The sequence below is a fragment of the Lithobates pipiens genome, unplaced genomic scaffold (assembly GCF_037356315.1).
Source record: "Lithobates pipiens isolate NorthernLeopardFrog02 unplaced genomic scaffold, aLitPip1_a1.2 Scaffold_23, whole genome shotgun sequence".
In the NCBI taxonomy this organism is placed as follows: domain Eukaryota; kingdom Metazoa; phylum Chordata; class Amphibia; order Anura; family Ranidae; genus Lithobates; species Lithobates pipiens.
In genome coordinates this window covers 308,512,954-308,585,042 of record NW_027507785.1, presented here as the reverse complement: position 1 = coordinate 308,585,042, position 72,089 = coordinate 308,512,954, and the positions used below count along the sequence as shown (strand labels likewise).

The 72,089-nt window shown below is 45.1% G+C and overlaps 3 non-coding genes and 8 pseudogenes across 3 annotated transcripts; all 11 read left to right on the top strand.

Moving 5' to 3' along the window:
- Positions 1–13,944: 13,944 nt before the first annotated feature.
- LOC143928756 (5S ribosomal RNA) lies at positions 13,945–14,063 on the top strand (annotated as a pseudogene).
- A 2,028-nt stretch (positions 14,064–16,091) lies between these two features.
- LOC143928517 (5S ribosomal RNA) lies at positions 16,092–16,210 on the top strand. Its single transcript, XR_013262414.1, has one exon. It is a non-coding gene; the product is annotated as a 5S ribosomal RNA (ribosomal RNA).
- Positions 16,211–26,281: 10,071 nt separating this feature from the next.
- On the top strand, positions 26,282–26,400 carry LOC143928895 (5S ribosomal RNA; annotated as a pseudogene).
- Positions 26,401–28,421: 2,021 nt separating this feature from the next.
- On the top strand, positions 28,422–28,540 carry LOC143928968 (5S ribosomal RNA; annotated as a pseudogene).
- Positions 28,541–30,565: 2,025 nt separating this feature from the next.
- Positions 30,566–30,684, top strand: LOC143928505 (5S ribosomal RNA). Its single transcript, XR_013262413.1, has one exon. It is a non-coding gene; the product is annotated as a 5S ribosomal RNA (ribosomal RNA).
- A 2,015-nt stretch (positions 30,685–32,699) lies between these two features.
- Positions 32,700–32,818, top strand: LOC143928769 (5S ribosomal RNA; annotated as a pseudogene).
- Positions 32,819–38,545: 5,727 nt separating this feature from the next.
- LOC143928494 (5S ribosomal RNA) lies at positions 38,546–38,664 on the top strand. Its single transcript, XR_013262412.1, has one exon. It is a non-coding gene; the product is annotated as a 5S ribosomal RNA (ribosomal RNA).
- Positions 38,665–40,692: 2,028 nt separating this feature from the next.
- Positions 40,693–40,811, top strand: LOC143928450 (5S ribosomal RNA; annotated as a pseudogene).
- A 2,028-nt stretch (positions 40,812–42,839) lies between these two features.
- Positions 42,840–42,958, top strand: LOC143928461 (5S ribosomal RNA; annotated as a pseudogene).
- A 2,028-nt stretch (positions 42,959–44,986) lies between these two features.
- LOC143928814 (5S ribosomal RNA) lies at positions 44,987–45,105 on the top strand (annotated as a pseudogene).
- Positions 45,106–50,546: 5,441 nt separating this feature from the next.
- Positions 50,547–50,665, top strand: LOC143928427 (5S ribosomal RNA; annotated as a pseudogene).
- Positions 50,666–72,089: the final 21,424 nt, after the last annotated feature.

The following is a 72,089-nucleotide window of genomic DNA, read 5'->3' as shown; positions in this document are numbered from 1 at the left end:
TCATAGTAGTCTGGGATTTCCAGGCTGGTATTGTGAAACCATGTACAACATTCATAATCTTGGGTCATTTCGCATAAACCTGTCAGAGCTGCACTCATGCTTTCAATAGCTAATTCGTGTAACTCTAGTTGTCTTCTAATTGCTTTGAGCTCGACATTGAGTAGTCCTATATCTTGGGAGTTTTTTTCCATAACATCATTTATTAAACTAGTGTAGTTATTTAATTTGTCCATCATGGTTATGCCCCATCCTGTCCAGGATGGAAACCATGTCCATGACTTATCTGAAGTAGAAAACATAGGTGGGGCTTCTCGTATTTATAAGTTAACCTATGTACTGGACTTGAAGTAACTTGTATGTGATGTTCCTGATTCTGGCCTAGGGCTGACATGACTGGTACCAACTGTGCTAAATAACACCATCCTTTCACTCCTGCGGGGATCCATGGGTAACAAATTTTAGCACAGCATACGTATGTATTGTTTCCCAATGAAAAACTTCTTAGAGAACTACGTTGGGGCTCAGTTCCAGCCTCAAATGCAGCACTAACAAGTTTACTCACAAGTATCCCAGAGGTTGTGTTCCTGTATGTAGTAAGTTCACTAATGGTGTTGTTAAGGGATTGATTTTTGTAACTACACATATGACCTATGATAATGTTACTGGTGTGGAAGGGAATACCCTTTGAAATGTTAAATACAGACTTGGAACACATACCTATTCCGTTGGATGTATTGCCTAACTGAACACACCACTCAGGTTCATGTGTCTTTCCTAAAGTGTAAAATATAATACTCTGCTTGCGGTACCCTTCCGAGACATTCTTAATACTTAAGACTAGAGTATTTTCCAATAATGACTTGAGGTTCAGAGGGACAGCTAAGAGTGGGATTTTAGCAGTTTCTGGGTGCAACTTACTACAAATCCAGCATTTTTCATATCCTGACTTTCTAGCGTAAGCATATTTAAATTTTAACAGTAACATTTTTCCAGAAAAACTTGTTTCTTTGATCAATTCATTAGAGACATCTCTTTTACTGCGATTTCTGAGGTGAAAGTCAGTATGGTTGGTGTGTATTTCGCTTTTACCACATATGAGTTTCAAGGCACCTAAGTCTTCAGGATGAAAAATACAGTTAGTTATTATCCACACTGGGACAAAGATCAGAAGTAGAAACATCACCAGAAGGCAAAAGGCCTTCCCAGAAGTCTGTGGTGAAATGAGTGACATCACTGTCCTTTATGTCTGTGCTTGTCTTTTGAGGACTTAAAACACCTGCTTCACCTCTTTTCAGCCTTTCTTGAATTCCTGGGCTTAGATCAACCTTCTTTACTCTGCTGGCATGGATCCAAGTAGGACTTTCCTCTGTAAGGATGGCGGTCCTGGTGACGGCTACCACTTTGGTCACTGGTCCGAATGGAACCTCTTGCGGCTTTCGACCTTTCTGAAGCCTCTGGACCACAACTTGATCACCGACCTGGAACGGGTGGGTTGGTATCTGTGAAGAAGAAGGAGAGGTGCGAGCAACTCTTCTTTCGACAATATCAAGAGTTTCAATCAGTTTTTTTACATATTCCTCCTGTATTTGTTCCAAATCACCTTTCTCTACCATCAAGGGATGATTAGCCCACGGTGTGGGGAATGGCCTACCCATGAGTACCTCAAAGGGGGAATAACCCGTCACACTGTGAGGGGTCATTCTGATTTCAGCTAATACAGCTGGGAGAACTTTTTTCCACTTGCCAAAATTCCCACCCGTAGCTTTCCTTATCCTGTCTTTAATTGTTCTATTCATTCTTTCTACAATTCCTGAACTCTGTGGATGGTAGGGGAGGTGAAATTTCCAGTCTATTTTTAGTACTTTTACAAGATCTTGGCATATTTTAGCTGTGAAAGCTGGGCCATTGTCTGAATTTATTTGCAATGGACACCCCCATCTAGGAATAATTTCCTGTGTGAGGATCTTCACTACAGTTTGTGCGTTTTCATTGTTGGTGACAAAAATTTCGGGCCAGCGTGACATTATGTCCACGATAACCAAAAGATATTGTTGTTTCTTTCCTTCTTTGGGCATATGTGTAAAGTCTATCTGTAAATGGGTAAACGGTGTTGTTGGGTACTCAAGATGTTCATGCTTTGATTTCTTTGGGTTTGTTGGATTGTTCCTAATGCAAGTGACACATCTCCTTACAAAAGCTTTGACTAGATTAGGTAATCCTGCAATGAAAAAATCTGCATCTAGAAGTTCACATGTGGCATGCCATCCCTTGTGACCCAGTCCATGGTATTGTGCAATGAACAGGGGGGCGCTAGCAACAGGAATACACGGCTTCCCCTCTTTGAAGATTAATCCTGTTTTAGGATCCTTTTGTATCATCCCATCACAGTTCCATTGCGCAATATCATCAGGGGTGGCAAAAGCCTGTAGTTCCGTGAGCCAATGTGTCTCTTTCAGGGAACATGGCTGAGGTGTCAGCATGGGCATTTGAATGTTTGCCTTTTGTGTAGATGCAGCTTCTTTAGCTATTCTGTCAGCTAGTGCATTACCTTTGGCTATATCAGTCATTTGGCCTGTATGTGCCTTACAGTGCATGATAGCTAGTTTTGAAGGCAACTGAATTGCATCTAGTAATGCTGTGACTAGGTCAGAGTGTGAGATGCTCTTTCCATCTGCTGCCACATATCCTCTGCGAAGCCATATCACACCATGGTCCCAAACCACACCATGAGCATACCTGGAATCAGTGTAAATGTTTACCTCTTTTCCTGCAAACAGCTGGCATGCACGGGTTAATGCTATCAATTCAGCAGCTTGTGCAGACTGATAGGGTATTGGATTGGCCTCGAGGACAGTATCCGGCAGTTGGACAACAGCATATCCTGCATGATAGACATTATCACTCGGTCTGCTGCAAGAGCCATCAACAAAAACTGTTTGTGCAGTAGGAATTGGTACTGAAAGCATATCTGCTCTAGGTGAAGTGTCCTGATGTATTGATTGTGTACAGTCATGAGGTGGTGGTAAGTCATCCTGTTCTCCTTTAAGACCTAATAAGGCATTCAAAATTGGAGCTGGACCAGAGTTTATATTTGAACTTTTTATTTTCAGGTTTGGATTGGACAGGAGGATGACTTCATACCCACTCAATCTTTGTGCTGACATATGCTGAGTATGTAAAGTTTTGAGGAGTGTGGTAACGCTGTGTGAGGTGTATAAAGTAGTGTTATGGCCCAAAGTAAATGGTGCTGCCAACTCTGCGACCATAGAACAAGAAGCCAACGCTCTGAGGCAAGCAGGCATGCCTTGCACCTGTACTGGAACCACCTTTGAAAAAAAAGCTACAGGGCGCAGTCTCCCACCATGTTCCTGGGCCAGTACTCCTGCCATGGTTCTGCAATTTTCCCTAGCAAACAAGTGAAACATTTTGCTAAAATCAGGGAGGCCGAGGCTCGGGCTGGTAACCATTGCACTTTTCAACATGGTAAAAGCATTTAACATTTCATCAGACCATTTTACAATATCAGACATTTCAGAGAGGGTTGCTTGTCTCAATATATTGTCATAGAAAGAGCAGTCAGGTATCCATTGGCGGCAGTAACCAATCATTCCAAGAAAGGTTAGCAGGTCTTTCTTGGTAAGTGGGCGGGGCAGACCCACTATAGCAACAATTCTTTTGTGACTGACTTTCCTAACTCCCGGAGACAGCACAAACCCTAGGTACTCAACCTCCTGTTTACACCATTGTAATTTTTTCTTAGACACTTTGTGACCACACGTATGTAACCATTTCAATAAGGATAGGCTATCAGCTCGGCAGTCCTCCTCTGAAGAACTACAAATCAAAAGATCATCAACATATTGCAACAGTACAGAACCATGAGGGGCAGTCCAAGGCCTGAGGGTGGCTTGGAGTACTATAGAATAGACCACAGGTGAGTCTATATATCCCTGGGGCATTCTACACCAGGTAAACTGGCGATTGTGTTGGTCAATCGACACAGTAAAAGCAAAGAGTGGCCTTGTCTCCTTGTCTACAAGGACAGAGAAAAAAGCATTCTTTAAATCAATCACAGTAAAACATTTGGCTGTTGCTGGAATGGAGGACAGCAGAGATGGAACATCAGGTACAATGGGTGCTATTGGGACTATGAGGTCATTTATGGCCCTCAAGTCCTGTACAAATCTGAAGGAGCCATCCGGCTTCTTTACAGGGTTAACAGGTGTGTTGTATGGAGAAATAATTTCCTCCAGGATTCCATCCTGCAGAAACTTTTTCACCATTGGCACTATGCCATCCATCTTTTCTTTAGAGAGTGGATACTGTTTGTGATAGATAGGAAATGCACCTTCTTTGAGAGTGGCCTTGTATGGTGTGCATGAAATAAGTCCTACATCCAGATCTGATGTAGACCAGACCTGGGGGTCTATATCCTCAAAATCTTCTTCACTATTTTGTTGTGACAGCATCAATGAACCTGGTTTGCATGCTACTATAGTGATTTTATCTGAGGAAATGTCTAGACCTCCTTCTGAGTTGGTTCTAATTGTGATTCCTAGTGGCCCAAACAAGTCTCTTCCCAACAAATTTACAGGACACCTTGGTATTATCCTGAAAGAATGTGTGCATATGGTGTACCCTTCATCATCTTCTATTGGTAGGGGTGGAGTCCTATATGTTTTTGTCAGTATCCCATTAATTCCCAAAGAGGGTTCCGCTGGTTCCCATTTGCCTCTGAAATGATCTTCACAAATAGTACTCCTAGTGGCCCCGCTATCAACAAGATAGGGGAGGAGTCTCCCATTTATTGAAATAGCAACCATTGGACTGTCAGTGAAATCATCTGAGACAAAAGGAAAAGCTGGGACACTACCCTCCGGGCCCCATCATTGTTGTTGATTTCCCCATTTGATTGGAAATGTTGGACCTTGTTGGATGGATGCCTGTGGTTGTTGTGTCTGGTTAGGGACAGAGCTGGAATCGGGAGTCTGAGAAGGGGTGGGGTGAGGACACTGACTCACCCAGTGGTCTTCAGCACCGCAATTGAAACATCCATTGTTTCTAGAGCGACTCATCCCTCTTCCATTTCTGCCTCTAAATCTGCCTCTAAAATTTCCTCTGCCTCTAAAGTTCCCCTTCGTATTCCCTTGGAAATGTTGTGTGGAGACATCTTTCTGTGAAAGAGCTTTGCCAAAGTCAGTTCTAGAAAGTGTTGACCATTCAGTAATCATTTGTTTGACTGGGACCACTAAATGGGGTTTGAGATTACCCAGGAAAGTCTGGATCAATAATGGATCCAAAGTTGTCAGAATGCCCAAACCGGCTTTCTGTCCATCCTGCCATATGGTCCACCTAAGGGTTAACTAGGCATTGCTCCGTTTCATTTTCCTATGAAAGCAAAACAATTTATTTGCTTGACTGCCACCTAGCGGTGCAGACAATCAGACAATTAGGCAATACCTCAACCTAGATTCCTTTAACAAAAACTATCAGTACTGTCCGTGATACTTTTTTTTTATACTAATACAGCTACAATCACTTCAAGACTGTAACAGAATACATTTGGAACAAGTTCAAGAGTATTTCAGATACAATAAACACACAATCTTGCTCATGGACCTGCTGTTTTGCTTCAGACAAATTTAAACCACAGATGAATTTCACTTTGCAATGTACATGGATCTGTTTACCTTTCACAAAATAGCTTTACCCAAATTGTAACTTTTTAACCTCCAGGAATACTACTCACCAAGTATGCCTTTTGGTTCTGGAAACAAAATAGCAGTCCACATATACACACTCAGCGCAATTCATTCAGCGTGATACTTTTAAAGCAAAGCAGTTATACAATCATACACAAAGTTTACACAATACATTGATCGTCAGTCACCAGTTCTGTGCCGAACAGAACGAAAACTCTAGAGTACTCTGTAAATTTTTCTAGGTCCCCAAAACCTATTCTTCTAAGATTACCAAAACCTTTTCTTTTAAGGTCACCAAAACCTTTACAAGTGTCCCCAAAACACTATATGACCTCCAAGGTCATGACCGGTCAACTTATGTATACTTATGAGAGGTTCTATAACCCAACAGCAATCTCTGTGGGATGGAAGCCAAGTCACACACCTGACACCTGGACTGCGGCAAGTCAATTTCACTCAATAAGAATAGAATTCACTTACCGAGCCGTTAGTAGCTTTCCAAGTCTATTAAGGGTTAATAAACATCCATCCCGAGACGAGCCCCCAGTTCTGTTAGGGTTAATTCTGTGTCTAGGGGGGTCCCTTCAACCTCTCAGACCTTAGATCCAATGTATTGTATAAATTCAGAGTACTCTGGAATCAATTCTCAAAGGACAAATAAATTCACACACACACCATGGCGTCCTTCGAGAACTAATTGTATTGAGATTTTACAAAGCAAATGATATAGGGTATTTTACGTCATACAGAATAAGACATGCGCAGTAGACATCAAGACGATTACAGCTGGTCAAGACAAATCGCTATTGTTCTTTGTTCTAAGCTAGCTGAATTAATATAAGAAAAAGATACATAATTCCTTCTGTAGCTAAAGCAATGCTGAGAAACAGTGTGAAGGTTATAGATAAGTGTGTGAGAACACACGGGTTAGAAGAATCTCATGTTGAGACAGTTATCTGAGAAGTTAAAGGGGTGTTCAAACTGTACATATTGTGAAATGGAAGTTTGTGAATATTAAGATGGCTGACAGAAACAAGATGGATGCTTAGCATAACCTTTCAACCACTACTTTTTCTCTCCCTCCTGGCTTCCTCCTCTATTCCTCCATATTGAATTGCCTACTCAGTTTTTATTTATTTTAGTAGATGCACTTATTTTCACTAAATGTGTGCAATATTACTCTGTTATATCTGATCCACCTGACCCTATTTAACGCCTTCCAATGCCATAGCCCCTGTGTGGGCGTAACAGTTGTTATTCTTTTTTTTTTTGTCTGAATACTTCAATAAAAGCTTTGAATAAGAAAGCTGACAGACATCACAGTAGACTACAAGGGCACTCATCAGCACCCCTACAGTCCTTTGAGAACTACAAACCATCTGCCAGGGAATCTAAGATTTCTGCAGAGCCCTGTACAGATGCACTGATTTCAAATGTGGCAGTGGATGCATGGAGAGGAACCTCCAACCGCTGTCACAGTGAGGAGGATCAGGAGGGGTGTGGGGACTGGTGCTTTTCAGGCATTGTTGTATTTTTTCTATTGTCTAGTTTTAAACCCTGAGGAAGGGGGAGTGCTGAGCCCCCCAAACACATTGGCTGTTACAAAATAAAAAATGTAAAAGGTCTATACAAGTTGGTGTTTCTCTCCAATCCTTTAAAAACTTAAATAAACAGTGGCTGGTGGGAAGAGCTGGAGTGTTGCATCATGGCTATGTGGTAAACTACCTAAACATCCTAAATATGGGTGTAACTTGAAAAAATTCTCCGAAAGGTGAATTTAGCCTTTAATTTGTTGCTTTCTTGTAGTCCATCTAAAACTACATATCAAACTAATGGTGGCTGTACACTTGTGAAATTTTATAAGAACGTTCAGATGAGAAAGTATAACAAATTGCTTGCCCCAACATTGGATGGGGCTTCAAGAACTCAACTAATTTTGAGTCAGTTTTTTGTTCAAATACCATGTGAATGTTTTGATCTTTATAGAACAACCATTCTACTCTTGGATTACAAAGTATAAAAGAGTATAAAATCCCCTTTGGGAACATGTTAGCCCTTGTACATACGGTCGGAGATTCCGACGGAATGTGTCCTATCGGAACGTTTTGTCGGATATTCCGACTGTGTGTGGTCTCCATCGGACTGTTTCCGTCGGAATATCCGACGGATCAACTTTTCCAACTTGCCGGTAAAATTTTCCGACAAAATGCTCTGATCGGACATACTCCGTTCATGTGTAGCCTACTCCGACGGACAAAGTGCCACGCATGCTCAGATCAAATTCCTAGACCAAAGCTATTGGCTACTAGCCTGAACGTAGTCCCGTCGTAACAAAATAACGTCATCACGTTATGTACAATCGGATTTTCCGACAACTTTGTCCGACCGTGTGTATGCAACATCACTTCCGGACCTCTTCCAGAATTAATCCGTCGGAATTACTCCGATGGATTTGGTTGCCGGAATCCCCGACCGTGTGTACAGGGGCTTACACCTGATTTTAGGGTGGAACATGAAACATGTTCCCAGTGCTGCAGCCGCCGTCCTCTGTCTCTCTGTGGCAGTAATATGGGGAGTTCCCCATACTAGCTGTCACTGTTTGAAAAGAATGAAGCCTTCCAGGGCTCCGCCCACATGGCCGCATCATACATTCACAGGGCTCTGTATCTAAAATGAACTACAAGCCCCGACATCCTTAGTGGCTTCCAGCTTGTAGTTATCAATATACTACCACGGCACTGTGGATATACCGGTATGGTAGTTCATTGAGTCTTCCTGTCAGGGAGTATCGGCTTGCCCGTACAGGATGTTACAATTTTTCGTGTCCAGGGGTTAATTTAGAAATGTGTTTGTTCCAATTGGATTCAGCAAAGTATTTCCATCCCTGTCCTTTGAGTTTTTCTCTGGTTGAAATTGATTGTTTAATTGTCCCCTTCAAAGGATAAGTTAACCTTTAGAACCTGTTACATGTTCAAACATGTTCCAGGAACCCCCCCCCCCATAGGGTTGCCACCTGTCCAGGATTCACCCGGACAGTTCGGGTTTGGAAGCATGCGTCCAGGTTTCAGACTGCCTGAAACCCGGACACATTATTCACACTAGACCATGGCTTCCCAGCAGGGTTACTGGCTGCAGTTATCTAAGCTGAGAGTGTCTGTTACACCCTCTTTCACACTGCCTAAAGCCAGCACTCCCCCCCCCCCACCCCCACCCCCCAAACACACACACACAGGAAAGGAGAGAGGGCTTGATCTGTATCTCTTACTCTCTTAATTAGAAGTCCAGCAGCCTCAGCTACATCTGGATGAGAGGTGCTGACTGCCAAGGGGTGAGTGAGCTCACCATCCATCCCTGTCTGTGACTGAAGTCTCCCCCCTTCTCTCTCCTGCCTCTGAGAGAGTACAATTAGGTAAATCAGGGTTCTCGGAGCACCCTTTACATCAGAGTTCCCCTTTACACCAAAGAGCACAGTGTTCCCTCTTACATCAAAGTCCTCTCCTTACATCAGAGTTCTTAGTCTTCCCCCTTAAATCAGGGTTCCCAGAGCATCCCTTATGTTAGAGTCCCCAGAATTCTCCCATACAGTGAAAGGGAACTCTGCAAGTTCAGATGTAAAAGGGGAACTCTGTGGACTCTGATGTAAAGGGGAACTCTTGTTATTAATGTCATATGATTAGAAATGTTATTTAATAGCAAAATATATGTATAGTTTATAAAAAATAAAAATAATTCCGTGCGCTGATAAAGTGTTCGGGTTTGACTTGAAGAAAAGGTGGCAACCCTACTCCCCCACCACCCCCTGGGGCACCCTTCCTTGTCACAAAAGGCGTGGGTTCCCCTCCTCCACAACCACTGTCACATTTAAAATCAGCAGAGCCCTGCACAGCCACATCATTCATTCACAGAGATCTGTGAATAAATGAGCTGAAAGTCCTGTCTGCCACCAGATTCAGATCCTGGATCCTGACAGCTGGGTGCACCGTGGAGATGCCAAAACCAGTTTAAGGTTGAGTTAGGTCCCAAACCTGGTTAAATGAAGAACACTTGGGTGTAAGCAGAAGCAGAGTCAGGAACAGGCAGAAGTCGGCAACAAGTTGGCAGCAAAGTACAGATTCTCTAGGCAAAAGTGTGGTCCGAAGTCCAGGCCGAGGTCAGTAGTAGAGGCAGACAGAGAACATGAGCAGGCAAGGAGACTCAGAGAGCAAGGTCAGAGAGAAAGCCGGGTTAGTAACGGGATCAGGATGCATATCAGAAGCTGGGTAACAGGAACAAGACTATTCTGCAAAGAGCTTAAGCAGAGTTCAGGTTTAAATAGGCTAGTTGTTGGCTGTGAATTCACACACAGAAATGGTCATGCTTATGCCCATGTGCAATAGCAAAGCAGGATACATGTTTATGTGCTGACACATTAGCCTGACAGGTGGCACCACATTCTCATTGTTTTTATCATGCAGCTGTTTTTTTTTTTCATCTGTGAACTCTAATTGGAGGCAATCAATGTTATTTGCTATGGTTCAGGAGAGGAAGAATGCCAGGGGAGCTAAAGCACTGTGGGTAATGGGGTGACATATGGGCAGGGAAAAAAGCGGAGGAGCAGTGTGGTGCATGAGCGTAGTCACAAAAGGCAAGGAAATATGTTATTTTTAGGATTACCAGGTGGAAATAAAAGGGAGCAATGCCTTGAAAAAAAAATACAGCGACCGCATCTAAGGACTGGTAAGTTGCAATATATTACATGTTTGTTTTAAGGCTTAGATATGCTTTAAGTAGGCTTGTCCCCTGTATGAGTTTCAAGAGCTGAATAATAGTTTTGGAGCGCACACATTTTTATATGTCACGTTTGCCTGCTGGATTTGAAAGAAAACTGCAATTTTGTTCCAAAAAACTGTGACATCTGTACTTTTCCAGTAATAGTTTGGTTTAATGCATAATAATTACAGGCTTCATTTAACTGTTAACGATCTCAAGGTTAAATATCACAGCTATCGCGAAATGTGTCTGGAATCAGAGGAGTGGTTAATAACAGAGGCAAAAAGAAAGGTCATCAGTGATACAAATACAGCTTATAGCAGCTGAGACACAATGGGGCTGTTACAGCACCCATCACCAGGGGCGTAACTATAGGGGGTGCAGCAGTCGCGACCGCAACCGGACACTGTGATGCAGGGGGCCCATGCAGCCCCCTCTACATATGGCCGGCAGCAGCATAGGCAGCTAGGGGTACCAGTGCACCATGCACACGGGTGGCTGGAGGTGGAGGGTGACTAGCAGAGCTCCATGCTTGACTATCGCACTGGCTGCTCTTTAGTTGTGCATTCCCCGCATGACCTGTGTCCTCGGCCGGCTCCCCAGCCATAGTCCCCCCCCCCCCCCCGAGTCCACCCCACTCTGCACTGCATACTTCTCCCGGGTAAACAAACTTTAAGCACACAGATGCAGTGCAGCCCTATGAGAGCTGGCTCGCCGGGGGGAAACTGCAGGCTTGTCTGCCAGCCCTCCTCCTCCCCCGTCATACACAGATTTTGAAAGGTCTTTCTGGGAGATATGCTGATCGCCCGTCCAGCACACTGGATGGAGCCCAGGCCAACAACATGGATGAGTGTGTGGCCTACAGCTTTGTCATGGTGAGTGAGAGGACCCCATCCCCCACACACCATTACATACCCCCTCCATCTCCCCCTGGGGACAGGGACCCCTTCTCACGTGGGGACAGGGACCCCACCTCCCCTGGGGACAGGGACTCCTTCTTACCTGGGGGCAGTAACTTCATCTGCCCTGGAGAAAAGGACCTTACCTCTTCTGGGGACGGGGACCCCATCCTGCTTAGGGACAGTCCCCCAATGGGGCACCTAAAAATAAAAAAATAAAATAATAAAAAAAAACTACTGATACCAGTGGTGGAACTACAGGGCTCACAAAGGTCATACCTGTGACCACACCCTGGAGTTCCACCGCTGGACTCGGAAGGAAGGGCCCTGGCTGGGGTTCAGGGGGGCCCTTCATGGTTTCTTGCATCGGGGCCCTGAAGGTTCTAGTTACGCCACTGCGTGTAACTATGGACAATACTGCACACAAAACTCCTCAAGGAATTATATCTCCTGCTCATGCTCTTCTCTATTCTTCTCAACAGTTTGTTACTACTAAAGTTGGACTAATCACAAGACTTTATCAGGTAGACCTTCCTGTGCAGGTCATTGTGTAAGCAGGGGACGTGATCATGGGACCGTTTCCCTAGGTTTGGGCAAACTGGATTCGGATTGATTTCAGATCTGAACCCAACTCATTCATCCCTAGCCACAAGGAAGCCATATTTAAGTATTTGGACAGTTTAAACCCTTGACCTCTGGAAAATTGACCAGCCCATTTTTTTGCGATACGGCACTGTGTTGCTTTAACTGGCAATTGCGCGGTCATGCAACACTGTGTTGTGCTTCCTTAGATACCAAGAAAGAAATAAAACTCATAAGGTAAATAGAGACTAACAATTCTCCTCAAAGTGTGAATAAGAAATAAGTGCGATAGTGCTTAATACTTAAAACGTATAAAGTTGCATTGAAATAAACATCTGAAATATAATGTGCTTGTGCATCATTCCAGTGTCTAGAAATAAGCGAAGATGTGTCTAAGGCTATAAAGTGCATATAATTGGTTAATATTGCAATGTGTATATAGAAAAAAGGTGAAGCATCTGTGATTAAACTACAAACAAATATGTACCAATAAATCAATGTGATAAAATGATCTAAAAAAGATTCTATGGATACTTTAAAAACGATGATCTAAAACGTGCAAAAAACAGAGAGAAGTAATATTATATTCCTTGATACAAAAGGAAACAGAGTAGCAGCAAAATAGCAGCAAAAATGTGGATCTCGATAAAGTATCCCATACACAGTCCAATCGTGCAACTTTAGAGTGTGATTTCACAACCAAACATAAAGTGCAATGTGCAAAAATAGCTCTCCTCCAAACGGTGTCCCGTGTCAGTGCTGGTATTCCTAAATAATTACCTCACAGCTGCAAGGTATACAGCAAGACAACAAATTTGCAGGGGGAATTCCGGGGGGTCAGATAGGCTGTGGCTGGGACTTCTGACAGTGCCGCTCTTCCTTGCGGTTTTGGCCGACAAACAATGCTCAAAATAACAAGTGAAAGATATCCTCCATGGTGTAATAATTTAAAACAAGCGATTTATTGTAAAGATAAAACTACTCACAAACAGGAGCGAATAGGCAGGCACATACAGCTAAACAGATCGGTGGACGGTACGAACGTCACTTCCGGTTTCCTACGCGTTACATCACGAGTGGACTTCAACTGGGATCAGGTAGGCACTGGTGAGCTGGCGCCAGCTCGCCATGAGAGGGACTAATGTCCCTCTCACGGCCGCCAGTGATCAGCCTTTTTTTTTCAGCATGAGGAGGAAAAATAGCCCATTACCGTCTCTGTTGTCATCACATGATCAGCTGTCATTGGCTGACAGCTGGTCACGTAGTAAGGGGTCAAGATCGACCCCTTACTCCGATCTGTGATCCAGCGAGTCTCATAGACTCGCTGATCACAGAGAGCATCATGTGCGCCCCTCAGGGGAGCGCAGGCCGCTCGTGCACGGGACGACGTCAATAGCAAAGCAGGTCCGCGCTGTAGCTTTCATTCGGCTATAGCGCGGATCTCTAGTGGTTAATTTAATGAAATTATCTGAAATGATCACTAAACTTAAACAGCTATTTCACAAAAACTGTAAAAGATATCAAACTGAAAAGATATAGCAAGATAGCTGAATATTTTGTGAACGTTTTAAAGTTTGTTTGGCGTCTGTAGGTAAAAGTATGAAGGAGCTGAAACTTTTGGCAGCGGAAGAAGATTTTACGTATTTTAAGCATGCTCTCATTGACTTCAATGTTAAAAAAAATGTTACAAAGCTTAATATTTTAAAAAGTATAAATAGTAGAAAAAAAGTTGAAGACATCCCATCATCAACTGAAAGAGCTGAACATTTTAAAAGTTGAATGGCTTTAATAGCTGAAAGTATGCAAAAGTTACGCAGAGCCAAAAAACGTACGGAATAATAATAAAAAGATGACGATTAATAAATAAAAAAATGAATAACAATAGTGGGACTGCTAAAGTATTCCCACTAATAACAGTAAGTGGTCTTGCTATGCAAGAACACTTAATAATAAAAGGCAGAGCCAGGCTGCCGGTGACAAGTACAAGAGGCTTGAAAGAGAGCATTATCATTGCCTACGGCCACACCACCCTGAATGAGCCCGCTCTCGTCTAATCTCGGAAGCTAAGCAGGGTCGGGCCCGGTTAGTACTGGAATGGGAGACCGCCTGGGAAAACCAGGTGCTGTAGGTTTTTGCTTTTGCTTTTCTTCCAGCAAGGGTCACTCTCCTCTATGCCTCTTTTTACATTCATTTTTACGTAAAGCGCTCTGCAAACCCTCCAGCACACCTAGCTCCTCCAAAATCACCCCTGCCCAGCCCCCACTTTTTATAAGCCCACTTCCCTTTTCTCACCCCTTCTTTCAAAAATGCACTTTCTTTCTTCTCTCTCTCTTTCTCTAAATGAAATTATTATTTTTTTGTTTTTCAAAAAAAGATTTTTTTTTTCATGGGGTGGTCATAATATTTTGGCTGATCATGGGGTTGTCAGCTTTTGTCACCTCCCACTGTAGTTAGAAGCTTTGGTAACCATGGAAACAAAACAGATAAGAAAATCCTGGCTGCCTTAACCACTTGCCTACAGGGCACTTTCAGCCCCTTCCTGCCCAAGCTATTTTTCAGCTTTCAGCGCTGCCATACTTTGAATGACAATTGCGCGGTCATGCTACACTGTACCCAAATGAAATGTTTATCATTTTTCCCCAAAAATAGAGCTTTCTTTTGGTGGTATTTAATTACAGCTGGGAGTTTTTTTTGCTAAACAAACAAAAAAAGATGCAAAAAAAATTAAAAATCATGTTTAATAGTTTGTTATAAAATTTAGCAAACAGGTAATTTTTGTCCTTCATTGATATGCACTGATGAGGCGGCACTGGTGGGTACTGATAGGCGGCACTGGTGGCCACTGATAGGCTGCACTGGTGGGCACTGATAGGCACAGTTAAGGCAGCACAGACAAGGTGGCACTGATGGGGACAGATAATCCAGTACTGATGGGCACAGATAAGGCGGCACTGATGGGCACAGATAAGGCGGCACTGATGGGTGGCACTGATGGGTACCACTGATGGGTACCAATGATGGATGGGACTGATGGGTACCGATAGGTGGCACTGATACGTGGCTCTGATAGGTGGCGCTGATGGACACTGATAGGCGGCACTGATGGGCACTAGTAAATGACACTGATGGGCACTGATATGTGGCACTGAGGTGCAGCAGTGTTGTTTAGGCAGATTGTGGGTACTGGTGGGTGGCACTGTGGGCACTGATGGGCGGCACTGGCACGGGGCAGGTGGGCACTGGTGAGCTGGCGCCAGCTCGCCGTGAGAGGGACTAATGTCCCTCTCACGGCCGCCAGTGATCAGCCTTTTTTTTCAGCATGAGGAGGAAAAATAGCCCATTACCGTCTCTGTTGTCATCACATGATCAGCTGTCATTGGCTGACAGCTGGTCACGTAGTAAGGGGTCAAGATCGACCCCTTACTCCGATCTGTGATCCAGCGAGTCTCATAGAATCGCTGATCACAGAGAGCACCATGTGCGCCCCTCAGGGGGAGCGCAGGCCGCTCGTGCACGGGACGATGTCAATAGACGTCGTCCTGGCAAAGCAGGTCCGCGCTGTAGCTTTCATTCGGCTATAGCGCGGATCTCTAGTGGTTAATTTAATGAAATTTTCTGAAATGATCACTAAACTTAAACAGCTTTTTCACAAAAACTGTAAAAGATATCAAACTGAAAAGATATAGCAAGATAGCTGAATATTTTGTGAACGTTTTAAAGTTTGTTTGGCGTCTGTAGGTAAAAGTATGAAGGAGCTGAAACTTTTGGCAGCGGAAGAAGATTTTACGTATTTTAAGCATGCTCTCATTGACTTCAATGTTAAAAAAAATGTTACAAAGCTTAATATTTTAAAAAGTATAAATAGTAGAAAAAAAGTTGAAGACATCCCATCATCAACTGAAAGAGCTGAACATTTTAAAAGTTGAATGGCTTTAATAGCTGAAAGTATGCAAAAGTTACGCAGAGCCAAAAAACGTACGGAATAATAATAAAAAGATGACGATTAATAAATAAAAAAATGAATAACAATAGTGGGACTGCTAAAGCATTCCCACTAATAACAGTAAGTGGTCTTGCTATGCAAGAACACTTAATAATAAAAGGCAGAGCCAGGCTGCCGGTGACAAGTACAAGAGGCTTGAAAGAGAGCATTATCATTGCCTACGGCCACACCACCCTGAATGAGCCCGCTCTCGTCTAATCTCGGAAGCTAAGCAGGGTCGGGCCCGGTTAGTACTGGAATGGGAGACCGCCTGGGAAAACCAGGTGCTGTAGGCTTTTGCTTTTGCTTTTCTTCCAGCAAGGCTCACTCTCCTCTATGCCTCTTTTTACATTCATTTTTACGTAAAGCGCTCTGCAAACCCTCCAGCACACCTAGCTCCTCCAAAATCACCCCTGCCCAGCCCCCACTTTTTATAAGCCCACTTCCCTTTTCTCACCCCTTCTTTCAAAAATGCACTTTCTTTCTTCTCTCTCTCTTTCTCTAAATGAAATGATTATTTTTTTGTTTTTCAAAAAAAGATTTTTTTTTTCATGGGGTGGTCATAATATTTTGGCTGATCATGGGGTTGTCAGCTTTTGTCACCTCCCACTGTAGTTAGAAGCTTTGGTAACCATGGAAACAAAACAGATAAGAAAAGCCTGGCTGCCTTAACCACTTGCCTACAGGGCACTTTCAGCCCCTTCCTGCCCAAGCTATTTTTCAGCTTTCAGCGCTGCCATACTTTGAATGACAATTGCGCGGTCATGCTACACTGTACCCAAATGAAATGTTTATCATTTTTCCCCAAAAATAGAGCTTTCTTTTGGTGGTATTTAATTACAGCTGGGAGTTTTTTTTGCTAAACAAACAAAAAAAGATGCAAAAAAAATTAAAAATCATGTTTAATAGTTTGTTATAAAATTTAGCAAACAGGTAATTTTTGTCCTTCATTGATATGCACTGATGAGGCGGCACTGGTGGGTACTGATAGGCGGCACTGGTGGCCACTGATAGGCTGCACTGGTGGGCACTGATAGGCACAGTTAAGGCAGCACAGACAAGGTGGCACTGATGGGGACAGATAATCCAGTACTGATGGGCACAGATAAGGCGGCACTGATGGGCACAGATAAGGCGGCACTGATGGGTGGCACTGATGGGTACCGCTGATGGGTACCAATGATGGATGGGACTGATGGGTACCGATAGGTGGCACTGATACGTGGCTCTGATAGGTGGCGCTGATGGACACTGATAGGCGGCACTGATGGGCACTAGTAAATGACACTGATGGGCACTGATATGTGGCACTGAGGTGCAGCAGTGTTGTTTAGGCAGATTGTGGGTACTGGTGGGTGGCACTGTGGGCACTGATGGGCGGCACTGGCACGGGGCAGGTGGGCACTGGTGAGCTGGCGCCAGCTCGCCGTGAGAGGGACTAATGTCCCTCTCACGGCCGCCAGTGATCAGCCTTTTTTTTCAGCATGAGGAGGAAAAATAGCCCATTACCGTCTCTGTTGTCATCACATGATCAGCTGTCATTGGCTGACAGCTGGTCACGTAGTAAGGGGTCAAGATCGACCCCTTACTCCGATCTGTGATCCAGCGAGTCTCATAGAATCGCTGATCACAGAGAGCACCATGTGCGCCCCTCAGGGGGAGCGCAGGCCGCTCGTGCACGGGACGATGTCAATAGACGTCGTCCCGGCAAAGCAGGTCCGCGCTGTAGCTTTCATTCGGCTATAGCGCGGATCTCTAGTGGTTAATTTAATGAAATTTTCTGAAATGATCACTAAAGTTAAACAGCTTTTTCACAAAAACTGTAAAAGATATCAAACTGAAAAGATATAGCAAGATAGCTGAATATTTTGTGAACGTTTTAAAGTTTGTTTGGCGTCTGTAGGTAAAAGTATGAAGGAGCTGAAACTTTTGGCAGCGGAAGAAGATTTTACGTATTTTAAGCATGCTCTCATTGACTTCAATGTTAAAAAAAATGTTACAAAGCTTAATATTTTAAAAAGTATAAATAGTAGAAAAAAAGTTGAAGACATCCCATCATCAACTGAAAGAGCTGAACATTTTAAAAGTTGAATGGCTTTTTTTTTTTTTTTTTTAATTTTTTCTTTTCCACTCAGTGTAAATCAATTTAAATGCTATGGGACCACCTCAGCTTTCCGCTCAGCGTCCCTGCCAACAGTCACATCATAGTGGTGAAAATTTTTTTTTTTTTTTATTTATTTATTTATTTATTATTTTTTTTTTTTTTTTATTGTTGGGAGTGTTAGTACCAAACTTACTATTTCACATATTAAACTACTCAACCCTCTCTGTCACACATTCCCATTTTCTTCCTCCTTTTTTCCCCTAACCCCCCCCCCCCCCCTGCCTATCTGTGGACCACCTTTTCCTGTTTTACCATACGTACTTTAATTTCTATCTAGTTAGCACCTTATAGTACCTGACTGTGCCTTTTTAGGGCTTCCTCAACCCCTCTAAAATGAGCCATTTCTTCCTAAAATCTACCCAGCTCTTCCACTTCCCTATAATTGGGGTAATGTTCTGCTCTTCCCGACTACTTCTCAGACATTCCATTTTGTAAGTCTTTTCTACCGAATCCACCCATTCCCACATTGACGGGGCTTCCTTCTCTTGCCATTTCTTCGGTATTAATTTTTTACCTGCATTCAGCAAATGGGGTATCACCGATTCCTTATATTGTCTAAGCCCACTTCTTGTCCCATGAAATAGCACTACCCAGGGGTCAGCCTTCACCTCTTTGCCTGTAATCTCCTTAAAGCGGGAGTCCACCGGGACTCCGCGTTTTTTTTTTTTTTTTTTAAAAGCCAGCAGCTACAAATACTGCAGCTGCTGACTTTTAAATAGTGACACTTACCTGTCCAGCGCGCCCGCGATGTCGGCACCCGAAGCCGATCGCTCGCTCGGCTGCCGGGTCCCGCCGCCATCTTGGGTATGGGAATCAGGAAATGGAGCCTTTCGGCTTCATTTCCCGGTTCCCTACTGCGCATGCGCGAGCCGCGCGGCGCAATCCGGACGGTCCCCGCTGCCTCTGGGAGCTGTGTGTTTCCCAGCAGGCAGCGGGGCACTTGCTGAAGGGGGCGGGGCATTGCGGAACGGGGGCGTAACCTACGCTCGTTCCGCAGACAGCTAGCCCGGAAGTGGGTGCAGTTACCTGGATTATCCAGGTAACTGCACCCCCCTCCCCCCTGAAAGGTGCCGATTGTGGCGCCGGAGGGGGGGAGGGATCAGATGAGCGGAGGTCCATTTTAGGGTGGACCTCCGCTTTAATATGGGCTATGATTTGGTTCCAATAGGGTTTTATTTTTGGGCAACTCCACCACAAATGTGCCATCGTACCCACCTCTCTACATCCTCTCCAACATTCCCTGGCAGCGTCCTGCTGAAATTTACTTTTCCTCTCTGGGGTATAATAATACCATCTCATCAAACATTTGGCGCTCATTTCCGCCGTTCTAGCGTCTACAGCCGAGCCATGCACTAATTTAAATATTTTCCTTAGTGTTGTGTTTTCTGGTTGTGATCCTAATTCCCTCACCCATTTTTTGATGTACGCAGGTACCCCCAGCTCTACTCCCTCTATCAACGTTCTGTACCATCTCGAAACAATTTTCTTTGATGTCTTTAATGTACATAATTGTTCCAAAGGGGTCAGATCTTCCACATTTCTATCCCGTACAGGGAGCTTTTTAATGAAACTAGAAAGCTGAGCGTACCTCCACTCATCAATTATCATCATCTCTTTTTTTTGTGCCAATTCATGATATGGTGCTAATCTCTCCCCTTTCATTACATCTTTTAATTTTACCTCCTCTCTGACCCAATTTCCTCCTATTTCCTGACACCCTGGTAAAAAAAAATTATTATTCTTTAATGCTATAAGTGGTGAATTGTATTTTCCGTTAAATTGCTTATATATCTTATCCCAAATCCGCAATGTGTTTTGTGTAATATTATTCCCTTCCAAAAATACCCTTCTCTCCCATGGAGGATTCCAAATTTGCTTATCTAATTTAGTTCTGCATAAATCGTGTTCCAAACTCACCCATCTTTTCTCCATATTATCTCTTATACTCCATTCACTCACTCTAGACGCTACAACAGCTTCGTAGTATGTCTGCACATCTGGCACAGCTACTCCACCCCTGTTCTTTGGTTGTCGAAGTGTCGCTTGGGCCACCCTAGCTTTTTTATTTTTCCAGACGAATTTCATTAATATAGATTTTAATTTTGCCAAGTAAACGTTGGGCAGAGAAATAGGGAGCATCTGAAACCTATATAAGATCTTAGGAAATATTATCATCTTTAATGAGTTTATTCTTCCCAGCCATGATAGTGCCCTATAGCTACACCTTTTACATTCTGCCTGTATCTCGTCCAGTAACGGGATATAATTACAGCGGTACATTTTTCTCACTGTTTTTGCTAATTTTATCCCCAAATACTTAAGCTCGCTCTTCCACGGTAGTTTCCAATTTTGTTGTACCTTTTGTGCCTCTCTCATGTTCATATTAATATTCATTATCTCCGATTTTAACCTATTTATTTTAAAATTTGAGACCTCCCCGTATTGGTCGAGTAGCTTAAATAATTTAGGCATCGATGTCTTTGGGTTATTTAGGTATATTAAGATATCGTCCGCAAACGCGGAGTATTTATATTCAGCTTTTTCCACTTTCACCCCCTCTATCCCAGGGTCCCCCCTTATTGCCGCCAAGAGTGGCTCCAAAGAGAGCACAAACAGAAGGGGTGAAAGCGGACAGCCCTGCCTTGTACCTCTCTCCATTTCAAAAGGCTCCGACATACCCCCATTTACTTTTATACGTGTCTTTGGGTGTTCGTACAGTACCTTTATCCTCTGTAACATCTTAGATCCTAGCCCCATCTCCTCTGGTGTCTTAAACAGAAACCCCCAGTCTACTCTGTCGAAGGCTTTCTGTGCGTCCAACGACAGAAGCAGACTGGGGGTTCCACTCTGTCGCATCCTTTGGAGCAGAAGGAGTGTCTTTATGCCGTTGTCTTTTCCCTCTCGTCCCCCTATGAAGCCCGTCTGGTCTGGGTGAACCAGTGCAGACATTAACCCCTTCATTCGCTCAGCTAGAATTTTAGCGTTTAACAGCGAAATCGGCCTGTAGCTGGTGCACTGTGTAGGATCTTTGCCCTCCTTCTGTATTAAAGTAATTGTAGCCTTTAAATCCTCATTACTCATTCTATATTCTTCTCCTAGGCCGTTCATATATCGACATAGTTGAGGAACAAGGGCCTCTCTGAATGTTTTATAGTATAATGTTGTGAAACCGTCTGGTCCCGGAGATTTTCCTGGTGCTGATTTTAATAGTGCTCTAACTATTTCCTCTTCCGAGATTGGCCTTTCAAGTATATGCCTTTCCATGGGGGTAATTTTAGTCAGAGTAGTTTTCCCAAGAAATTCCCTGATCTTCTGCTCTTTGTCTCCGTATTTGACCTTTTTATTGCTGTCTGCAAATATCTGTTCAAAGTATAGTCTGAAAGTTTCTGCTATATCTTTGGTAGTATAGAGCACTTTTCCATTTTTATTCTTAATTTCCCCAATGAAGTTTTTCCCCTTTTTCTTTTTTAACATTCTAGCTAAAAATTTACTTGATTTATCTCCCCATAGGTATTGTTCCTTGGCCAACCCTTTAAATGCCTTTGCAGCTTCCTGGTCCAAAAGGTCCTTCAGCTCCATCCTTGCCGTTAATAACTTTTTAAATACCAGGTCTTTTTGGGGTAGACTTTTTTTTTTATGGTCTTGTTCTAAATAGTGTATCTCTATCATTAATTTATTGATTTTTTCGGCTCTCGTTCTTTTCTTTTTAGATTGTAAAGATATCAATATTCCCCTAATGTAGGCCTTATGTGCATCCCACAGCGTGTTTCTTTTAATTCCCTCAGTATCATTAGATGTAAAATATTGATCGATCTCACTCGCAATTTTTATCCTATCCTCCTCCCTAAGCATTAACTCTTCCTTCAGCCGCCATTCAGGGAAATTCCTCCCTATCCTTGAGATGTTTAGGGATAGTTTTATCGGGGCGTGATCTGACAGAGTCATCACTTCTATCCCTGAATCCATCACATGTTCCAAAAGCCTATGGTCTAAGAATATGTAGTCTATGCGTGAATACGTTCCATGGACTGATGAATAAAAGGAATAATCACGTGACAGCGGATTTTTTGCTCTCCAAACATCCACTAATTGGTTGTTATATAGCTTTGACACTATATTTTTGTGCGCTGAGCTTCTCGTCTTTTGTACCTCCGAAGAACTATCTACATCCGGGTTGAGGCAGAAGTTCAAATCTCCCATCAAAATTACGTAACCTACTTTAAAGTCCATAAGTTTATATAATATCTTATTTAAGAAACTAATTGGGTTACTATTAGGAGCATAGATATTAACCAAAGTACACTCCAATTCCTCTAATGTACCCTTTAGGAACAAATATCTTCCCTCTGCATCACACATTTTTTCCTTTAACTGAAACCTTATTCTTTTGGAGAACCCTATCGCTACCCCTCTACTTCTGGCTGAAATAGTATCACTATAGAACCAGACCGGGTAGTTATTGGAATACAATCTAATGTTTGATGCGAGGGAGATATGCGTCTCCTGTAGAGATATAACATCGGCCTCATAACGCTTCAGTTCAGCTAGAATCTTATGTCTTTTGATTGGGGTGTTCAGGCCCTTCACATTGTAGGACATAAATTTCAAACCATCTTTTTTACTATTACCCATCTAATTGTCCTACGTTTCTCTACCCTACCTAGGTGCTTTTTATCTTGTTTACTAAGGTGGTCCACATTTCCTCCACTTTACTTCCCTTTCCCCCCCTTATCCCTTCCCAACCTCCCCTATCCACCCCTCCCTCCCACCTTTCTTTACAACCCCTACCCACCTCCCTCCTTACCTCCCCCCCCCCCAACTCTCCTGGCCTATTAGTGGCCTTTGTTAGGTTAATGGCCGTACAAACCCCTACCATCTCCTAATCTATTTGTTAAGAGGGTTTGGGGCTTTTCCACCTGCGCCTCTCCCGCCTCTCCCCAAAAGACGGGAGGTATTGAATCTCACATTCTTGTTTACATTTGTATTTTCCTTATTCCCTTCCCCTTTTCCCTCCCACCCCCTCCCCAAACCCATTTTCCCCCCTATGATGAGCCCATTACTCCATCTGCCACCCGGGGAGTATAGGCGGGCGTATTTCCAGTTTCTCACAAAAATCTTCCAGATCTTCCGGGAAGACCAGCTTCGCTGATTTACCGTCTTTGTTCCCTATTAAGCAAGCGGGAAACCCCCATCTATATTTTATGTTCTGAGCTTGCAATTCCTCTATCAAAGGTTTCAGGAGTCTTTTCCTTAGTAACGTTTCGGGTGCCATATCCGGGAATATCTGTATTTCTCTTCCTTCAAGTGCATGAGGGGATTTTCCCCTTAACTTTTTCCAAATTACTTCTTTTTCCTCAAAAAATGTGAACCGCACTATTATGTCTCTTGGTTTATCCGTATCTCTAATTCTTGTTTTACCAATTCTATGTATTCTATCAATCCTTGGTAGAGCTCCCATCTCATTTCCCCAGCAGGGGGCGAGAATATTATTTAGTATTGCTCTTAGATCTTCACCTTTTGTTTCCGGGATTGAGCGCAATTTCAAGTTTTTCCTTCTACTTCTATTTTCCTGATCTTCCAATTTGTACAGCGTATTCCTTTGTGTTAGTTGAAGTGTTCTTAGTTGATCTTTAATTTTGTTTAGTTCTATGGCTTGGAGATCTACCCGGTTTTCTGTAGCTTCTACTCTCTCCAGCAGACCGCCTAGGTCTTCTCGAAGCCCCCTGATGTCCGTTTTAATTGCATTTTCTAATTTTGAGAGCATCTCCGCCATTTCTCCTTTTGAGGGTGGAAGATCATCTATCCTTGTTTCTTCCGTTTTGCTGCTCTCCCAGTCACTTTCCGTTATTGTGTCCTCACTGGTATGTTGTGATCCACCACCCTTATGCTTGCCCACTCCCTTCTTGTACTCTGATATGGTTGATTGTCTTTTCTCCAGTCCAACTTCTTTTGGGCTTGCTCCTTGTGTCATATATTGTTGGTTTGACGTATCTAAGCTCTTATCTTTTATGCTCCGCGCAGCTCCACCTTTTGCCATCTTATTTGCTGACTTACTCATGATTCAGTCTATCTCAAAATTTGGTGGGTCCTAGACCCCCCGATAGCTCTTTCCCTTGGGTCTAATTCCTTCGATGAAGTCGCTTCCTCCAGCGACTTTCCCTCTATGAAACTGATCGTCCAGATTGCTTCTTTGCTCCCCTATTTAGGGATTCCCAACCTTTTTCCCTTCTATGTCTGTGTACTGCTGTCAACACCCCTTGGGGGACCTTTAACAATAGCTTCTTCTCACCGAATGATACACTGCACCCCGTTATATTTTGTCTTGATATCTTCCTCCAACCACGCCAATCCTCTCCTAGGTTAAAAACCTAAGGGTCCTGGGGTTGACGAGTCACCTTGAGGCTTGTCAAGTGCCTAGCACCTCCTATCTTTCAATGGCCGGCCTTGCATAGAGTGTTTTGTTTGATTTCGCAGAACGAGGGCAAAAGGTCGTCTATATCTTATTTCGGGGGAAGGTGGACCATCCAGCCATTTGGGAGCTCCCCTCTGTTCTCTGCTAAGGACAGGGCAATCCCTTGAAAAGGAGGAAACGATATCCTAATATCAAGGAAAAATTTATCGTGATCTAATATACACAGGGGGAAATAAAAAGATCCTTATGGTCAAGTCATGCAATTTTCCCTCTTCCTGTATAATATACAAAATTGAGAGCGATTCGGGTAATCTGCTCAATTTCCTGTTGCGGAAACAGTGTATCCTGACGGCGAGGGGCAAAGGGAAGGAGAGACACACAGGAAGGAGAGAAAAAAAAGAAGAAGAACTTATGGTAGCATTGCAAATCTCTATGCGCTTATTCCTCCAGCCATAACTTCTCCTCTTGGGTTTTTTTTTTTTTTTATTTTTTTATTTTTTTTAAGTCCAATCAAAAAAACTGATCCGCTCTTATGAATATCCGAAACCGCAAGAGGGTGAGGATAAGAAGGCCTTTTACAATCCTACACCATTAAGTCCGCGCTCTGATGTATGTATACTGATTTTCTCATATATGTTGCTCATTTAACATAAAACATCTCGTCAGCCGGTACATTTATCTCAAGAATAGAAACCATACACTTCCTCTACCTATCTAAGCGAGTTTTATCCTGACACCAGGTATTTATCCCCTCGTTTGAACTATGCGACTGTTTTTCTCCCGTATTGTATCGCATGTAGAAATGTCGCATGTACCTGTGATAGTCTATGCAGCCTTATTAAGATAAATTTTGGAGAGGTAATGCATATTGATCGTGCGGCTCCACCACTGTTTAGGGAAAACACCTTCCAAATTAGCCTCTCCTGGTAAACTGAGCGTTGGCCAATACAATGCAAGCACGATCCTAATTTGGTTTATACAACCTTGCAATGGTTTCTCACTATAGGTACTTTACATTCAAAACTGTCGGCAGGAGCATGCAGCCAGAGAATCATATCCACAATCGGACTTCCTTATCTGCTTAACCGGCAAACATTTAACCTCCCAGGTATGATATTTGATTCCCCTGAGTAGATATAATTACACTGCAACACTTTTGTGGTTTAAAAAATGTTACCGTCCTTGTCCATGCTGTGTCACGCTGCTCTCCTATCCGATCCAGGCTCTAAAGAGTCTCCTCCATATGCCTCCAGAGTCCTGCTGTGTAGCCAGAGGGGGTCCGTTGTGGACTAGAGCGATGGGGGGGGGGGGGGGGTGGACTGGCCGACGTGATGTAATGCGGCAGCTGGGGAAGCTCCGTGCTCTGAACGCGAGGTGTTAGCAGCACCGCACCGAGGGCTTCCGTATGGCTGGGCTGGGATCTCTCACCTCCCCGCTCCTAGCCATCTCTTGCTGTTGATCAGCGGTGCGGTGCGGTGAGCTTAGCGCTGGCAGGCCCCTCCCCTCGGGCGGACGCTACGTCCTCTCGTAACGCATCCGCCAGCCGTGAAAAAGTTGAATGGCTTTAATAGCTGAAAGTATGCAAAAGTTACGCAGAGCCAAAAAACGTACGGAATAATAATAAAAAGATGACGATTAATAAATAAAAAAATGAATAACAATAGTGGGACTGCTAAAGTATTCCCACTAATAACAGTAAGTGGTCTTGCTATGCAAGAACACTTAATAATAAAAGGCAGAGCCAGGCTGCCGGTGACAAGTACAAGAGGCTTGAAAGAGAGCATTAGCATTGCCTACGGCCACACCACCCTGAATGAGCCCGCTCTCGTCTAATCTCAGAAGCTAAGCAGGGTTGGGCCCGGTTAGTACTGGAATGGGAGACCGCCTGGGAAAACCAGGTGCTGTAGGCTTTTGCTTTTGCTTTTCTTCCAGCAAGGGTCACTCTCCTCTATGCCTCTTTTTACATTCATTTTTACAAAAAAGCGCTCTGCAAACCCTCCACCACACCTAGCTCCTCCAAAATCACCCCTGCCCAGCCCCCACTTTTTATAAGCCCACTTCCCTTTTCTCACCCCTTCTTTCAAAAATGCACTTTCTTTCTTCTCTCTCTCTTTCTCTAAATGAAATTATTATTTTTTTGTTTTTCAAAAAAAGATTTTTTTTTTCATGGGGTGGTCATAATATTTTGGCTGATCATGGGGTTTTGTCACCTCCCACTGTAGTTAGAAGCTTTGGTAACCATGGAAACAAAACAGATAAGAAAAGCCTGGCTGCCTTAACCACTTGCCTACAGGGCACTTTCAGCCCCTTCCTGCCCAAGCTATTTTTCAGCTTTCAGCGCTGCCATACTTTGAATGACAATTGCGCGGTCATGCTACACTGTACCCAAATGAAATGTTTATCATTTTTCCCCAAAAATAGAGCTTTCTTTTGGTGGTATTTAATTACAGCTGGGAGTTTTTTTTGCTAAACAAACAAAAAAAGATGCAAAAAAAATTAAAAATCATGTTTAATAGTTTGTTATAAAATTTAGCAAACAGGTAATTTTTGTCCTTCATTGATATGCACTGATGAGGCGGCACTGGTGGGTACTGATAGGCGGCACTGGTGGCCACTGATAGGCTGCACTGGTGGGCACTGATAGGCACAGTTAAGGCAGCACAGACAAGGTGGCACTGATGGGGACAGATAATCCAGTACTGATGGGCACAGATAAGGCGGCACTGATGGGCACAGATAAGGCGGCACTGATGGGTGGCACTGATGGGTACCACTGATGGGTACCAATGATGGATGGGACTGATGGGTACCGATAGGTGGCACTGATACGTGGCTCTGATAGGTGGCGCTGATGGACACTGATAGGCGGCACTGATGGGCACTAGTAAATGACACTGATGGGCACTGATATGTGGCACTGAGGTGCAGCAGTGTTGTTTAGGCAGATTGTGGGTACTGGTGGGTGGCACTGTGGGCACTGATGGGCGGCACTGGCACGGGGCAGGTGGGCACTGGTGAGCTGGCGCCAGCTCGCCGTGAGAGGGACTAATGTCCCTCTCACGGCCGCCAGTGATCAGCCTTTTTTTTCAGCATGAGGAGGAAAAATAGCCCATTACCGTCTCTGTTGTCATCACATGATCAGCTGTCATTGGCTGACAGCTGGTCACGTAGTAAGGGGTCAAGATCGACCCCTTACTCCGATCTGTGATCCAGCGAGTCTCATAGAATCGCTGATCACAGAGAGCACCATGTGCGCCCCTCAGGGGGAGCGCAGGCCGCTCGTGCACGGGACGATGTCAATAGACGTCGTCCCGGCAAAGCAGGTCCGCGCTGTAGCTTTCATTCGGCTATAGCGCGGATCTCTAGTGGTTAATTTAATGAAATTTTCTGAAATGATCACTAAAGTTAAACAGCTTTTTCACAAAAACTGTAAAAGATATCAAACTGAAAAGATATAGCAAGATAGCTGAATATTTTGTGAACGTTTTAAAGTTTGTTTGGCGTCTGTAGGTAAAAGTATGAAGGAGCTGAAACTTTTGGCAGCAGAAGAAGATTTTACGTATTTTAAGCATGCTCTCATTGACTTCAATGTTAAAAAAAATGTTACAAAGCTTAATATTTTAAAAAGTATAAATAGTAGAAAAAAAGTTGAAGACATCCCATCATCAACTGAAAGAGCTGAACATTTTAAAAGTTGAATGGCTTTAATAGCTGAAAGTATGCAAAAGTTACGCAGAGCCAAAAAACGTACGGAATAATAATAAAAAGATGACGATTAATAAATAAAAAAATGAATAACAATAGTGGGACTGCTAAAGCATTCCCACTAATAACAGTAAGTGGTCTTGCTATGCAAGAACACTTAATAATAAAAGGCAGAGCCAGGCTGCCGGTGACAAGTACAAGAGGCTTGAAAGAGAGCATTACCATTGCCTACGGCCACACCACCCTGAATGAGCCCGCTCTCGTCTAATCTCGGAAGCTAAGCAGGATCGGGCCCGGTTAGTACTGGAATGGGAGACCGCCTGGGAAAACCAGGTGCTGTAGGCTTTTGCTTTTGCTTTTCTTCCAGCAAGGGTCACTCTCCTCTATGCCTCTTTTTACATTCATTTTTACGTAAAGCGCTCTGCAAACCCTCCAGCACACCTAGCTCCTCCAAAATCACCCCTGCCCAGCCCCCACTTTTTATAAGCCCACTTCCCTTTTCTCACCCCTTCTTTCAAAAATGCACTTTCTTTCTTCTCTCTCTCTTTCTCTAAATGAAATTATTATTTTTTTGTTTTTCAAAAAAAGATTTTTTTTTTCATGGGGTGGTCATAATATTTTGGCTGATCATGGGGTTGTCAGCTTTTGTCACCTCCCACTGTAGTTAGAAGCTTTGGTAACCATGGAAACAAAACAGATAAGAAAAGCCTGGCTGCCTTAACCACTTGCCTACAGGGCACTTTCAGCCCCTTCCTGCCCAAGCTATTTTTCAGCTTTCAGCGCTGCCATACTTTGAATGACAATTGCGCGGTCATGCTACACTGTACCCAAATGAAATGTTTATCATGTTTATCATTTTTCCCCAAAAATAGAGCTTTCTTTTGGTGGTATTTAATTACAGCTGGGAGGTTTTTTTGCTAAACAAACAAAAAAAGATGCAAAAAAAATTAAAAATCATGTTTAATAGTTTGTTATAAAATTTAGCAAACAGGTAATTTTTGTCCTTCATTGATATGCACTGATGAGGCGGCACTGGTGGGTACTGATAGGCGGCACTGGTGGCCACTGATAGGCTGCACTGGTGGGCACTGATAGGCACAGTTAAGGCAGCACAGACAAGGTGGCACTGATGGGGACAGATAATCCAGTACTGATGGGCACAGATAAGGCGGCACTGATGGGCACAGATAAGGCGGCACTGATGGGTACCACTGATGGGTACCAATGATGGATGGGACTGATGGGTACCGATAGGTGGCACTGATACGTGGCTCTGATAGGTGGCGCTGATGGACACTGATAGGCGGCACTGATGGGCACTAGTAAATGACACTGATGGGCACTGATATGTGGCACTGAGGTGCAGCAGTGTTGTTTAGGCAGATTGTGGGTACTGGTGGGTGGCACTGTGGGCACTGATGGGCGGCACTGGCACGGGGCAGGTGGGCACTGGTGAGCTGGCGCCAGCTCGCCGTGAGAGGGACTAATGTCCCTCTCACGGCCGCCAGTGATCAGCCTTTTTTTTTCAGCATGAGGAGGAAAAATAGCCCATTACCGTCTCTGTTGTCATCACATGATCAGCTGTCATTGGCTGACAGCTGGTCACGTAGTAAGGGGTCAAGATCGACCCCTTACTCCGATCTGTGATCCAGCGAGTCTCATAGAATCGCTGATCACAGAGAGCACCATGTGCGCCCCTCAGGGGGAGCGCAGGCCGCTCGTGCACGGGACGATGTCAATAGACGTCGTCCCGGCAAAGCAGGTCCGCGCTGTAGCTTTCATTCGGCTATAGCGCGGATCTCTAGTGGTTAATTTAATGAAATTTTCTGAAATGATCACTAAAGTTAAACAGCTTTTTCACAAAAACTGTAAAAGATGTCAAACTGAAAAGATATAGCAAGATAGCTGAATATTTTGTGAACGTTTTAAAGTTTGTTTGGCGTCTGTAGGTAAAAGTATGAAGGAGCTGAAACTTTTGGCAGCGGAAGAAGATTTTACGTATTTTAAGCATGCTCTCATTGACTTCAATGTTAAAAAAAATGTTACAAAGCTTAATATTTTAAAAAGTATAAATAGTAGAAAAAAAGTTGAAGACATCCCATCATCAACTGAAAGAGCTGAACATTTTAAAAGTTGAATGGCTTTAATAGCTGAAAGTATGCAAAAGTTACGCAGAGCCAAAAAACGTACGGAATAATAATAAAAAGATGACGATTAATAAATAAAAAAATGAATAACAATAGTGGGACTGCTAAAGTATTCCCACTAATAACAGTAAGTGGTCTTGCTATGCAAGAACACTTAATAATAAAAGGCAGAGCCAGGCTGCCGGTGACAAGTACAAGAGGCTTGAAAGAGAGCATTATCATTGCCTACGGCCACACCACCCTGAATGAGCCCGCTCTCGTCTAATCTCGGAAGCTAAGCAGGGTCGGGCCCGGTTAGTACTGGAATGGGAGACCGCCTGGGAAAACCAGGTGCTGTAGGCTTTTGCTTTTGCTTTTCTTCCAGCAAGGCTCACTCTCCTCTATGCCTCTTTTTACATTCATTTTTACGTAAAGCGCTCTGCAAACCCTCCAGCACACCTAGCTCCTCCAAAATCACCCCTGCCCAGCCCCCACTTTTTATAAGCCCACTTCCCTTTTCTCACCCCTTCTTTCAAAAATGCACTTTCTTTCTTCTCTCTCTCTTTCTCTAAATGAAATTATTATTTTTTTGTTTTTCAAAAAAAGATTTTTTTTTTCATGGGGTGGTCATAATATTTTGGCTGATCATGGGGTTGTCAGCTTTTGTCACCTCCCACTGTAGTTAGAAGCTTTGGTAACCATGGAAACAAAACAGATAAGAAAAGCCTGGCTGCCTTAACCACTTGCCTACAGGGCACTTTCAGCCCCTTCCTGCCCAAGCTATTTTTCAGCTTTCAGCGCTGCCATACTTTGAATGACAATTGCGCGGTCATGCTACACTGTACCCAAATGAAATGTTTATCATTTTTCCCCAAAAATAGAGCTTTCTTTTGGTGGTATTTAATTACAGCTGGGAGGTTTTTTTGCTAAACAAACAAAAAAAGATGCAAAAAAAATTAAAAATCATGTTTAATAGTTTGTTATAAAATTTAGCAAACAGGTAATTTTTGTCCTTCATTGATATGCACTGATGAGGCGGCACTGGTGGGTACTGATAGGCGGCACTGGTGGCCACTGATAGGCTGCACTGGTGGGCACTGATAGGCACAGTTAAGGCAGCACAGACAAGGTGGCACTGATGGGGACAGATAATCCAGTACTGATGGGCACAGATAAGGCGGCACTGATGGGCACAGATAAGGCGGCACTGATGGGTACCACTGATGGGTACCAATGATGGATGGGACTGATGGGTACCGATAGGTGGCACTGATACGTGGCTCTGATAGGTGGCGCTGATGGACACTGATAGGCGGCACTGATGGGCACTAGTAAATGACACTGATGGGCACTGATATGTGGCACTGAGGTGCAGCAGTGTTGTTTAGGCAGATTGTGGGTACTGGTGGGTGGCACTGTGGGCACTGATGGGCGGCACTGGCACGGGGCAGGTGGGCACTGGTGAGCTGGCGCCAGCTCGCCGTGAGAGGGACTAATGTCCCTCTCACGGCCGCCAGTGATCAGCCTTTTTTTTCAGCATGAGGAGGAAAAATAGCCCATTACCGTCTCTGTTGTCATCACATGATCAGCTGTCATTGGCTGACAGCTGGTCACGTAGTAAGGGGTCAAGATCGACCCCTTACTCCGATCTGTGATCCAGCGAGTCTCATAGAATCGCTGATCACAGAGAGCACCATGTGCGCCCCTCAGGGGGAGCGCAGGCCGCTCGTGCACGGGACGATGTCAATAGACGTCGTCCCGGCAAAGCAGGTCCGCGCTGTAGCTTTCATTCGGCTATAGCGCGGATCTCTAGTGGTTAATTTAATGAAATTTTCTGAAATGATCACTAAAGTTAAACAGCTTTTTCACAAAAACTGTAAAAGATATCAAACTGAAAAGATATAGCAAGATAGCTGAATATTTTGTGAACGTTTTAAAGTTTGTTTGGCGTCTGTAGGTAAAAGTATGAAGGAGCTGAAACTTTTGGCAGCGGAAGAAGATTTTACGTATTTTAAGCATGCTCTCATTGACTTCAATGTTAAAAAAAATGTTACAAAGCTTAATATTTTAAAAAGTATAAATAGTAGAAAAAAAGTTGAAGACATCCCATCATCAACTGAAAGAGCTGAACATTTTAAAAGTTGAATGGCTTTAATAGCTGAAAGTATGCAAAAGTTACGCAGAGCCAAAAAACGTACGGAATAATAATAAAAAGATGACGATTAATAAATAAAAAAATGAATAACAATAGTGGGACTGCTAAAGCATTCCCACTAATAACAGTAAGTGGTCTTGCTATGCAAGAACACTTAATAATAAAAGGCAGAGCCAGGCTGCCGGTGACAAGTACAAGAGGCTTGAAAGAGAGCACTATCATTGCCTACGGCCACACCACCCTGAATGAGCCCGCTCTCGTCTAATCTCGGAAGCGAAGCAGGGTCGGGCCCGGTTAGTACTGGAATGGGAGACCGCCTGGGAAAACCAGGTGCTGTAGGCTTTTGCTTTTGCTTTTCTTCCAGCAAGGGTCACTCTCCTCTATGCCTCTTTTTACATTCATTTTTACGTAAAGCGCTCTGCAAACCCTCCAGCACACCTAGCTCCTCCAAAATCACCCCTGCCCAGCCCCCACTTTTTATAAGCCCACTTCCCTTTTCTCACCCCTTCTTTCAAAAATGCACTTTCTTTCTTCTCTCTCTCTTTCTCTAAATGAAATTATTATTTTTTTGTTTTTCAAAAAAAGATTTTTTTTTTCATGGGGTGGTCATAATATTTTGGCTGATCATGGGGTTGTCAGCTTTTGTCACCTCCCACTGTAGTTAGAAGCTTTGGTAACCATGGAAACAAAACAGATAAGAAAAGCCTGGCTGCCTTAACCACTTGCCTACAGGGCACTTTCAGCCCCTTCCTGCCCAAGCTATTTTTCAGCTTTCAGCGCTGCCATACTTTGAATGACAATTGCGCGGTCATGCTACACTGTACCCAAATGAAATGTTTATCATTTTTCCCCAAAAATAGAGCTTTCTTTTGGTGGTATTTAATTACAGCTGGGAGTTTTTTTTGCTAAACAAACAAAAAAAGATGCAAAAAAAATTAAAAATCATGTTTAATAGTTTGTTATAAAATTTAGCAAACAGGTAATTTTTGTCCTTCATTGATATGCACTGATGAGGCGGCACTGGTGGGTACTGATAGGCGGCACTGGTGGCCACTGATAGGCTGCACTGGTGGGCACTGATAGGCACAGTTAAGGCAGCACAGACAAGGTGGCACTGATGGGGACAGATAATCCAGTACTGATGGGCACAGATAAGGCGGCACTGATGGGCACAGATAAGGCGGCACTGATGGGTGGCACTGATGGGTACCACTGATGGGTACCAATGATGGATGGGACTGATGGGTACCGATAGGTGGCACTGATACGTGGCTCTGATAGGTGGCGCTGATGGACACTGATAGGCGGCACTGATGGGCACTAGTAAATGACACTGATGGGCACTGATATGTGGCACTGAGGTGCAGCAGTGTTGTTTAGGCAGATTGTGGGTACTGGTGGGTGGCACTGTGGGCACTGATGGGCGGCACTGGCACGGGGCAGGTGGGCACTGGTGAGCTGGCGCCAGCTCTCCGTGAGAGGGACTAATGTCCCTCTCACGGCCGCCAGTGATCAGCCTTTTTTTTCAGCATGAGGAGGAAAAATAGCCCATTACCGTCTCTGTTGTCATCACATGATCAGCTGTCATTGGCTGACAGCTGGTCACGTAGTAAGGGGTCAAGATCGACCCCTTACTCCGATCTGTGATCCAGCGAGTCTCATAGAATCGCTGATCACAGAGAGCACCATGTGCGCCCCTCAGGGGGAGCGCAGGCCGCTCGTGCACGGGACGATGTCAATAGACGTCGTCCCGGCAAAGCAGGTCCGCGCTGTAGCTTTCATTCGGCTATAGCGCGGATCTCTAGTGGTTAATTTAATGAAATTTTCTGAAATGATCACTAAAGTTAAACAGCTTTTTCACAAAAACTGTAAAAGATATCAAACTGAAAAGATATAGCAAGATAGCTGAATATTTTGTGAACGTTTTAACCACTTGCCGACCGCCGCACGCCGATGTACGTCATCAGAATGGCACGGGCAGGCATAAGCACATACATGTACGTCCTTTGCCTCCCGCGGGTCGGGGGCCCGATCGGGCCCCCGCCCGGTGCCTGCGGCGGTCGGTTTTCGTTCGGGAGCGATCCCGGACGAGGGGACGGCCATTCATTCATGGCCACCCCCTCGCGATCGCTCCCGACGAATGGAAATCCCCGGTGACATCACTTCCTCTCCTGTAATGTAAACACAGGAGAGGAAGTGATGTATTCTCTCCTCCGTGTCGGTATTTTTCGTTCCGACACGGAGGAGAGCGGATCAGTGAGTTGCACCAACACATCCCACACACAGTAGAACATGCCAGGCACACTCACACCCCCCCTTTACCCCCCGATCACCCCCCCAATTACCCCTGCCCCCCAGTCACAGTGACACCAATGTCATTTTTTTTTTTTTTTTTTTTTTTTTGCATTGGTGTCATTTGTGACTGTAATAACTGTTAGGGCAGTTAGGGTTAGCCCCCTTTAGTTCTAATGTACCCCCCTAACCCCCCCAATAAAGGTTTAACCCCGTGATCACCCCCCGTCGCCAGTGTCACTAAGGCTGGGTTCACATTGCAGCGGTTTATGAGAACGAATGTGATTCGCACCGCACTGCAGTGCAAATCACATCCGATCTCTGTGCGATTCGAGTTCAGCCATTCGCCGCACCCGCCGCACCCGCCACACCCGCCGCACCCGCCGCAAATTCGCACGGGACCCTTTTTTTGGCCCGCAGCAGAATCGGATCGCATGGGTGTTCACACCATGCGATCCGAGTTTGCAGATCGCACTGCGATATGCGAACTGATCTGGGGGTGTCAGTAACATTTCACTGACACTCCCAGCAGTTCGCATAGGGCAGTGTGAACTGCCGCCGGGAGGCATGCGATGCGGGAACCCGCCGCGGATTCGCGGCGTTTCCGCATCGCTCCAGTGTGAACCCAGCCTAATAAGCGATCATTTTTCTGATCGCCGTATTAGTGTCACAGGTGACGCTAGTTAGGCAGGTAGGTATTTAGGTTCGCCGCAGCTTTTTATAGCGCTAGGGACCCCCATATACTACCGCATAAAGCCCCCTGATTGCCCCCTAGTTAACCCTTTCACCAGTGATCACCATATAACTGTTACAGGTGACGCTGGTTGGTTAGTTATTTTTTTATAGTTTCAGGGCACCCGCCATTTATTACCTAATAAAGGTTTAACCCCCTGATCACCCGGCAGGTGTCATTTGTGACTAATAACTGTTAGGGCAGTTAGGGTTAGCCCCCTTTAGTTCTAAGGTACCCCCCTAACCCCCCCAATAAAGGTTTAACCCCGTGATCACCCCCCGTCGCCAGTGTCACTAAGGCTGGGTTCACATTGCAGCGGTTTATGAGAACGGATGTGATTCGCACCGCACTGCAGTGCAAATCACATCCGATCTCTGTGCGATTCGAGTTCAGCTATACAGATAGTATGGCTGAATTCGTGTCGCACCCGCCGCAAACTCGCACGGGACCCTTTTTTTGGTCCGCAGCAGAATCGGATCGCATGGGTGTTCACACCATGCGATCCAAGTTTGCAGATCGCACTGCGATATGCGAACTGATCTGGGGGTGTCATTAACATTTCACTGACACTCCCAGCAGTTCGCATAGGGCAGTGTGAACTGCCGCCGGGAGGCATGCGATGCGGGAACCCGCCGCGCATTCGTGGCATTCCCGCATCGCTCCAGTGTGAACCCAGCCTAATAAGCGATCGTTTTTCTGATCGCTGTATTAGTGTCACAGGTGACGCTAGTTAGGCAGGTAGGTATTTAGGTTCGCCGCAGCTTTTTATAGCGCCAGGGACCCCCATATACTACCGCATAAAGCCCCCTGATTGCCCCCTAGTTAACCCTTTCACCAGTGATCACCATATAACTGTTACAGGTGACGCTGGTTGGTTAGTTATTTTTTTATAGTTTCAGGGCACCCGCCATTTATTACCTAGTCTCACTAGTGTACCCCTAAATTTAGGGGTGTCTACTTTCTAAAATGGGGTCATTTGGGGGGGGGGGGTTTGTGCCATCTTGGCATTTTATGGCCTTCAAAACTGTAACGCCCTTAGAAAGCCTGAAGGCGGTGCTTGGTTTTTGGGGCCCCGTACGCGGCTAGGCTCCCAAAAAGTCCCACATATGTGGTATCCCCGTACTCAGGAGAAGCAGCAGAATTTATTTTGGGGTGTCATTTCACATATGCCCATGGCATGCGTGAGCAATATATCATTTAGTGACAACTTTGTGAAAAAAAAAAAAAGTTTGTAATTTTCCCGCAACTTGTGGCAAAATATAAAATATTCCATGGACTCAACATGCCTCTCAGCAAATAGCTTGGGGTGTCTACTTTCTAAAATGGGGTCATTTGTGGGGGTTTTGTGCCATCTTGGCATTTTATGGCCTTCAAAACTGTAATAGGTAGTGAGAAGTGAACTCAAAAAATTACGCCCTTAGAAAGCCTGAAGGCGGTGCTTGGTTTTCGGGGCCCCGTACGCGGCTAGGCTCCCAAAAAGTCCCACATATGTGGTATCCCCGTACTCAGGAGAAGCAGCAGAATTTATTTTGGGGTGTCATTTCACATATGCCCATGGCATGCATGAGCAATATATCATTTAGTGACAACTTTGTGAAAAAAAAAAAAAAAAAAAAAAGTTTGTAATTTTCCCGCAACTTGTGGCAAAATATAAAATATTCCATGGACTCAACATGCCTCTCAGCAAATAGCTTGGGGTGTCTACTTTCTAAAATGGGGTCATTTGTGGGGGTTTTGTGCCATCTTGGCATTTTATGGCCTTCAAAACTGTAATAGGTAGTGAGGCGTGAAATCAAAAATTGACGCCCTTAGAAAGCCTGAAGGCGGTGCTTGGTTTTCGGGGCCCTGTACGCGGCTAGGCTCCCAAAAAGTCCCACATATGTGGTATCCCCGTACTCAGGAGAAGCAGCAGAATTTATTTTGGGGTGTCATTTCACATACGCCCATAGCATGTGTGAGCAATATATCATTTAGTGACAACTTTGTGTAAAAAAAAAAAAAAATTTTTTTTTTGTCATTATTCAATCGCTTGAGGCAAAAAAATAAAATATTCAATGGGCTCAACATGCCTCTTATCAATTTCCTTAGGGGGTCTACTTTCCAAAATGGGGTCATTTGGGGGGGTTTTGTACTGCCCTGTCATTTTAGCACCTCAAGAAATGAGATAGGCAGTCGTAAACTAAAAGCTGCGTAAATTCCAGAAAACGTACCTTAGTTTGTAGATGTGACAACTTTTGCGCAAACCAATAAATATACAATTATTGACTTTTTTTTTACCAAAGACATGTGGCTGAATACATTTTGGCCTAAATGTATGACTAAAATTGAGTTTATTGGATTTTTCTAATAACAAAAAGTAGAAAATATCATTTTTTTTCAAAATTTGCGGTCTTTTTACGTTTATATCGCAAAAAATAAAAATCGCAGAGGCAATCAAATACCATCAAAAGAAAGCTCTATTTGTGGGAAGAAAAGGACGCAAATTTTGTTTGGGTACAACATTGCATGACCGCGCAATTACCAGTTAAAGCAGCGCAGTGCCAAAGTGTAAAAAGACCTCTGGTCATTTACCAGCAAAATGGTCCGGTCTGAAAGTGGTTAAAGTTTGTTTGGCGTCTGTAGGTAAAAGTATGAAGGAGCTGAAACTTTTGGCAGCGGAAGAAGATTTTACGTATTTTAAGCATGCTCTCATTGACTTCAATGTTAAAAAAAATGTTACAAAGCTTAATATTTTAAAAAGTATAAATAGTAGAAAAAAAGTTGAAGACATCCCATCATCAACTGAAAGAGCTGAACATTTTAAAAGTTGAATGGCTTTAATAGCTGAAAGTATGCAAAAGTTACGCAGAGCCAAGAAACGTACGGAATAATAATAAAAAGATGACGATTAATAAATAAAAAAAATGAATAACAATAGTGGGACTGCTAAAGTATTCCCACTAATAACAGTAAGTGGTCTTGCTATGCAAGAACACTTAATAATAAAAGGCAGAGCCAGGCTGCCGGTGACAAGTACAAGAGGCTTGAAAGAGAGCCTTATCATTGCCTACGGCCACACCACCCTGAATGAGCCCGCTCTCGTCTAATCTCGGAAGCTAAGCAGGGTCGGGCCCGGTTAGTACTGGAATGGGAGACCGCCTGGGAAAACCAGGTGCTGTAGGCTTTTGCTTTTGCTTTTCTTCCAGCAAGGGTCACTCTCCTCTATGCCTCTTTTTACATTCATTTTTACGTAAAGCGCTCTGCAAACCCTCCACCACACCTAGCTCCTCCAAAATCACCCCTGCCCAGCCCCCACTTTTTATAAGCCCACTTCCCTTTTCTCACCCCTTCTTTCAAAAATGCACTTTCTTTCTTCTCTCTCTCTTTCTCTAAATGAAATTATTATTTTTTTGTTTTTCAAAAAAAGATTTTTTTTATCATGGGGTGGTCATAATATTTTGGCTGATCATGGGGTTGTCAGCTTTTGTCACCTCCCACTGTAGTTAGAAGCTTTGGTAACCATGGAAACAAAACAGATAAGAAAATCCTGGCTGCCTTAACCACTTGCCTACAGGGCACTTTCAGCCTCTTCCTGCCCAAGCTATTTTTCAGCTTTCAGCGCTGCCATACTTTGAATGACAATTGCGCGGTCATGCTACACTGTACCCAAATGAAATGTTTATCATTTTTCCCCAAAAATAGAGCTTTCTTTTGGTGGTATTTAATTACAGCTGGGAGTTTTTTTTGCTAAACAAACAAAAAAAGATGCAAAAAAAATTAAAAATCATGTTTAATAGTTTGTTATAAAATTTAGCAAACAGGTAATTTTTGTCCTTCATTGATATGCACTGATGAGGCGGCACTGGTGGGTACTGATAGGCGGCACTGGTGGCCACTAATAGGCTGCACTGGTGGGCACTGATAGGCACAGTTAAGGCAGCACAGACAAGGTGGCACTGATGGGGACAGATAATCCAGTACTGATGGGCACAGATAAGGCGGCACTGATGGGCACAGATAAGGCGGCACTGATGGGTGGCACTGATGGGTACCACTGATGGGTACCAATGATGGATGGGACTGATGGGTACCGATAGGTGGCACTGATACGTGGCTCTGATAGGTGGCGCTGATGGACACTGATAGGCGGCACTGATGGGCACTAGTAAATGACACTGATGGGCACTGATATGTGGCACTGAGGTGCAGCAGTGTTGTTTAGGCAGATTGTGGGTACTGGTGGGTGGCACTGTGGGCACTGATGGGCGGCACTGGCACGGGGCAGGTGGGCACTGGTGAGCTGGCGCCAGCTCGCCGTGAGAGGGACTAATGTCCCTCTCACGGCCGCCAGTGATCAGCCTTTTTTTTCAGCATGAGGAGGAAAAATAGCCCATTACCGTCTCTGTTGTCATCACATGATCAGCTGTCATTGGCTGACAGCTGGTCACGTAGTAAGGGGTCAAGATCGACCCCTTACTCCGATCTGTGATCCAGCGAGTCTCATAGAATCGCTGATCACAGAGAGCACCATGTGCGCCCCTCAGGGGGAGCGCAGGCCGCTCGTGCACGGGACGATGTCAATGGACGTCGTCCCGGCAAAGCAGGTCCGCGCTGTAGCTTTCATTCGGCTATAGCGCGGATCTCTAGTGGTTAATTTCATGAAATTTTCTGAAATGATCACTAAAGTTAAACAGCTTTTTCACAAAAACTGTAAAAGATATCAAACTGAAAAGATATAGCAAGATAGCTGAATATTTTGTGAACGTTTTAAAGTTTGTTTGGCGTCTGTAGGTAAAAGTATGAAGGAGCTGAAACTTTTGGCAGCGGAAGAAGATTTTACGTATTTTAAGCATGCTCTCATTGACTTCAATGTTAAAAAAAATGTTACAAAGCTTAATATTTTAAAAAGTATAAATAGTAGAAAAAAAGTTGAAGACATCCCATCATCAACTGAAAGAGCTGAACATTTTAAAAGTTGAATGGCTTTAATAGCTGAAAGTATGCAAAAGTTACGCAGAGCCAAAAAACGTACGGAATAATAATAAAAAAAAGACGATTAATAAATAAAAAAATGAATAACAATAGTGGGACTGCTAAAGTATTCCCACTAATAACAGTAAGTGGTCTTGCTATGCAAGAACACTTAATAATAAAAGGCAGAGCCAGGCTGCCGGTGACAAGTACAAGAGGCTTGAAAGAGAGCATTATCATTGCCTACGGCCACACCACCCTGAATGAGCCCGCTCTCGTCTAATCTCGGAAGCTAAGCACGGTCGGGCCCGGTTAGTACTGGAATGGAAGACCGCCTGGGAAAACCAGGTGCTGTAGGCTTTTGCTTTTGCTTTTCTTCCAGCAAGGGTCACTCTCCTCTATGCCTCTTTTTACATTCATTTTTACGTAAAGCGCTCTGCAAACCCTCCAGCACACCTAGCTCCTCCAAAATCACCCCTGCCCAGCCCCCACTTTTTATAAGCCCACTTCCCTTTTCTCACCCCTTCTTTCAAAAATGCACTTTCTTTCTTCTCTCTCTCTTTCTCTAAATGAAATTATTATTTTTTTGTTTTTCAAAAAAAGATTTTTTTTTTCATGGGGTGGTCATAATATTTTGGCTGATCATGGGGTTGTCAGCTTTTGTCACCTCCCACTGTAGTTAGAAGCTTTGGTAACCATGGAAACAAAACAGACAAGAAAAGCCTGGCTGCCTTAACCACTTGCCTACAGGGCACTTTCAGCCCCTTCCTGCCCAAGCTATTTTTCAGCTTTCAGCGCTGCCATACTTTGAATGACAATTGCGCGGTCATGCTACACTGTACCCAAATGAAATGTTTATAATTTTTCCCCAAAAATAGAGCTTTCTTTTGGTGGTATTTAATTACAGCTGGGAGTTTTTTTTGCTAAACAAACAAAAAAAGATGCAAAAAAAATTAAAAATCATGTTTAATAGTTTGTTATAAAATTTAGCAAACAGGTAATTTTTGTCCTTCATTGATATGCACTGATGAGGCGGCACTGGTGGGTACTGATAGGCGGCACTGGTGGCCACTGATAGGCTGCACTGGTGGGCACTGATAGGCACAGTTAAGGCAGCACAGACAAGGTGGCACTGATGGGGACAGATAATCCAGTACTGATGGGCACAGATAAGGCGGCACTGATGGGCACAGATAAGGCGGCACTGATGGGTGGCACTGATGGGTACCACTGATGGGTACCAATGATGAATGGGACTGATGGGTACCGATAGGTGGCACTGATACGTGGCTCTGATAGGTGGCGCTGATGGACACTGATAGGCGGCACTGATGGGCACTAGTAAATGACACTGATGGGCACTGATATGTGGCACTGAGGTGCAGCAGTGTTGTTTAGGCAGATTGTGGGTACTGGTGGGTGGCACTGTGGGCACTGATGGGCGGCACTGGCACGGGGCAGGTGGGCACTGGTGAGCTGGCGCCAGCTCGCCGTGAGAGGGACTAATGTCCCTCTCACGGCCGCCAGTGATCAGCCTTTTTTTTCAGCATGAGGAGGAAAAATAGCCCATTACCGTCTCTGTTGTCATCACATGATCAGCTGTCATTGGCTGACAGCTGGTCACGTAGTAAGGGGTCAAGATCGACCCCTTACTCCGATCTGTGATCCAGCGAGTCTCATAGAATCGCTGATCACAGAGAGCACCATGTGCGCCCCTCAGGGGGAGCGCAGGCCGCTCGTGCACGGGACGATGTCAATAGACGTCGTCCCGGCAAAGCAGGTCCGCGCTGTAGCTTTCATTCGGCTATAGCGCGGATCTCTAGTGGTTAATTTAATGAAATTTTCTGAAATGATCACTAAAGTTAAACAGCTTTTTCACAAAAACTGTAAAAGATATCAAACTGAAAAGATATAGCAAGATAGCTGAATATTTTGTGAACGTTTTAAAGTTTGTTTGGCGTCTGTAGGTAAAAGTATGAAGGAGCTGAAACTTTTGGCAGCGGAAGAAGATTTTACGTATTTTAAGCATGCTCTCATTGACTTCAATGTTAAAAAAAATGTTACAAAGCTTAATATTTTAAAAAGTATAAATAGTAGAAAAAAAGTTGAAGACATCCCATCATCAACTGAAAGAGCTGAACATTTTAAAAGTTGAATGGCTTTAATAGCTGAAAGTATGCAAAAGTTACGCAGAGCCAAAAAACGTACGGAATAATAATAAAAAAAAGACGATTAATAAATAAAAAAATGAATAACAATAGTGGGACTGCTAAAGTATTCCCACTAATAACAGTAAGTGGTCTTGCTATGCAAGAACACTTAATAATAAATGGCAGAGCCAGGCTGCCGGTGACAAGTACAAGAGGCTTGAAAGAGAGCATTATCATTGCCTACGGCCACACCACCCTGAATGAGCCCGCTCTCGTCTAATCTCGGAAGCTAAGCAGGATCGGGCCCGGTTAGTACTGGAATGGGAGACCGCCTGGGAAAACCAGGTGCTGTAGGGTTTTGCTTTTGCTTTTCTTCCAGCAAGGGTCACTCTCCTCTATGCCTCTTTTTACATTCATTTTTACGTAAAGCGCTCTGCAAACCCTCCACCACACCTAGCTCCTCCAAAATCACCCCTGCCCAGCCCCCACTTTTTATAAGCCCACTTCCCTTTTCTCACCCCTTCTTTCAGAAATGCACTTTCTTTCTTCTCTCTCTCTTTCTCTAAATGAAATTATTATTTTTTTGTTTTTCAAAAAAAGATTTTTTTTTTCATGGGGTGGTCATAATATTTTGGCTGATCATGGGGTTGTCAGCTTTTGTCACCTCCCACTGTAGTTAGAAGCTTTGGTAACCATGGAAACAAAACAGATAAGAAAAGCCTGGCTGCCTTAACCACTTGCCTACAGGGCACTTTCAGCCCCTTCCTGCCCAAGCTATTTTTCAGCTTTCAGCGCTGCCATACTTTGAATGACAATTGCGCGGTCATGCTACACTGTACCCAAATGAAATGTTTATCATTTTTCCCCAAAAATAGAGCTTTCTTTTGGTGGTATTTAATTACAGCTGGGAGTTTTTTTTGCTAAACAAACAAAAAAAGATGCAAAAAAAATTAAAAATCATGTTTAATAGTTTGTTATAAAATTTAGCAAACAGGTAATTTTTGTCCTTCATTGATATGCACTGATGAGGCGGCACTGGTGGGTACTGATAGGCGGCACTGGTGGCCACTGATAGGCTGCACTGGTGGGCACTGATAGGCACAGTTAAGGCAGCACAGACAAGGTGGCACTGATGGGGACAGATAATCCAGTACTGATGGGCACAGATAAGGCGGCACTGATGGGCACAGATAAGGCGGCACTGATGGGTGGCACTGATGGGTACCACTGATGGGTACCAATGATGGATGGGACTGATGGGTACTGATAGGTGGCACTGATACGTGGCTCTGATAGGTGGCGCTGATGGACACTGATAGGCGGCACTGATGGGCACTAGTAAATGACACTGATGGGCACTGATATGTGGCACTGAGGTGCAGCAGTGTTGTTTAGGCAGATTGTGGGTACTGGTGGGTGGCACTGTGGGCACTGATGGGCGGCACTGGCACGGGGCAGGTGGGCACTGGTGAGCTGGCGCCAGCTCGCCGTGAGAGGGACTAATGTCCCTCTCACGGCCGCCAGTGATCAGCCTTTTTTTTCAGCATGAGGAGGAAAAATAGCCCATTACCGTCTCTGTTGTCATCACATGATCAGCTGTCATTGTCTGACAGCTGGTCACGTAGTAAGGGGTCAAGATCGACCCCTTACTCCGATCTGTGATCCAGCGAGTCTCATAGACTCGCTGATCACAGAGAGCACCATGTGCGCCCCTCAGGGGGAGCGCAGGCCGCTCGTGCACGGGACGATGTCAATAGACGTCGTCCCGGCAAAGCAGGTCCACGCTGTAGCTTTCATTCGGCTATAGCGCGGATCTCTAGTGGTTAATTTAATGAAATTTTCTGAAATGATCACAAAAGTTAAACAGCTTTTTCACAAAAACTGTAAAAGATATCAAACTGAAAAGATATAGCAAGATAGCTGAATATTTTGTGAACGTTTTAAAGTTTGTTTGGCGTCTGTAGGTAAAAGTATGAAGGAGCTGAAACTTTTGGCAGCGGAAGAAGATTTTACGTATTTTAAGCATGCTCTCATTGACTTCAATGTTAAAAAAAATGTTACAAAGCTTAATATTTTAAAAAGTATAAATAGTAGAAAAAAAGTTGAAGACATCCCATCATCAACTGAAAGAGCTGAACATTTTAAAAGTTGAATGGCTTTAATAGCTGAAAGTATGCAAAAGTTACGCAGAGCCAAAAAACGTACGGAATAATAATAAAAAGATGACGATTAATAAATAAAAAAATGAATAACAATAGTGGGACTGCGAAAGCATTCCCACTAATAACAGTAAGTGGTCTTGCTATGCAAGAACACTTAATAATAAAAGGCAGAGCCAGGCTGCCGGTGACAAGTACAAGAGGCTTGAAAGAGAGCCTTGTCATTGCCTACGGCCACGCCACCCTGAATGAGCCCGCTCTCGTCTAATCTCGGAAGCTAAGCAGGGTCGGGCCCGGTTAGTACTGGAATGGGAGACCGCCTGGGAAAACCAGGTGCTGTAGGCTTTTGCTTTTGCTTTTCTTCCAGCAAGGGTCACTCTCCTCTATGCCTCTTTTTACATTCATTTTTACCCAAAGCGCTCTGAAAGCCCTCCGGCACACCTAGCTCCTCCAAAATCACCCCTGCCCAGCCCCCACTTTTTATAAGCCCACTTCCCTTTTCTCACCCCTTCTTTCAAAAATGCACTTTCTTTCTTCTCTCTCTCTTTCTCTAAATGAAATTATTATTTTTTTGTTTTTCAAAAAAGATTTTTTTTTTTCATGGGGTGGTCATAATATTTTGGCTGGTCATGGGGTTGTCAGCTTTTGTCACCTCCCACTGTAGTTAGAAGCTTTGGTAACCATGGAAACAAAACAGACAAGAAAAGCCTGGCTGCCTTAACCACTTCAGCTCCGGACCAATAAACACCTTAAGGACCAGAGGTCTTTTTGCAATTTCGCACTGCGCTGCTTTAACTGGTAATTGCGCGGTCATGCAATATTGCACCCAAACGAAATTTGCGTCCTTTGCTTCCCACAAATAGAGCTTTCTTTTGATGGTATTTGATTGCCTCTGCGATTTTTTTTTTTGTGATATAAATGGAAAAAGAGCGAAAATTTTGAAAAAAAAAGATATTTTCTTCTTTTTGTTATAAGAAAAATCGAATAAACTAAATTTTAGTCATACATTGAGGGCAAAATTTATTCAGCCACATGTCTTTAGTAAAAAAAATGTCAATAAGCGTATATTTTTTGGTTTGCGCAAAAGTTATAGCGTCTACAAACTAGAGTACATTTTCTGGAATTTACACAGCATTTAATTTATGACTGCCGATCTCATTTCTTGAGGTGCTAAAATGGCAGGGCAGTACAAATCCCCCCCAAATGACCCCATTTTGGAAAGTAGACACCCCAAGGAAATTGCTGATGGGTATTTTGAGCCCATTGAATATTTTTTTTTTTTGTCCTAAGGGATTGAATAATGACAAAAAAAAAAAAAAATTTTTTTACAAAAAGTTGTCACTAAATGATATATTGCTCACACATGCCATGGTTATATGTGGAATTGCACCCCAAAATATATTCCGCTACTTCTCCCGAGTATGGGGATACCACATGTGTGGGACTTTTTGGGAGTCTAGTCGCGCACGGCACCCCGAAAACCAATCACCACCTTCAGGATTTCTAAGGGTGCAAATTTTTGATTTAACTCCTCACTACCTATCACAGTTTCGAAGGCCATAAAATGCCAAAATAGCACAAAACCCCCCAAAATGACCCCATTTTGGAAAGTAGACACCCCAAGCTATTTACTGAGAGGCATGTTGAGTCCATGGAATATTTTATATTTTGCCACAAGTTGCGGGAATATTACAAACTTTTTTTTTTTTGCACAAAGTTGTCACTAAATGATATATTGCTCACACATGCTATGGGCATATGTGAAATGACACCCCAAAATACATTCTTCTGCTTCTCCTGAGTACGGGGATACCACATGTGTGGGACTTTTTGGGAGTCTAGTCGCGCACGGCACCCCGAAATCCAATCACCACCTTCAGGATTTCTAAGGGTGCAAATTTTTGATTTAACTCCTCACTACCTATCACAGTTTCGAAGGCCATAAAATGCCAAAATAGCACAGAACCCCCCCAAATGACCCCATTTTGGAAAGTAGACACCCCAAGCTATTTACTGAGAGGCATATTGAGTCCATGGAATATTTTATATTTTGCCAAAAGTTGCGGGAATATTACAAACTTTTTTTTTTTTTGCACAAAGTTGTCACTAAATGATATATTGCTCACACATGCTATGGGCAGAAGTCAAATTACACCCCAAAATAAATTCTGCTGCTTCTCCCGAGTACGGGAATACCACATGTGGGGGACTTTTTGGGAGCCTAGCCACGTACGGGACCCCGAAAACCAAGCACTGCCTTCCGGATTTAAATATAAAATGCTACCAAAAAACCTGTTAGCGATGGCAGGGATTAGGCCTGACTCTGCGATCGCTGCAGTTATGTGTTTAGTGTTTTGTAAGTGACAGTGATCGATCGATACTGCACTTGGGTGGGCTGGGCAGAGGGGCAAAATGCAGGTGCTAGCAGGTATCTGGGCTGATCCCGCTAACAATGCGGTTTTTTGGAACCCTAAACTGCTGGGGACGCTAGTATAGATCTGATCAGATCAGATATTGATCTGTTCAGATTCTATAGCACTACGGGAGGTGTATGCTTTGCGTGTGGGTGTTAGCGGTACTGGCACTAACCTAGCGCTGCCTGGGGCGACGCAGACCCTGACCCTAAAACCTAATTGATATCACCCACCGGGTGATCAGGGGGTTAAACCTTTATTGGGTAATAAATGGTGGGTGCCCTGATGCTATAAAAAACAAACTAACCAGAGTCACCCGTAACACTTATACGGTGATCAGTGGTGAAAGGGTTAACTAGGGGCAATCAGGGGGTTCAAATTTTTATTAGGTAGTATATGGGGGTCCCTGGCGCTATATAAAAACCTGACGGGGAGCCTAAATAACTAACTGGCTAACCAGCGTCACCAGTGACACTTATACTGTGATTGCTGGTGAAAGGGTTAACTAGCAGCAATCAGGGGGTTAAAACCATTATTGGGTAGTATATCGGGGTACCTAGCGCTATAAAAACCTGGCGGTGAACCTAAAAAAATAACTAGCTACCTAGCGACACTAGCGACACTGATGCAGCGATCAGAAAAATTATCGCTTAGTGACACTGGCAAAAGGGGGTGAAAGGGTTAACTAGCGGCAATCAGGGGGTTAAAACCATTATTGGGTAGTATATCGGGGTACCTAGCGCTATAAAAACCTGGCGGTGAACCTAAAAAGAAAACTAGCTACCTAGCGACTGTAGCGACACTAATGCAGCGATCAGAAAAACGATCGCTTAGTGACACTGGCAAAAGGGGGTGAAAGGGTTAACTAGCGGCAATCAGGGGGTTAAAACCATTATTGGGTAGTATATCGGGGTACCTAGCGATATAAAAACCTGGCGGTGAACCTAAAAAAATAACTAGCTACCTAGCGACACATGCAGCGATCAGAAAAATGATCGCTTAGTGACACTGGCAAAAGGGGGTGAAAGGGTTAACTAGCGGCAATCAGGGGGTTAAAACCATTATTGGGTAGTATATCGGGGTACCTAGCGATATAAAAACCTGGCGGTGAACCTAAAAAAATAACTAGCTACCTAGCGACACATGCAGCGATCAGAAAAATTATCGCTTAGTGACACTGGCAAAAGGGGGTGAAAGGGTTAACTCTAGGGGCAATCAGGGGGTTAAATCTTTATTGGGGGGTGATAGGGGGCTACCCTGGACCTAACACTAACTGTCCTGACAGTTTTTACTGTCACAACTGACACTGAATGCATTGATCAGTAAAGAAATGATCAATGCAATCAGTGACACTGTGACTGGGGGGGAGGGGGGGCGGGGGGGGATCGGGGGGCGATCGGGGGGGGAACGGGGGGGGATCGGGGGGGGTTTGTGTGCCTGTGTGTACCTACATGTCAGTGTAGTGTTGGTGCACACTTACTATTAGTCTTCTCCTCGTAGTCCGGTCAAAAAGACCGCCCCGAGGAGAATGACATCACTTCCTCCTTCCTGTGTAAACAATACACAGTGGGAGGAAGCTTCTCATTGGCCAGGAGCGATCCAGAGGGGGTGGCCAAAAACCAACGGCCATCCCCTCATCACGGAGCGCTCCTGGAGCGAAGCGGACCGTCGTATCCAACGGGAGGGGGTCCGATCGGACCCCCCACCCGCTGGAAGGCAGGCACGTACATCTACGTGATTGTGCCTGCCTGTGCCATTGTGTTGACGTACATTGGCAATACGGCGGTCCTGAAGTGGTTAACCACTTGCCTACAGGGCACTTTCAGCCCCTTCCTGCCCAAGCCATTTTTCAGCTTTCAGCGCTGTCATACTTTGAATGACAATTGCGCGGTCATGCTACACTGTACCCAAATGAAATGTTTATCATTTTTCCCCAAAAATAGAGCTTTCTTTTGGTGGTATTTAATTACAGCTGGGAGTTTTTTGCTAAACAAACAAAAAAAGATGCAAAAAAAACAAAATCATGTTTAATAGTTTGTTATAAAATTTAGCAAACAGGTAATTTTTGTCCTTCATTGATATGCGCTGATGAGGCGGCACTGGTGGGTACGGATAGGCGGCACTGGTGGGCACTGATAGGCACAGTTAAGGCAGCACAGATAAGGTGGCACTGATGGGGACAGATAATGCAATAGTGATGGGCACAGATAAGACGGCACTGATGGGTACCACTGATGGGCACCAATGATGGATGGGACTGATGGGTACTGATAGGTGGCACTGATGGACACTGATCGGCGGCACTGATGGGCACTGGTAAATGACACTAATGGGCAATGATATGTGGCACTGAGGTGCAGCAGTGTTGTTGAGGCAGATTGTGGGCACTGAGGGCACTGATGGGTGGCACTGTGGGCACTGATAGGTGGCACTGGCAGGGGGCAGGTGGGCACTGGTGAGCTGGCGCCAGCTCATCATGATCGGGACTGATGTCCCTCTCACGACCACCGGTGATCGGCTTTTTTTTTCAGCGTGATGAGGAAAAATAGCCCATTACCGGCTCTGTTGTCATCACACGATCAGCTGTCATTGGCTGACAGCTGGTCACATGGTAAGGGGTCGGGATCGACCCCTTATTACAAATCTGTGATCCAGCGAGTCACATAGAATCGCTGATCACAGAAAGCGCCGCGTGTGCCCCTCAGGGGGCGTGCAGACCGCTCGTGCACAGGACGACGTCAATAGACGTAGTCCCGGCAAAGCAGGTCCGCGCTGTAGCCGTCATTTGGCTATTGCGTGGATCTCTAGTGGTTAATTTAATGAAATTTTCTGAAATGATCACTAAACTTAAACAGCTTTTTCACAAAAACTCTAAAAGATATCAAACTGAAAAGATATAGCCAGATAGCTGAATATTTTGTGAACATTTTAAAGTTTGTTTGGCGTCTGTAGGTGAAAGTATGAAGGAGCTGAAACTTTTGGCAGTGGAGGAAGATTTTACAGATTTTAAACATGCTCTCATTGACTTCAATGTTAAAAAAAATGTTAAAAAGCTTAATATTTTGAAAAGTATAAATAGTAGAAAAAAAGTTGAAGACATCCCATCATCAACTGAAAAGCTGAACATTTTAAAAGTTAAATGGCTTTAATAGCTGAAAGTATGCAGAAGTTCCGCAGAGCCAAAAAACCTACGGAATAATAATAAAAAGATGATGATTAATAAATAAAAAAATGAATAACAATAGTGGGACTGCTAAAGCATTCCCACTAATAACAGTAAGTGGTCTTGCTATGCAAGAACACTTAATAATAAAAGGCAGAGCCAGGCTGCCGGTGACAAGTACAAGAGGCTTGAAAGAGAGCCTTGTCATTGCCTACGGCCACGCCACCCTGAATGAGCCCGCTCTTGTCTAATCTCGGAAGCTAAGCAGGGTCGGGCCTGGTTAGTACTTGAATGGGAGACCGCCTGGGAAAACCAGGTGCTGTAGGCTTTTGCTTTTGCTTTTGCTTTTCTTCCAGCAAGGGTCACTCTCCTCTATGCCTCTTTTTACATTCATTTTTACGTAAAGCGCTCTGCAAATCCTCCAGCACACCTAGCTCCTCCAAAATCACCCCTGCCCAGCCCCCACTTTTTATAAGCCCACTTCCCTTTTCTCACCCCTTCTTTCAAAAATGCACTTTCTTTCTTCTCTCTCTCTTTCTCTAAATGAAATTATTATTTTTTGGTTTTTCAAAAAAGATTTTTTTTTTCATGGGGTGGTCATAATATTTTGGCTGATCATGGGGTTGTCAGCTTTGTCACCTCCCACTGTAGTTAGAAGCTTTGGTAACCATGGAAACAAAACAGATAAGAAAAGCCTGGCTGCCTTAACCACTTGCCTACAGGGCACTTTCAGCCCCTTCCTGCCCAAGCTATTTTTCAGCTTTCAGCGCTGTCATACTTTGAATGACAATTGCGCGGTCATGCTACACTGTACCCAAATGAAATGTTTATCATTTTTCCCCAAAAATAGAGCTTTCTTTTGGGGGTATTTAATTACAGCTGGGAGTTTTTTTTGCTAAACAAACAAAAAAAGATGCAAATAAATAAAAAATCATGTTTAATAGTTTGTTATAAAATTTAGCAAACAGGTCATTTTTGTCCTTCATTGATATGCACTGATGAGGCGGCACTGGTGGGTACTGATAGGCGGCACTGGTGGGCACTGATAGGCTGCACTGGTGGGCACTGATAGGCACAGTTAAGGCAGCACAGACAAGGTGGCACTGATGGGGACAGATAATCCAGTACTGATGGGCACAGATAAGGCGGCACTGATGGGCACAGATAAGGCGGCACTGATGGGTGGCACTGATGGGTACCACTGATGGGTACCAATGATGGATGGGACTGATGGGTACTGATAGGTGGCACTGATACGTGGCTCTGATAGGTGGCGCTGATGGACACTGATGGGCGGCACTGATGGGCACTAGTAAATGACACTGATGGACACTGATATGTGGCACTGAGGTGCAGCAGTGTTGTTTAGGCAATGATGGGTGGCACTGTGGGCACTGATGGGCGGCACTGGCACGGGGCAGGTGGGCACTGGTGAGCTGGCGCCAGCTCGCCGTGAGAGGGACTGATGTCCCTCTCATGGCCGCCGGTGATCGGGTTTTTTTTTCAGCGTGAGGAGGAAAAATAGCCCATTACCGGCTCTGTTGTCATCACATGATCTGCTGTCATTGGCTGACAGCTGGTCACGTGGTAAGGGGTCGGGATCGACCCCTTACTCCGATCTGTGATCCAGCGAGTCTCATAGACTTGCTGATCACAGAGAGCGCCACGTGCGCCCCTCAGAGGGCGCGCAGGCCGCTTGTGCATGGGACGACGTCAATAGTTTGTTTATAGCACAAAAAATAAAAACCGCTGAGGTGATCAAATACCACCATGCAGGGCAGGACTTAGGGTGGTGGGGGCCCTTGGGCTTGAGTCACTTTCGGGCCCTACCTTCTATACATTACCGTATTTATTGGCGTATAACACGCGTATAACATGCACCCCAAGTTTAGGAGGGAATTTTAAGGAAAAAAAACTTACATTTAAATGTCCATCAATGCAGCCTTATCCATGTCCATCTTCAGCCTTGCCCATCCATCTGCAGCCTTGTCCAGTGTCATTGCAGCCTTGTCAGTGTAGCCTTGTCATTTGCAGCCTTGCCCCAGTGTCATTTGCAGCCTTGTCATTGCAGTCTTGAAGTATAAAAATGGCGCTCGGGTCCTTTCTTGGCAGCTTTTGGCGGCTCTCTGCGGCTCTCGGGCCCTCTTGGCAGCTCTCAGCGGCTCTTGGGTCCTCTTGCCAGCTCTCGGCGGCTCTCTGCGGCTCTCGGGCCCTCTTGGCAGCTCTCAGCGGCTCTTGGGTCCTCTTGGCAGCTCTCAGCGGCTCTCGGGTCCTCTCACAGTCCCAAGCGGAGCCGAGAGTAGCTGAGTGTACTTGGTTCGGCTCACAGTCACACCCAGTCCCTGTATTATGTCCATCATAGGGCGGGGCTGGGCATGACTGTGAGTGGAGCCAAACCGTGTAAACTCGGCTATGTATCTCGGCAGGGCCTGCGGGGCCCATGGGCTTGAGCCCAGTCAAGCCCAATGGTAAGTCCTGCCCTGGTTCCCGCCCAGGTAGCCTTCCCACCCAGTCTGTTTGCATTGTTGGACTTATGAGACAATATATTCCTGTTACTTCATTGGACTCCATGTGTTTTTTGCCCACCACATCAAGCTGCATTTACCCACAGAGTGGTCATGAGGAGGTGTGCGGAACGCAATATTATTTGCTTGTGGAATCCTAGTGCAGGGCTGTTGAAGTGGCAGTCCCTGGAACTTTCTTTTGTAGCCCATGAGGTCCTAACTGCATAGTTGCCAACATTTTGTACATTGTCCCGCAGTGTAGGCATCCCCATGGGCTATCTCAGAGGTTTTAGGACAATGCAGAGTAGCAGTAGTGCGTTCCACTGTAATGATGCACTGCCTTTTGGGGTGCAGCAGGGGCGGACTGACAACTCATGGGGCCCCCGGGCAACAGAAGATCATGGGGCCCCCTTGGTCTCCACACTCAAGCCAAACCTGCACAGGGAGACACTGGAGAGAGAACATACATACAGGGGGACACCAGAGGGAGAACGCACACACACAGGGGGGGACACTGGAGGGAGTATGCACACAGGACACTTACACAGCACACAGGGGGACATGCACACAGGACATGCACACAGCACACAGGGGGACATGCACACAGCACAGGGGGACATGCACACAGGGGACATGCACACAGCACAGGGGGACATGCACACAGCACAGAGGGACATGCACACAGCACAGGGGGACATGCACACAGGACATGCACACAGCACAGGGGGGCATGCATACAGCACAGGGGGACATGCACACAGCACAGGGGGACATGCACACAGCACAGGGGGACATGCACACAGGGGGACACACACAGCACAGGAGGACATACACACAGGACACTTACACAGCACATGGGGACATGCACACAGGGGGACACGCACACAGGACACTTACACAGCACAGGGGGACATGTACACAGGAGGACGTGCACACAGCACAGGGGGACATGCACACAGGAGGGACATGCACACAGGGGGACACATGCACACAGCACAGGGGGACATGCACACAGGAGGGACATGCACACAGGGGGACACATGCACACAGTACAGGGGGACATGCACACAGCACAGGGGGACATGCACACAGCACAGGGGGACATACACACAGGACATGCACACAGCACAGGGGGACATGCACACAGCACAGGGGGACATGCACACAGGGGGACACACACAGCACAGGAGGACATGCACACAGGACACTTACACAGCACAGGGGGACATGCACACAGGGGGACACACACACAGGACACTTACACAGCACAGGGGGACATGTACACAGGAGGACGTGCACACAGCACAGGGGGATATGCACACAGGAGGGACATGCACACAGGGGGACACATGCACACAGCACAGGGGGGACATGCACACAGCACAGGGGGACATGCACACAGGGGGACACTCACACAGCACAGACGGACACGCACACAGGAGGGACACGCATACAGGAGGACATGCACACAGCACAGGAGGACATGCACACAGGACACGCACACAGGGGGACATGCACACAGGACACACACTTACACAGCACAGGACATGCACACAGGACACTTACACAGCACACAGGGGGACATGCACACAGCACAGGGGGACACGCACACAGGAGGACACACACACAGGACACACACTTACACAGCACAGGACATGCACACAGGACACTTACACAGCACACAGGGGGAATCGCACACAGGAGGACATGCACACAGGGGGACATGCACACGGGAGGACACTCACACAGGGGGACATGCACACAGCACAGGGGGACATGCACACAGGAGGGGCATGCACACAGGGGGACACATGCACACAGCACAGGGGGACATGCACACGGGGACACGCACACAGGGACACTCACACAGCACAGGCGGACACGCACACAGGAGGGACACGCACACAGGAGGACACGCACACAGCACAGGAGGACATGCAGACAGGAGGACATGCAGACAGGAGGACATGCAGACAGGAGGACATGCACACAGGGGGACACGCACACAGGGGGACACGCACACAGGACACACACTTACACAGCACAGGAGGACATGCACACAGAGGGACATGCACACAGGACATGCACACAGCACACAGGGGGACATGCACACAGGGGGACATGCACACAGCACAGGGGGACATGCACATAGGGGGACATGCACATAGGGGGACATGCACACAGCACAGGGGGACATGCACACAGCACAGGAGGACATGCACACAGCACAGGGGGACATGCACACAGCACAGGGGGACATGCACACAGCACAGGGGGACATTCACACAGCACAGGAGGACATGCACACAGGACACTTACACAGCACAGGGGGACATGCACACAGGACACTTACACAGCACAGGGGGACATGCACACAGGACACTTACACAGCACAGGGGTACATGTACACAGGAGGACGTGCACACAGCACAGGGGGACATGCACACAGGAGGACGTAAACACAGCACAGGGGGACATGCACACAGGAGGGACATGCACACGGGGGACACATGCACACAGCACAGGGGGACATGCACACGGGGACACGCACACAGCACAGGGGGACATGCACACAGGGGGACACTCACACAGCACAGACGGACACGCACACAGGAGTGACACGCACACAGGAGGACACACACACAGCACAGGAGGACATGCACACAGGAGGACATGCACACAGGAGGACACGCACACAGGAGGACACGCACACAGGGGGACACGCACACAGGGGGACATGCACACAGGACACACACTTACACAGCACAGAACATGCACACAGGACACTTACACAGCACACAGGGGGACATGCACACAGCACAGGAGGACACGCACACAGGAGGACATGCACACAGCACAGGGGGACATGCACACAGCACAGGACATGCACACAGGACACTTACACAGCACACAGGGGGAATCGCACACAGCACAGGACATGCACACGGGAGGACACACACACGGGAGGACATGCACACAGCACAGGAGGACATGCACACAGGACACTTACACAACACAGGGGGACATGCACACAGGACACTTACACAGCACAGGGGGACATGTACACAGGAGGATGTGCACATAGCACAGGGGGACATGCACACAGGGGGACACATGCACACAGCACAGGGGGACATGCACACAGGGGGACACTCACACAGCACAGACGGACACGCACACAGGAGGGACACGCACACAGGAGGGACACGCACACAGGGGGACATGCACACAGGACACACACTTACACAGCACACAGGGGGACATGCACACAGGGGGACATGCACACAGCACAGGTGGACATGCACATAGGGGGACATGCACACAGGACATGCACACAGCACAGGGGTACATGCACACAGCACAGGGGGACATACACACAGCACAGGGGGACATGCACACAGGACATGCACACAGCACAGGGGGACATGCACACAGCACAGGGGGACATGCACACAGCACATGCACACAGCACAGGGGTACATGCACACAGCACAGGAGGACATGCACACAGCACAGGGGGACATGCACACAGCACAGGGGGACATGCACACAGGACATGCACACAGGACATGCACACAGCCAGGAGGACACTGTGGGATGGAGGGACCCGGGGCCAATGCATCTGTCTGTACCCCCCCCCCCCCCCATCACGTGTGGCGGCCCCCTGGTGTCTCGGCTTCACTCACCGAGTCACTGGATGCTGAGCCTGAGTCCTGAGACACTTCTAACAGCGCGCTGCTCCCCGTCGGCCCCTCCACTCTTTTCGTCGGTCCCAGGTCAGGTGATGTCACGATGCATACAGTACAAGCACCTGGCCTGGGATGGACGGGGGAAGGAGGGGCCGACGGGGATCAGCACACAGTTAGCATCTACATCGCGGCATGTAATTCAGCCGCTGCAAGTGGCCTCTCATATGGCCGAGTCCGGGCTCCTAATGTCTGCGGGCCCTCGGGCGGCGCCCGAGTGACCGACTGGTCAGTCCGCCCCTGGGGTGCAGTGACCTTTATTCCTGATGGGGATAGTATAGTTTTGGTTCAACATCATCAGGGAGGGAGATAACAGTGGGGGAGCATATGTATAGGTAAGTAACCACTAAACACCAATAGAGGCGGGTTCATTTTTGTTCCAGATGAAAATCAATGAAAGGGTGGTATTTATTGCTGCTGCCAAAAAAGGGGGATAATTATTCCTGCCACTGCCACCGATAAGAGTGGGTTATTATTGCTGCCAATCGCTCCAATAATGAAGGGTTATTATTGCTACCACTGCCACCAAATTATTGCTGACCTCAGCACTTAACACTAATAAAGGGTCTTTAGTATTACTGCCTCTGAATATAACTCGAAGTGTGTGGGTTATTATTTCTGCCATTGACACAAATGCTGAGATTTATTGTTGATGTCATTATCACCAATAAACTATGGGGTTTATTGATGCCTCTGCTACAAGCACCCCAAACCCAGAAGTTAGCCATACTGTTGGCCCAATGAGCTGCAGGCATGAGATTCCCCACATATGCTTGTGTACAAGGAAGCAGGGATGCTCTTGACATATTGACCTATTATGACCACATGGCCATATTAGGTCTATGATTCTAAAAGGGCAAAGCTATCACATAGTTAGTAAGGTTGAATAAAGACACCTGTCTATCCTAAGTGAGTGTCTACAATTGTCCCTATCCCTGTACATTGCACACTCACATTGGTCCTTACCCTCAAGGAGCCCCCACTCCAAGGTCCCCATTCATATAATAGGGCCAATTTTTGGACAGAAGCCAATTAAACTACCTGCATGTCTTTGGAGTGTAGGAGGAAACCATGGTACCTGTAGATAACCCACGCAGGCACAGGGAGAACATGCAAACTCCAGGCAGGTAGTGTTGTGGTTGGGATTCAAACCAGCGACTGTTTTATTGCTAGACGAGAGTGCTAACCTCTACACCACTGTGCTGCCCATGATTGCATTCCTGCTGATCCAGTGACCTGTGTCCAGGAGATTTTCTACTCTACAGCTGCACATAACAAAGGAGGGGGGTGATTGAGACATCATTGACCTAATGTGGCCTTGTGGCCATAGTAGCTCATTGATGTCAGATCACTGAGCCAGTGGGGATGCAATCATGTAACAACTATATCCTTAAAGTGTCATTGTCCTAATATTGGATAATATTAGAACAATGACCCTTTAAGAACAAAGTGGCCAATGGTATATTAGGCCAATGGTATCAAGACCACCCTGGCCCCTAAGTATACAAGCAACTGCGGGGTGATGAATCTCCTGCCTGCAGCTCTCTAGGCCAGCAGTATGGTAACTTCTGGGCACGGACCAAAACCAAGCTTATCCCAGCGTGTAACCAGGGGCGTAACTATAGGGGGTGCAGCAGTCGCGACCGCAACCGGGCCCTGTGATGCAGAGGGCCCATGCAGCCCCCTCTACATATGGCCGGCAGCAGCATAGGCAGCTAGGGGTACCAGTGCACCATGCACACGGGTGGCTGGAGGTGGAGGGTGACTAGCAGAGCTCCATGCTTGATTATCGCACTGGCTGCTCTTTAGTTGTGCATTCCCCGCATGACCTGTCCCCCCCCCCTCCCCCGAGTCCACCCCACTCTGCACTGCATACTTCTCCCGGGTAAACAAACTTTAAGCACACAGATGCAGTGCAGCCCTATGAGAGCTGGCTCGCCGGGGGGAAACTGCAGGCTTGTCTGCCAGCCCTCCTCCTCCCCCGTCATACACAGATGTTGAAAGGTCTTTCTGGGAGATATGCTGATCGCCCGTCCAGCACACTGGGTGGAGCCCAGGCCAACATGGATGAGTGTGCGGCCTACAGCTTTGTCATGGTGAGTGAGAGGACCCCATCCCCCACACACCATTACATACCCCCTCCATCTCCCCCTGGGGACAGGGACCCCTTCTCACGTGGGGACAGGGACCCCACCTCCCCTGGGGACAGGGACTCCTTCTTACCTGGGGGCAGTAACTTCATCTGCCCTGGAGAAAAGGACCTTATCTCTTCTGGGGATGGGGACCCCATCCTGCTTAGGGACAGTCCCCCAATGGGGCACCTAAAAATAAAAAAATAAAAAAATAAAAAAAAACTACTGATACCAGTGGTGGAACTACAGGGCTCACAAAGGTCATACCTGTGACCACACCCTGGAGTTCCACCGCCGGACTCGGAAGGAAGGGCCCTGGCTGGGGTTCAGGGGGGCCCTTCATGGTTTCTTGCATCGGGGCCCTGAAGGTTCTAATTACGCCACTGCCCATCACAGTACCTAGATGTCTGCCAATTATTCTGCATCATGCTGATGAAGTAAATAACATCCTGTTATACTTTTACCATCACCATAAAATTTATAAAATAATACTTGCATCACCTGAATAATTGACCTAATTAATACATAACAAGTGCAAAAAAATCTGTGCTCGATAATTACAAACAGGCATTTATTAATTTATTTCACATGAATATTTTAAAGATGTTACATTCACATTGCTATTTAGGATGAATTCATTTTGTTCTTCTGTGAAACAAAGCGTAATTATTTAATGAGCCTTACAAATTCATAATACCATTTATATACAATATTTTATTACATTACTAATTGGAACGGGTTGGTTAAATATGAATGGACTACAAAATTGAAATACTGGCCAGTGTAAAACCTGGTGTGTGTTGTTTTCCTGTCTACGACCCGACCCTTGTATCCAGTGCTCCAAACCACCCCTCCCTCAACCCTGTTATCATTCTGTTTTCTGTCATTTAATATTATACATTGATACAGATAGCAATTTCATTGGAAAATTTGAGCTGAAATCTATTTCTGTTATTTATTGTGCTAAAAAAAGCAGCTAAACAATGTCCACATCACAATACCAACCCTGTTGCTGCCAGCAACTCACATCCGAAACCGTAACCTAATGCTCATGCTGAGCTTCTGAAGATGCAGCTGAAGCAAGAACTTTCTCACCCTTTCCTGATGAAGTGACCGCACATGAAACACACTGATTGTAATTTCCATTTCTTTGTTTGGATTCTTCACCTCTACGTCTATATCCCTCTCAAGAGTACCTCCCCTATGTTTCTTTGAAGGTAATTTTAACCTTATCATTTGCTAAATACATGAGGACCAAACCATGTGTAGAGCTACCCCCGCAGGAGCCACTGGTAATTTGGGTCTATTTCCCCTCCTAACAGCATACACACCCAGGCACACAGCATTTTGAGCATTCTTCCTATTGCTCAAAGATCTAGGGTTTAGGTCTAGGGGTTTCTTTTAGGGTTTTTATTAGAACAGTAACTTGGATAGGGATGGGGAGTATGGCATACCCCTGAACTGTAGAACAACGTGAGGACTGCTTGGCTTCTGGCTGCTCTGTACACAAATGCAGGTTGTATTGCACAATCCCTGGCTGCTCTGTGCTCTCTTGGCTGTCCTGTACAACTCCTGGCTGTCTTGAACTACTTCTGGCTGCACTGGGCAAACTTCTAAGTAATATTGCACGCTTCTGGCTGTTTTGCACAACTGCTGTCTGCACTTGCTTGGGGAGTTAGACCACCCCACTGTCTCTTCTGTATAGCAGGATCACTTACTTAGTCCCAGAATGGTTGGGCTTCCTATCACCAACTCCCTTCTGGCTCTGCTCAGTCTCTGGACACAGCTCTCTTCAATAGGCCACCAGCTAAGCCTAGCTAGGACCTTAATGCTCTTCAAAGGTTCCTCTGGCTTCCTCTCTATCTGCATCAAGGGGAAAGCCTCTGCACAAGTAGACATGTGCATTTTCGTCCGAATGCATTTTCGCCTGAATTTCAGCTATTTTCGTTTTCGTTTTGACAAACGATAACGAAAGCACAAAATCCGAAAAACGAAAGATCCGTTTTCATTGTTACAACAGTTCGATATAGAATAGGAGATTCGACATGACTCTGACAATAACAATCTGTCTATAGAACCTGTGGTCGAATGTGCCTAACCTTACCTCTATTAGTCCAAGATTATATAGAGAAAATATTCGACAGAGAAAAAAGATTTGACAGAGAGAAAAGATCCTGCAAGTTACTGTCCTAAAAAGTGTTTGGGGACCCGGGTCCTGCCCCAGGGGACATGTATCAATGCAAAAAAAAGTTTTAAAAACGACCGTTTTTTCGGGAGCAGTGATTTTAATAATGATTAAAGTGAAACAATAAAAGTGTAATATTCCTTTAAATTTCGTAGGGGGGGGGGGGGGGGTTGTCTATACTATGCCTGTGAAGGGGCGCATGTTTCCCCTGCTTAGAACTGTCCCTGCACAAAGTGTCATTTATGCAGGAAAAAAAGTCCTTTAAAATCACTCGCAGCTATTATGAATTGTCGGCTCCGTAATACAGAGAACACTCATTGAAAGTCATTGATAAAAAAATAAATAAATAAATAAATAAAAAGGCGTGGGGGTCCCCCAAATTCAATTACCAGGCCCTTCAGGTCTGGTATGGATATTAAGGGGAACCCTGCCTCAAATTTAAGAAAAAATTTGACGTGGGGTTCTCCCTAAATATCCATAACCAGACCCTTCAGGTCCGGTATGGATATTAAGGGGAACTCTGCGTCAAATTAAAAAAAAAATTGACGTGGGGTTCCCCCTAAAAATCCATACCAGACCCTTTATCCTGGCAGGCCGCAGGAAAAGAGGGGGGGACGAGAGAGCAGCCCCCCTCCCTCCTGAACCGTACCAGGCCACATGCCCTCAACATTGGGAGGATGCTTTGGGGGTCTGTGACCCCTCAAAGCACCTTGTCCCCATGTTGATGAGGACAAGGGCCTCATCCCCACAACCCTGGCCGGTAGTTGTGGAGGTCTGCGGGCGGGGGGCTTATCAGAATCTGGAAGCCCCCTTTAACAAGGGGACCCCCAGATCCCGGCCCCCCCCCTGTTTGAAATGGTAAGGGGGTACAAAAGTACCCCTACCATTTCACAAAGAAAGTGTAAAAAATGGTTAAATAAAACAAACACACTTTTGAAAAATTCCTTTATTAAAAATAAAAAAAAGATTCCAGCGGCGGTAATCCACTCTTGCTATCCAGCGACGGACGGTCATCTCTCCAGCGATGGCTCATCTCATCCAGTGCAGCGAATACATCCTTCTTCTGTCTCCGTGGAGGAGACACTGCAGGCATTCCGGCGGCTGACGTTTCTTATATACGGAGGGCGGGGCCACCCGTCACCTGACCCCGCCCCCCTCTGACGCAAGGGGAAACCCGGGGTTCCCTGTGATGTATGGGTGACCCTCACCCCTCTGATGTAACACGGGCAGGTTTCCGTTACATCTGTTCTGTTTTGCTCCCCCTTCCACTATACTTCTAGAAATCTCAAGAAGAGAGGGGGAACTAGCAGAACAGCAGCCTGTAAGACACTGATAAGCCCCAAGAAATTACCTTTGCTCCACTGTTACAGAGGAGCTAATATAATTTACCTAGCAGACAACTCTGAACTAGGAGGGTGCTACAGCCACTGAAGTTCCCCAAATAGAGTTTTGAGTGTGCCCAAACCCCCATAAAGGTCTGCTCGGAAATACATTCTCTATTGGTGAGATTTAGGTTGAAGATTCCTAAAGGGCATCTAGCCACCTTCATAAATGTGAGTCAAGCATGCCATTCCTCTTGCTATTCTATCTAGCAGTGCTAGTGCATAGACTGCTGCAAGCTCTTTATTGATTTCCTCTGTCACAGCTTTCTAGCCATTTCGGGATAGTAGCTGAAAGCTTTGGGTACAATTCAAAATCACCTACTTTCAATGAAGCTTCTTCTATATCTCTTTTCCCCGATGAATAGATTAATAATTTCCAGCCAATTGGCAAAAAGGGATTATGTCATTGTGATCAGACAGGCAGCTTAATCCACACCATTCATCTCAACAAAATCTTTCCATGACAGTATGTGTGCATTAAACATATTTAAGGCATGTTATTTACCTGTAAGAGCCTCCTTTGTGCGGACATTCAAAATACCTGACACTGCTCCCCCAGTAAACTCAGATCTATCTCTCAAGTGCCAGTCTATACCACATGAGACAAACACAAGGCCTGCGAGCATATTCTGGTCCTCCGGGCCATCTCATGTGGCCCTCGCACCTCTCCTCTGCTCCTCCTCCAGACCCTGCACTTTCTGCTTCCCAGAAATGTCCCCAGCTTCTTCCCAGTAGCAGTACAATGAAAGGGGGTTGCACTATAATGTAAGGGAGGGTGGAGGAATCTTGACTGCTGATGTAAGGGGGGTGGGGTGCTCTGGACATCTAGTCATACAGATACAACCGGCCCTTAAAGTAGGGTGACCAGACATCCCCAGTTTGCAGTGGTATGGAGGGGGGGGCATCTGTTACTTTCACCCCCCGGGTGAAACATTTGGGGGCGCACAATCTTTACTGTGCCCCCCAAATGTGCTGTGTTGCCCCCCCCCCCGCCCAGGAACTCCTGTAGTCTAGCCTGTCCCCCATGATCCCTTTGGGGAGGGTGGCCCGTGTGTGTGTGAGAACAGGGGAGGGGAAGGGCAGTGCAGAGCATATGGCGGCTATTGGAGAAGCTCTTGGCAGGGGATACTGAGGAGCAGCTGGGTGTTGGGAATAGTACCTGGTGCTAGGGAGAGCCCTGCTCTGATAGATTATCATGGAGGCCATGGAGAGGTAAGCAAAATCAACCAATCTACGCTGTTCATGTAGGGGGGGGGGGGTGTGAGTAGTGCAGAAATCAGGTAGGTCAGTGTAGTGGTCAGTATAGAACTCAGGTAGGTCAGTGTAGTAGTCAGTATAGGAATTAGGTAGGTCATTGTAGGAATCAGGTAGGTTAGTTTAGAGGATACTGTAGGAATCAGGTAGGTCAGTGTTACCGGCCTCAAAATGTGAATTAAGAGAGCCGATGATTGTAGACGCGATGAGATAAGGTGATCAGCTTGGCGTGGACTGCAAAGAATCACACAAACAGCATGAGATATGACCACTGACTTATGGCTGGAAGTAGTTTAATTTTTACATAACAATACATCTTTTACATTTTTATAGTCACATGTTTATAACCATTAACAATATATATAATACCGATTTTAACTAAAGTATTTTAAAACGTAGTTATAACAATGAACATTACTATATATTTTTTTTTTTTTTTAAATCTTTATTTACGGATTGCAGGCAATACAGAAACATACTGATCAAAACATGTTACTCCTCTTTCCTTGGTACCGATTAATATACATAATACAGTAAACAGATCAATTGGTAAATTAGTATGTGATAGCATTATCACTGTGAGTAACCTACGGCTACGACACCGGCTCTCCCATCCAGCTGGCTGCCCAGCGGTATATTAACGTCTGGGTCCCTCTCCGAGATAGGGCCCCGTCTGGCCGTCCCAGAGAGGTCCCCAGCAGCGCTGCACCTTGTCGCCATTGGGGAGAACCCTGGGCCGCAGCATCTGAAAAGTTGCCATTCCTCGGTAAGGAAGATGAGGAAATATTGTGGCCAAACCTTGGCAATCACTAGTTTTTTACTTAAGGTGAGGGGAAGGGAAAAAGTGGGGGGAGGGGAGGGGAGGGGGAAAAACGGGGAGGGGAGGGGAATGAATGGGGAAGAACAGAGCAAGAGGAAAACAAGCAGTGGGGAAGGGGTGGGGGAGCAAGGTGGACCAGAGCGGTCTATGTAAGGTGGGAAGGAGGGGAGACTCCAGTGGTTCCCGCTAGCCGGGTCTTCCCTTCACTGTCCACCACGGGACTCACCGATAAGTCTTATATTCAGCAGAAAACCTGAAAAGATTCCAAGGTAACCAGCAGGCATCGTGATCCTCCTCCCTATCCCTTATGGCCGCCGTCATCTGCTCCATACGATAGATATCGCTAATCCTCGCGAACCAATGCATTACCGCCGGTGAGGACTGTTGCTTCCACATGCTAGGTATGCATGCCCTGGCCGCGCTCAGGAGGTGTTTCAAGAGGGATTTACGGTATCTCTTCCCAGACATAGGGGTCAGGTTAAGGAAAATCGCAGCTGGGTTATCCCGAAGGTCAACCGAGGTGAGTTCATAAGTGATCTTTAGGACTTGTCTCCAAAACTGAGTTAACTGCGGGCATTCCCAAAAGATATGAATCAACGTACCCGCTTGCGTACCACATCGCCAGCACATGGGGTTGTGTCCCGGAAACATGGCAGCTAGGACCGTGGGGGTCCTGTACCAGCGAGTCAAAATTTTGTAAGTGATTTCTTGATACTTACTGCACAAGGAAGACTTGTGAGCAAAGAGGAGTGCACGGTTCTTTTGGTCTGTCGAAAATTTAACACCGAGGTCTCTCTCCCACTTTTTAATGAACGACGGGTCCCCCTGTGAGGAATGCTCCAAGAGGATGCCATATGATTGTGATAGTGAGCCGCGTATCGGACCCTCTCCCACGCACATTTCCTCAAACTGGGTTAAGGCTCTACGGAAATGGCCACTGGGCCATTACTATATTTTAATAACATATATATCCCTGTTATTCAGTGTTATAGATAATTATCTTTATCTCTCTGGTACACTTTAAGTGTGCAATAATCATACTAGCAATGTATTGCTTTAATACAAATATTATCATGGTGGTACTCTTTTTTAACCACTAGATGGTGCACATTGCATGTCTATATGATGCAATACATAAGCTTTACATACAATAGGTTTTTTCTATATTAAATAACAGAAAACATGTGCTTCTATAAATCTACGCAATTTCCAATAAATCAGGTTTAAATATACCTATTTAGAAAGGTTTAGTGTTTATCATAGACATTTGTTCCGACTAATGCAGTATTTTCATGTTCTTATGCACTTTTCACTTGTTTCTGACACATGCTGTTCTAAACTTCTAATTACAGCAAAACTATAGCATAAAATCTGCTGAGACTTTTTCTGCATCTGCTCAAGATGTTTAGGAATCTTTCTATCACAGGTTAATACAGATTAGGAACAATTTAGAGTACATACCTGCAAAGAATCACACAAACAGCATGAGATATGACCACTGACTTTATGGCTGGAAGTAGTTTAATTTCCAGTCACATGGTGTGTGGCCTTATATAGACTCTGTTTGTGTACCTTCTCTGCCATCTACTGGTTATTAATAGAATAGAAGGGAGATGTTTAGAAATATAAAAAAAAATGAATATGTACTTTGCTTTGGGGTGTCTGTTTTGTGACCATATAAACCCCAGTCTGTCACACTCTCCCCTCCTTCAGTTAATGGCTCCCGACATTAAATTCAATTGGTATCTGAACACTATTTAGTGATTTAAGTAACCCAAATAGGTACTTGTTGCCACCAAGGAGCTACGTTAACTACCTGGCATGTCCTGGGAGTAGCTAGCATTGTGTGAGTTTGTATGGTGTGAATCTGACTTGGTATGTATCTTGGCTGACCTAGTGTGTCATATGTAAAGATCTCTTTAGGCTTAGCTTGTCTGGTAGATCTTCTGACAGGAGTTGAGTCTTCTCCATCAACATCATTCTCCATTTGCATATCTTGGTTCACAGGTAAGTCTTGACTTAATGAGGGTAATTCTGCAGTGTCTAGTCCCACCATATCTGTAGCCCAAATTTGGTCGCCAACTACTGTTCCATCATTTTGTTCTTGTTCAAGATTGGGTGTGGTAGTTGTAGGATAGAACTCTTCAGCAGAAACTCTTAATGGGATTTTCTGTACGTTTTGAGAGTTTGGTTGAGACACAACACAATCATGACTTTCTGTAGTCTCTGGTATATAAGGATAATACTCTCTTTCTTCATCTGAACATTCCTCCTCCTGGTCCAGATCCATTCTGGTATCCTTTCTGTTACTTGATTGTCTTTGTTTCATCGGTACTCTTGGAATGTGTCCTTCAATTGGTAGGTCATTTACTGGTAGTAAAAGATTTCTGTGCAGTACTCGAATAGTCTTTTTACCACTTTCAGGCTGAATTTTGTACACAGGCCCATCTTTGATTCTTTCTACCACTTTGTGTACTGATTCTTCCCAGTATGAACGAAGTTTACCAGGTCCTCCTCTTTCAGAGAGATTTCGTACTAAGACCCGATCACCCGGTTGAAGAGGTGCTCCTTTTATCTTTTTGTCATAGTACTTCTTCCCTTTAGCAGATGATTTATTGCTAATCTCTGATGCGATTTTGTAAGCTTCTTGCATTCTAGATGCCCATTTCTGAGTAAATATTGGTTGACTTTCTGATTCCTTTTCCAAATTTAGGTTGGGCATTAGGTCAATTGGCAAACGAGGAGATCTTCCATACAATAGAAAGAATGGCGAGTATCCTGTGGCTTCATGCCTGGTGCAATTATATGCATGAACCATATGTGGAAGATGTTCTTTCCAATCTGACTTTTTCTCTTCCTCTAAGGTGCGAAGCATCTGTAACAAAGTACGGTTCAGTCTCTCCACTGGGTTACCCTGTGGATGGTATGGAGTAGTTCTTGAATGAGAAATCCCTGCCAATCGTTGCAATGTCTGAAATAAGTTGTTTTCAAATTCTCTTCCTTGGTCATGGTGGAGTTTCTCTGGATAGCCAAAACGTGGTATGAAATCTTGAAAGATCTTTTCTGCCGCCGTTTTTCCAGATTTGTTCTTAGTTGGATACGCTTGTGCAAAGCGTGTGAAATGGTCAACTATTACAAGTATATACTCATATCCTCCTTTGCTTTTCTCCAAGTGAAGATAATCAATGGATACTAACTCCAAAGGTGAACTGGTAGTAATCGAACCCATAGGTGCTCTTTCGGTGATATTTGGACGCTTTTGTTTGATGCAGCTGCACTTCTTCAGCACATATTCATCAATGTCTCTTTGCATAAATGGCCAGTAAAATCGTTCACGTGCTAGGTGGGTTACCTTGTCAGTACCAATGTGACCCATGTCATCATGAAGATTTCTTAAGACCAATGGTTTTAACTTTTCTGGTAGAACTAGCTGTTTTCGGGTTCCAGAGTGTCGGTAGAGGATTCCTTCATCGACTCTGAGTTTATTCCATTCATGTATCAAACGTCTTGTTTTGCTGGTCATACTCTCCTTTTCTTTGTGGTTTGGAATCCAGTCGTTCTCCTTTAGCCAGACCACTTCTCTAATGTTGGTATCGTCTTGTTGTAATGCTCTGATATTCTCCTGAGTCATTGGGCAGATTGTCTGTCCTTTCAGCAATTCTTCAGCCACATCACTTTCTGAGTGAAGAGTCAATGAAGCCACCCATAATGCCTCTTCTTCGTCAACAGCTTTGCTCCCTTGCCACATAGCTGACACAACCTCAGATGGTACAAGCTCTGTGTACTCGCTCAGATTCTTCGTGAGTTCCACCGGAAATCGTGACAGTGTATCTGCGTCTGCATTCTGTTTACCTGGCCTGTACTTGATATCGAAGTGGAAATCAACCAACTCGCCAACCCAGCGATGACCCACAGCATTCAGTCTGGCAGTACTTAATACATATGTCAATGGGTTGTTGTCTGTGTAAACGGTGAATGTTGGAGCGTAGTACAAGTAATCTCTGAATTTGTCACAGACTGCCCACTTGAGAGCTAAAAACTCAAGTTTACCAGAGTGAAGATGGTAAATGCGCTCTGCTGGAGTCAATGTTCTGGAGCCAAACCCAATAACACGAAGTTTTTCTCCTTGTCGTTGGTATAGTACAGCACCTAGGCCTTCATTGGAAGCATCAGTGTGTAAGACGAAGGGTAAATGAAAATCAGGGTATGCTAGAATTGGTGGATTGGTTAGCATGTCCACCAGTCTGGATACTACAGCTTGATGTTTGGGTGTCCATTGAATCAGTGTTTTAGATGGCACTTGTGCTTTGTTCCCGTTTTTCTTTGTAGATTCCCTCCGATTGTTTTTGGGGATGGATGTAGCAGATTCTTTCTCAGTGTTCTGCAAAAGTTCATACAGTGGTTTAGCAAGTCGAGAGAAATCTTGAATGAAGGACCTGTAGTAGCTCAGGAATCCTAACAAAGATCTGACTCCTCCCACTGTTTTTGGTTCTTTCCTTTTCAAATGTAATACCGCTTCAAGATCTTTTGGGTCAATTTTTATGCCTTTTTCTGACACCATTCGTCCAAGGTATCGAATCTGTCGTTTAAAGAGTTCACACTTCTTCGGTCTAAGTTTGATACCATGCTCACGCATTCGACTAAGCACTTGCCTAATATCATTGACATGCTCCTGAAAAGTTTTGGAGTAGCAAAGTACGTCATCCAAGTATGGAGAACAACATTTGTCTCTGATGCCCTCTAATACATTCTCCATGCATCTCTGAAAAGCTGCTGGGGCATTCGTTAATCCAAATGGAATACGGTTCCACTCCAGGAGTCCCCAGGGGGTGCTGAAAGCCATCAGATGTCTGGAATCTTCATGCACAAAGCCTTGATGATACGCACTACCCTGGTCCAGGATTGAGAACCACGTAAATCCTCCTAAGCTATCCAGCAGATCTTGTATTCTGGGTAGTGGATGTCTATCTGGGATAGTGTTTCGGTTTAACTCCCTAAAGTCAACACATAGTCGTAGGCTACTGTCCTTCTTTCGAACACAAACAACTGGTGATGAGTACGCGGAAGAAGATTTTGTTACCCAACCTCGGTCAAGAAGGTTTTGGATATATTCTTTCACTTCTTTGTATAGGGGTTTCGGTATCGAATTGTAGCGTTTCTGGACAGGAGTTTCATCTTTCAGATTTATCCCCAGTTTCAGGTTAGGGATGCATCCTATGTCTCCCTCATCTCGAGCAAAGACATCTGATTCATCATATAACATTTGTCTCGCTATCTCCTGTTCTTCTTCTGAGAGATCTTCCAAATTGACAGGTGGGTGCCACTTAACAGATTTGTTAGTGGGTAGCTGATTCCCAGTGTCCACTTGATTCAACTGGTTTACATGAAACACCCTTTTCTTCTGGTCAATTCCCTTTCCATCGTCTTTGTTTGGAGACAATGGTAGAATCTCAGCTGCTGGAGAAATGGTACCCAATACTGTTCTGGGTGGAAGATAGATGTCATGTTGAGCACGGTTCAGTATAGGTATCTTCACCAGTTTAGAGAACCCATTTGGCACATCTACCACTGAAGGAAATAGTTCAAGTCCTTCCTCGACTGGATATTCGGGAAGTGGTTCAAATGGCATGATTCCTCCTTTCGGCCACGCTCTAATTCTGCATTTGACTTCACAGAGCTCGCCTCCTTTAATCTGGAGTCCCTTCTTCCCCACTTTGACCATACGACTATCGAATATTTCTCCTGGGTCAGTTGCTTGACTGACAGCATTGACAATGTTATTCGCTACACTCTGTCTTACTTTCATAGCTTCACTCAGCAAGATAGTCAGGTTTTGGGTGCTGTTTGGTCGGTCACGGTTTTCTTTGATCAATTCTTCGATAACATTAAACCCAAGAATTGGATTGTCATTACAGCAGTCACTCACCAGCATTGGCACATAAATGGCTAAGTTTCCATGTCCACTACTTTCGAATTCCAGGCAGACTTCAATCCACCCGATGAATGGAATGATAGAACCATTTGCAGCTGTAAGGGATAAGTTGTCATCACAAAGTAAATCTTGTATGTGCCTAATGGAGATGCTGGGTAGAAACTTTTCTAACCATGCCTTCCCGACAATGCTGACCTGAGCTCCTGTGTCCATCAACATGTCAACCAGAACACCATTCATCCGACATGACAGTAGGCATTTTCCTCCAATTAATTGTGCTACGTGTTGTTTGGAGAATCCATTCTCTTTTGAGAGTGTTCTAGTTGACCGGTGGGTGAATACCCTGTTTACCTTAGCATGGGACAGATCATTTGAGGTGGTCACTGGTTGTCCCTTTCCCAGTGACCGTCTGTCGTTTCCCGACTGCCTTCTTTTCTTCAAGCAATCAACCGCTCTGTGTCCTGTCCAACCACAGTAGAAACAATGGTAGCAGTTCTGACTCTCTCGTTTAATGCAATCATCACACCTGGGCTTGAAGTGAGTTGTATCTGGAACTTGAACATTGGTTAGTGGCTTAGTCATTTGGTTTCCAACAATAGGAGTTAGCTTCATCATCTTTTCCAGGTTCTTTGTGAGAGCAGAGACCTGTGTTGTTAGTTCCATTAATGCAGTGTGATTTACTCTAACATCTCCCTCAACTCTCTTTTGCAAGGTGTCTTTTTCACTATTACCTGGTGTCTGTGATGAATGAACAGTAAGAGGTTTATGTTTAGGAGCACTGTTTAAGCGTCTCTGCCTTTCTGTTTCCTCATCAACTGATCTGGTGACTTGCTCTATGATAAAGTCATCCGTTACTGTCAAATCAGACACATAAGGCTTGATATCTCGTCTAACATTAGAATTTTTCTCATTTAGTCCCTGATACAGTGTATGAAGGAATATGCCTTGCACCAGTTTTTTGTCATAGTTAAACTCTCGCCTATCATGTTGTGATGTAGACAGAACTTTTTGTTTTAACCCCACTAGCCTGTAAACAAATTGTTGTGCTGTTTCTCTTTCTTGCTGGGTAGCATTGCTAAGGTCCTGAAATAACTCATTACCACTTCGTTCTCTCATATGTGACTTCAAAAACCTTTTCAATTCAGCAACAGTAAGATCATCTTTGTCAGTCAACATATCTTTAAAATTACCAGGTTTGATTATTCTCAACACTGTGCGTATAATTTCAGATTCAGGGAATTTTTCTGTTAGACCCTCGTCAATTTGTCTGCACACGCTACTGTAACTCATGTCCGAACCATGATCAGAAATTACACCACCATGCATTTTAAATTCTCTACGTGGCAATAAAGCAACAACATCAGTTAATCTCACCACCTCTGATACCTGTTCAGTCCTTGCAGTCCCACTACTTATTTTTTTTGCAGCGGTTGCAATGTCCACAGTTGGTGTACTTTCCTTGTTAAGTTTTAGTTCATTGATCTTGTCTTGGATGATGAGTAGGTAAGACATACCTTGATCTTCCAACTTTTCCAGCTGATCACTTTTCAAGTAGTCTTCAATAAATTCAACAAGTTCCATTTCGTTGGTACCAGTCACTGATGGAACGTCCACGTCTCTTTCATCTTCCAGCGTAATAGCGAGGCTATGCAGCTGTTCTTCATTAAGCAGATGAATTTGTTTCTGGATATCCCACATCAGCGCACGACGAGGAGACGCCATCTCTGTTGCAATCTGAAGGCAGCAAGGCAGACGACACTCAGGACTCTCCTTGTAGCTCTGTAGCAGGCTCACGCT